This window comes from Medicago sativa, chromosome 7, assembly GCF_051527215.1.
Source record: "Medicago sativa cultivar Bolivia chromosome 7, Bolivia_mono, whole genome shotgun sequence".
NCBI classification, from domain to species: domain Eukaryota; kingdom Viridiplantae; phylum Streptophyta; class Magnoliopsida; order Fabales; family Fabaceae; genus Medicago; species Medicago sativa.
Genome location: NC_140755.1, coordinates 28,916,641 through 28,986,893, shown reverse-complemented (window position 1 = coordinate 28,986,893; position 70,253 = coordinate 28,916,641). Strand labels below are relative to the sequence as shown.

At 33.9% G+C, this 70,253-nt stretch overlaps 4 protein-coding genes and 1 long non-coding RNA gene across 15 annotated transcripts; 1 reads left to right on the top strand and 4 right to left on the bottom strand.

Moving 5' to 3' along the window:
• Positions 1-16,569: 16,569 nt before the first annotated feature.
• Positions 16,570-17,882, bottom strand: LOC146905408 (uncharacterized). Its single transcript, XM_085728530.1, has 2 exons — positions 17,789-17,882; positions 16,570-17,063 (listed from the first exon to the last, which is right to left on the bottom strand). Exons 1-2 carry the CDS (start codon positions 17,880-17,882, stop codon positions 16,570-16,572), a joined length of 588 nt encoding a protein of 195 aa, XP_085584656.1.
• A 13,975-nt stretch (positions 17,883-31,857) lies between these two features.
• On the top strand, positions 31,858-50,053 carry LOC146905405 (uncharacterized). Its single transcript, XM_085726415.1, has 3 exons — positions 31,858-31,923; positions 32,006-32,078; positions 49,308-50,053. The coding sequence occupies exons 1-3, from the start codon at positions 31,885-31,887 to the stop codon at positions 49,967-49,969; spliced, it is 774 nt and encodes a 257-aa protein (XP_085582541.1). The 5' UTR covers positions 31,858-31,884; the 3' UTR covers positions 49,970-50,053.
• LOC146905406 (uncharacterized) lies at positions 33,743-44,082 on the bottom strand. 2 transcript variants are annotated; one of them, XR_015018658.1, is made up of 6 exons: positions 43,814-44,082; positions 42,134-42,238; positions 41,885-42,041; positions 41,692-41,770; positions 34,463-34,536; positions 33,743-33,968 (listed from the first exon to the last, which is right to left on the bottom strand). It is a non-coding gene; the product is annotated as an uncharacterized LOC146905406 (long non-coding RNA). The 2 variants fall into 2 exon arrangements; XR_015018657.1 differs by having other exon boundaries at positions 41,709-41,770.
• On the bottom strand, positions 35,927-41,397 carry LOC146905407 (calcium-transporting ATPase 10, plasma membrane-type-like). 5 transcript variants are annotated; one of them, XR_015018654.1, is made up of 11 exons: positions 40,871-41,387; positions 39,921-39,977; positions 39,618-39,726; positions 39,470-39,525; positions 39,311-39,353; positions 39,139-39,222; positions 37,928-38,001; positions 37,715-37,777; positions 37,578-37,658; positions 36,938-37,038; positions 35,927-36,170 (listed from the first exon to the last, which is right to left on the bottom strand). XR_015018654.1 is itself a non-coding variant. In XM_085725758.1 (8 exons), exons 2-8 carry the CDS (start codon positions 39,929-39,931, stop codon positions 36,107-36,109), a joined length of 441 nt encoding a protein of 146 aa, XP_085581884.1. In that variant the 5' UTR covers positions 39,932-39,977; positions 40,871-41,384; the 3' UTR covers positions 35,927-36,106. The 5 variants fall into 5 exon arrangements, 2 of the variants coding, with proteins under 2 accessions (XP_085581884.1, XP_085581885.1); XR_015018655.1 differs by lacking the exons at positions 37,578-37,658; positions 37,715-37,777 and having other exon boundaries at positions 40,871-41,397; XM_085725758.1 differs by lacking the exons at positions 36,938-37,038; positions 37,578-37,658; positions 37,715-37,777 and having other exon boundaries at positions 40,871-41,384.
• A 6,389-nt stretch (positions 50,054-56,442) lies between the features above and the next one.
• Positions 56,443-60,674, bottom strand: LOC146905404 (DCD (Development and Cell Death) domain protein). 6 transcript variants are annotated; one of them, XM_085728008.1, is made up of 6 exons: positions 60,480-60,674; positions 58,161-58,725; positions 57,965-58,065; positions 57,243-57,326; positions 57,035-57,145; positions 56,443-56,920 (listed from the first exon to the last, which is right to left on the bottom strand). In XM_085728008.1, the coding sequence occupies exons 2-6, from the start codon at positions 58,720-58,722 to the stop codon at positions 56,873-56,875; spliced, it is 906 nt and encodes a 301-aa protein (XP_085584134.1). In that variant the 5' UTR covers positions 58,723-58,725; positions 60,480-60,674; the 3' UTR covers positions 56,443-56,872. The 6 variants fall into 6 exon arrangements, with proteins under 6 accessions (XP_085584134.1, XP_085584135.1, XP_085584130.1 ...); XM_085728009.1 differs by having other exon boundaries at positions 58,161-58,722; XM_085728004.1 differs by having other exon boundaries at positions 60,580-60,674.
• Between the last annotated feature and the right edge of the window lie 9,579 nt (positions 60,675-70,253).

Below are 70,253 nucleotides of genomic sequence, written 5' to 3'. Positions count from 1 at the left end.
GGAGGATAGGCATCTTGAAGCTAAAACATCAATCACAACTTTTTCTCAAGGCCAAAGTGAGTCTCTATGTGATGCTTGGGAGCGATACAAATCTTTACTTAGGAGCTGTCCGAAGCATGGTTATGATAGCCAGATGCAAATCTACCTATTTCGTCAAAGGCTTCAAGACATGTCCAAGACAATGCTAGATGCAAGTGCTGGAGGATCTATTGCTTTGAAAAGTCCAGCTGATGCTGTCAAAATCATTAACCAAATGGCTCTCAACACTAGAAAATCTTCTCACAACAGGAATCCTAATCAAAGGAAAGCCGGTATCCTTGAACTAGAAGCAAATGATGCAGTTTTGGCTCAAAATAAGCTTCTCACTCAACAAATAGAAGCTATGCAAAAGGAGATGAGAGCTATGCCAAAACAAATTCTAGAATCTCTTAAGCAAGAAGGAGGAACATCTCAAGTTAACGCTTGTGATCTTTGCACGGGAGATCATCCCACCGGCTTTTGTCCCACACCCGGTTCTTTTGAAGAAGAGGTAAATTATGTGGGAAACCAACAAAGACCTAACCAACCACAACAAGCCGGAACCTCACAACAATCCCAAAATCCGGGTACTTCCAACTTCCAAGGAAGATATCCGGCCAACCAAAACCAACAAAGACCTTGGAGAACACCTTACAACAATAACTACCAATATCCACAATCAAACTTCTACCAACAACCGTACCCTCAATTCCAACAACCATTCAATAATCAATACCAATTCCCACCGCAAAATAACCCCCAACAACCTAACAATTCCCAAAGCACCGAAGAAACTTTGAAGCAATTCATACAAATGTCCATGGCTAACCAGAAAAATACCGACGCGTCCATCAAAGGCCTTGAAACGCAAGTTGGCCAGTTAGCACAACAAATGGCTCAAGGTCCTCCGCAAGTGGGAACTTTCACCGCCAACACTCAACCAAATCCTAAGGAGCATCACAAAGCATAGCAGTCAAAAGCTATTGCTACAAGGAGTGGTAGAGTAGTAGGTAAAGGTGTAGGTGAAGAGATTGTAGTTGAAGAGAAGGATGATGAAGTTGTTAATGAGGAGGATATAGAGAAGTTCGAGGAGGACATTGTGGAGATAGAGAAGGAAGTGTATATAGAAAATAAAGAAGAATTAGTTGAAAAAGAAAAAAATCAAAAAAGAGAACTAATGGAACAAGAGGAGATGGAGAGGAAGAAGAAAGATGTGGGGAAAGATAAAGGCAAGAAACAAGAAGTTGAGAAGCAAGTGGTGGCTCAACGCTTACCATACCCACATGCTCCATCGAAGAAAGACAAAGAGCGGCAATACGCAAGGTTTCTTGAACTCTTCAAGAAGTTGCAAATTGATATACCATTCTCAGAAGCCTTGGAGCAAATGCCGGTCTATGCGAAATTCATGAAAGATATCCTTTCCAAGAAAAGAAGAGTCAACGATGAGGAGACTATCCAAATTGATGCCAATTGTAGTGTTATTATTCAAAGAACGTTGCCTAAGAAAGAGCAAGATCCAGGAAGAGTCAATCTACCGGTAGCTATTGGCACAACGCATGTAGGTAAAGCACTACTTGATCTTGGATCAAGCATAAATCTCATGCCTTTGTCCGTTGCCAAAAGAGTTGGTGACCTTTGTATAAAGCGGACTAGGATGATGTTGCAATTGGCCGACAAATCCTTTGCAAAACCACTAGGAATGGCCGAAGATGTTCTTGTAAAAGTGGACAAATTTATTTTTCCGGCTGACTTTGTGGTTATGGATGTCGAAGAAGATGAGGATGTGCCTATCTTAATGGGAAGGAATTTCATGCAAACAGCTCGGATGATGATTGATCTTGATGATAATATCATGAAAGTCAAGGTAAATGATGAAGAGGTTACTTTCAACATCCGGGAAGCCTTGAAGTACTCAAAAGACAAGGGTGCATGTTTCAAAATGGATGCAACCGAAGAAGTCATCTTGACTACTCGGAAGCAATTGCACAATAGAACACCCCTTGAGAGTGCTTTGGTGGACGCACTCAATGCTATTGATGAAGACGAAGCAAGAGCTATTGAAGAGTGTTTGAAGGAGCTAGATTCCTTGAAGGAGATTCTTCCTAATCAAGCCATACTTGAAGATTTGAAAGAAGAATCCAAGGAAGAAGCAAAAGTTGATGACACCAAGGTAGAATTAAATGTTTTACCATCTAATTTGAAATATGTTTTTCTTGAGAAAGATGGTACAAAACCGATGATCATTAGTAGCTCCTTGTCCATCAATGAAGAAACAAAGTTGGTAGAGGTCCTCAAGGCCAACAAGGAAGCGATAGGGTGGAAGTTATCCGACTTGAAAGGGATAAGTCCATCTTATTGTATGCACAAGATTTTGATGGAAGAAAACTACAAACCGGTAGCACAACCGCAACGCCGCTTGAATCCAAACATGAAAGAGGTGGTGCGAAAGGAAGTAGTGAAGTTGCTTGAAGCCGGCATGATATATCCTATCTCGGATAGTGCTTGGGTAAGCCCGGTTCAAGTAGTTTCCAAGAAAGGAGGAATGACGGTGATCACTAATGATAAAGATGAGTTGATCCCAACTAGAACCGTCACCGGATGGAGGATGTGTATAGATTATAGAAGACTCAATCAAGCAACAAGGAAGGATCACTTCCCCTTGCCCTTCATGGATCAAATGCTTGAAAAACTCTCCGGTCAATCCTTTTATTGCTTCCTAGATGGTTACTCCGGTTACAATCAAATCGCCGTGAACCCAGATGATCACGAGAAGACGGCTTTCACTTGCCTCTTTGGTATTTTTGCTTATCGAAGAATGCCATTTGGCTTGTGTAATGCACCCGCAACTTTTCAACGGTGTGTTCAAGAAATCTTCCCCAACTTTATTGGTAAATGCATGGAGGTGTTCATGGATGATTTCTCGGTTTTTGGTTCATCATTTGATTTGTGTTTGAATAGCTTGGATATTGTCCTGAAGCGGTGTGTTGAAACTAGCTTGGTGCTCAATTGGGAGAAATGTCATTTCATGGTTACCGAGGGTATTGTCCTTGGTCATAAGATTTCTGCTAAGGGTAGTAAGGTAGACCAAGCAAAGGTTGATGTTATTGGAAAGCTTCCACCACCGGTGAATGTCAAAGGTGTTTGGAGTTTTCTTGGTCATGCCGGATTTTACCGGAGATTCATTAAAGACTTCTCAAAGATAGCAAAGCCTATGAGCAACTTGCTCAACAAAGATAAGTCTTTTATTTTTGATAATGAATGTCTTTTAGCATTTGAAACTTTGAAAGAAAGATTGACCACTGCACCAATAATCATTGCTCCTAATTGGAACTTAAATTTTGAATTAATGTGCGATGCAAGTGATTATGCTGTTGGTGCGGTCTTCGGTCAACGTAAGGACAAAAATTTTCATGCTATTCACTATGCAAGTAAGGTTTTAAATGAGGCACAAATCAATTATGCCACAACTGAAAAGAGTTACTTGCAATAGTTTATGCAATGGAGAAATTTCGTTCTTACCTTGTAGGTTCCAAAATTGTTGTCTATACTGACCATGCAGCTATCAAGTATCTCCTCACTAAGTCCGACTCAAAACCAAGGCTCATCTGATGGATGTTGTTGCTTCAAGAGTTTGACTTAGAGATCAAAGATAAGAAAGGCACGGAGAATCTTGTAGCTGATCACCTTTCAAGGTTGACAAACAATGAGGTAACCAAGAATGAACCGGAAGTTCGTGAAGAATTTCCCGATGAAAGGTTGCTTGCAATCAATGTGAGACCGTGGTTTGCCGACATGGTGAACAACAAAGCAACCGGGTTCATTCCGGAAGATTTTGAATGGCAACAACGCAAGAAGTTCCTCCATGATGCTAACCACTATGTGTGGGATGAGCCTTACTTGTTCAAAATTGGAGCGGACAATCTCTTGCGTAGGTGTGTGGATGATGGCAAAGAAGATCCTATGGCGATGTCACAATTCACCCTATGGAGGTCACTTCAACGGGGAAAGAACCGCCACAAAGGTACTTCAATCCGGGTTCTATTGGCCAACTCTATTCAAAGATGCCAATACACATTGCAAGCATTGTGATGAATACCAAAGAACCGGATCAATGTCAAAGAGAAATGTGATGCCTCTACAACTCATCCTTGAAGTGGAAGTGTTCGATTGTTGGGGTATAGATTTTGTTGGCCCCTTTCCTTCTTCATATTCCAATGAGTACATCTTGGTCGCTGTTGATTATGTTTCAAAGTGGGTGGAAGCCGTAGCATCGCCTAAAGCCGATAGCAAGACGGTAGTGAAGTTCCTAAAGAAGAATATTTTCACCCGATTTGGTACACCAAGAGTTCTTATTAGTGATGGAGGGTCACACTTTTGCAATGCACAACTTGCCAAAGCCCTAGATCATTATGGAGTCAAGCACAAGGTAGCATCACCGTATCATCCGCAAACAAATGGACAAGCCGAAGTTTCCAACCGAGAGGTCAAACGAATACTTGAGAAGACGGTCTCTACATCTCGGAAGGATTGGTCGGCTAAACTTGATGAAGCTTTGTGGGCATATAGGACTGCATACAAGTCTCCTATAGGCCTCACTCCTTTCCAAATAGTCTATGGCAAATCTTGTCACTTACCGGTCGAGCTCGAATATAAAGCATTTTGGGCATTGAAGTTCCTAAACTTTGATCAAGAGAAGGCTGGTGAAAGAAGAAAAGTTCAAATGCATGAGCTTGAAGAATTGAGAAATCAAGCTTATGAATCTTCAAAGCTCTACAAAGAAAGGACCAAGAAGTATCATGATAAGAAGATCATTCTGAGACAATTCATGCCGGGGCAAATGGTGTTACTTTTCAATTCAAGACTAAGACTGTTTCTGGGCAAATTGAAGTCTAAGTGGTCCGGACCTTTCATGGTTAAAGAGGTCAAACCATATGGAGCTGTTGAACTTGAGGATCCAGTCACAAAAGCCAACTGGACGGTGAATGGGCAAAGGCTTAAGCCCTATTTCGGTGGTGAAATTGATCGGAGTATGTCGACGATTTCACTAATCGAACCATGTTTTCTTCAAAATGCGTCGAGCTCATGACGTAAAACAAGCTCTTGCTGGGAGGCACACCCAATTTTGTAAGTATTTTTATGTTTATTGCATATAGTAGTAGTACATAAGCATTGAAAGCAAAAATGAAACAACTTTGAAAAAAACTGATCCTGAAGTCTCACGCCAATAGCGTAATTTTCGCTATTAGCGTGGAAGCTCCAGAAAGCTGCGCTAATAGCGTAAGTTTGGCGTGGGGGAAAAATTTTTGTGGGCCCCAGGGGAGTAACTCCCCTTAACTTCCCATAAGCCATTCTTTTCCCATTCTCACGGTTTCTTTCTCCTTTTCTCACTCTCACACACAAAAACTTATCTCACTCACACACTAACCCTAAAAATCAAACCCCTTTTCTTTTGGTTCAATTGGTTCCAAGCATTCATCTTTGCATCATTCATTCTTGCTTGCATCCAATCACTGCAATAACAGATGGCACCTAAAAACGCTGAAAAAACTACCGGGACCAAACGTCCAAGAGGCAAAGCTGCCTCGACCTCAGCCACACCTGTGAACCCTAACCGATTTCCCACACCTGCCCACTCTGTCAAGTTCAAAAAGATGGCTCAATACAAAACCTGACATGAGAAAACATTTGACATTCACCCAGATGGTGAACACTCAGATCTCCTCCACATGTTCACTGATCGCAAATGGCACAAACTCCTTGGTCCCGCATCTGAAATTAACACTGGCCTAGTCAAGGAGTTCTATTGCAACGCAGTTCCTGATGCCTCACCCACCACCCTTGCTGATGCTTTCTCCTGGACTTCTTATGTCTGAGGGAAGAAAATCCCATTTGATAGGGATTCAATTAATGAATTCCTTGGCAATCCCTTAGACCTTGAGCCCTCACCTGACCCAACTGTCCTGCATTGTGCACGTATGCTAGGAGAAATGCTCAAGGAAACTGGACCTATGAGCAAATTGAGAGGGACATCATGAACAAGGGTAGGTATTTTGTGAAGAATGATAGGGGAGAGATAAGGCATGCACTCACCAAAGAAATGAATGATAAGGCCTGCTTAGTGTTCCAATTTCTTGTCCATAATGCTTTACCTAGAGCCCATACATCCGATGCCCCAAAGGCTGTACTACCTCTCATCTGGTGTATTATGAAGAAAGTGAAAGTTGATATTGCTCGCATCATAGCCAATGAAATCAAAGCTGTGGCGTTGAAGGTTGCCACAAGTGCAAAGAAGGTTGCATTGTTCTACCCGGGACTCATCATGGCCTTGCTTAAGGCCCATGGAGTGGCCATTACTGGACCCTTTGATGAAGACATTGAGGGGACCATTACTGACACTTCTATTCGTACTTGGGAGAAGAGAGAGCAGAGATGCGCCCAAAATCACTTTTCTGATGATGAGGGTGGCCCATCTGAGGGCGCTGGTTCCTTTGATTTTTCAGGTTTGCAGACTTTCATGCTGGAGCAGCAGATGCATAACCAGTATATGAGGGACCAGAACAGCTTCTTAATGGATCAGAATGAGGCAATTTAGAGGAGAAACATGGGCATACACCAGGACCTCTACAATGCTCACATGTATCCGGGAAATGCTGATTACCCGGTTATGACACCTGATTAGTACCAGAGTTATGTTCACTGGCCTGAGGGCAGGCCAGGTCCTTATGTGGGGGTGGCAGATGTTGTAGATGATGAGGCTACACCTGATCCTGATAATGCTGGAGGTGAAGATGATGATGTGGAGGAGGATCTTGAGATGGATGATGCTGATGATGATCAGTGATGTGATCATGGGTTTTTAGTGATGTTTTTATTTTTGCTTTCGAACTCTATGTTTTTATTTTATTGTTTGTTGAAACTTATGTTATTTGGTTGTATTTTGTACTCTTCAAGCACTGTGGTTTTTGGTGCTTGATTTGATACTTTGTTACTTTATATTTGGTTTAATAACTTATCTTGTGGATTTTAACTTATGTTTTGGATGAAATTTTTGTTTAAATCTTGCTTGTGTCTCTCAAAAGAAAATTGCTCATGAACAATAAATTTTAAAGTGCTCCATGGAGCCAATGTTTGAGCAAAAGTAGGTGAGTGATAATGATATTAATTGTGAGAAAGCGCAAAGCCAAGGTATTAGTTTCCCGTTATTCTAGGTTTTTACTAAGAATTTGAAACTTGTACTTTGCACAAAATGTATCTCATTTAATTCTTGTCATAAACATAAATATTTATGAACCACTTAGTACTTAACCTAAATGTGAGGTAACTTCAAACTGTTGTATATATATGCTAGAGACCGATAATCACCGTCTAACTTGTTTTAGTTATGTTAAATTTGATAATTATTTTGAATTGTTTGAAAGCATGGAAAGGATCAAGGCAGTTTTTGAATTGAGAGTAACCTACTTGACCACATAAAGCCTACCTGTGAGAAGAGCGAGTATCTGATACCCCAATCTGAGCCAAATGAATCAAGTCCTCAAACATGAACTGTCAAAATTCATAAGCACAATGCTTGTTGAATTTGCCTGAAATTTTTCAAAAATCCAGTTCATGGTTGAATCTTATAGGACTTTGATATTTTTACTTTGTTGAACCCTTAACCTTTTTGTACTTTGTCCCTTGCCTTAGGATAGGGGAACATTCAATTAGAGTTTTGTTGTATTCAAGTTGGGGAGAAAAAGGAGGCATTATATGTCAAGTTTGTGGTGAAATTGTTAAAATAACCTGACAACATTGAATCAAAGAAAAAGTTGTACATTTGATAAAGAAAAGAAAAGAAAAAGAAGAAAAAGAAAGAAAAAAATCAAACATAGAATAAGTTGTCAAGGTTATTGGTTTGATTGTTAATCACCAAAGGTTGTAATTATTGGTAGGGAAGATATTGGATTTTAAGTTGTATTACAAAGAATGTTCCTCTTTGATAGGCTTTCTGATCAATTGCCCCACATATGACATTTCTTTTGTAGCCCGGCCAAGTTATAACCATTGCAAGACCTTTTGATCTATGCTTTTATGCTTTTTGAGACGATATTTGGATGGACACCTAACTTAAATAGGATGTTAGCATGATTGTTGGATGTGTGTTCATTACCTCACTTATTGTTATCATAGTATTGCATTTACATTTAAAAGAAGTGTGTTAGGTGTGGTTCATAGATAGTTATGTTTATGTTTTGAAGTTTATGATGTATAGTTTGTGCTTAGGACATATTTCGCATTCTTAGTTTGCACCTAGAGTAGCGGAGGACTTCATGCTTGCCAGTGCGATCATATTTGAATCACCATTTGTTTAAATTTTTGTTTTGAATTGTTTGACACCATGTTAAAAACCTTGTCCAAAGCCTTGTTAGTTTCCTTTTCAATTGATTTGTTTGAGGACAAAAAAAAAGCCAAGTTGGGGAGAGTTTGATAAGTGTTTAAAAGTGATATATTTCATATAGGAGTTTAGGCATTTTAGTGACTTGTTTTGCAAGATTCTCCACGGAAAACTCCAAATATTATGCAAATATGTCATTTATGCTTTTGAGCCTTATTCTACCCTTTTTGTGCAGGAAAATACAAGCAAGGAGCAAGAAACATCAAAGTTCAAAGTCCTACGCCATTAGCGTATCCTACGCTGATAGCGTAATGAAGAAATGCCCAAGGTCAGAAAGATACGCCAATGGCGCACCTGGGGCGTGGATCTGGAGCACTCTTGAAGAGTACGCTATTAGCGTATACTAAGCTATTAGCGTACAGGCTCCAGGGAGCTACGCCATTAGCGCGCCTGGGGTGAAGCTGGTCATGAAGAAACACGCTATTAGCGTGGGTTACGCTATTAGCGTAAAAGCTCCAGAAGGATACGCCATTAGCGTAGCTGGAGCGTAGAACCAGGGCAAGGCCAACGTGGCGCAAGCCCATTGGCCAGATTATAGGCCGACATACCACGCTATTAGCGTAATATGCGCTATTAGCGTAGGTACAAAAACACAGGCCCTTTAAATAGCATTTTTACCTCTCTTTTAGGTCATTCACTATTCCATTGATATTTTCATACATTCTAAGAGAGAGGTCAGAGCTATTTCCAAGAGAGAAACACAAAGCAAGGTGTTTAGGAGTAGATTCAACTCAAGATCACTTTGGACACGAAGTATCTTGACATAGAATCTTCATCTTTCCTTCATCCTTTGCATAGTATACATGTCTATGTGTAGCTATCATCTTCTTTGTAGTATTGAGGTAACAAACAAGCTATTATGTAATCTTTTGATCTTTTAATATATAAGGTTCTAGCTTAATGATTCAATATTGTTGTTATTCTTGCTTTTAATGCTTTCAAAGAGATTCAAGATGATTTGGACACAAACTCTTGAATCTAGAACTAGAATAACAATCTATCTTATGTTATATCACTCTTGACAAGTTTGTAAACTTTTGATAATTACTTTTAATCAAGAATTTAATGCTTTCGGATACTTAATCAGGCTGGACACGGTCGATTAAGTTATCCGATCGACTTTGTTATCGTTTAAGGGATTTGGACACGAATGTTTAAACGCTAACTTAGAAATAATGACGTCGCTTTGGACACGAAGGATGTTGTAGAAATGATTGTAATAATATTGATTATAAAGCTAGAGTCTGTTAATCGATCGAGAGATTGCTGCTGTTATGCTTGCTCGTTATCTTATACCGCGAGCGAAATAGTTCGATCTTCTCTCGTTTTTACTTTTATGTCATCTGTGGATATAGTGTTACAAACAAACATTTTATAAAGGATACCTTAATGTGAAAGATTGTGAAAACGCTTATGATTTAACGCAACTCCCTGTGGAAAACGATCCTATATATACTCACGTGTACATAGTTATATGACATGTAGAAACTCTACATCAGGCATGTTATGGTTAAATACTAGAATGTTCTATTTATTTGTATATAAAGGGGAATTTTTAGGAGTTATAGAGTTTGGTAGATTCAGTTTTCTGTTTAGGGTCTGATGCACACTTTCGTGTTTATTTCGATTAACGTAGTTGCGCAATGGCAAGTGTACCCGTCGTTTTCATCAAGTAATAAAGTTAGTAAGTAGGGTATCATATCCACAGGGATTGTCCTTTCGTCCAAACAATTCGTTACTTATTTTTGTAAGTTTGACGGTATAAAAGTTAGTTGTGATTTTTATCTGTTTGCAACAGAGCGAATTTACCTACTTTTGGTTGTAGAAAAGTAAGCAGCAGTTAGGATTCTTCAAATCCTCTTTGTATCTTCATTGTTGGATAATACGTAATTTAAATGTCGCATTTATTTATCTCTTGGTGACTATAGAAGTGATAAGGCTGTTGGGAGTTTCCTAAATAGGTAGGGAACCACCTGACCCAATGGGAATCATCCACTAGGTACCTAATTAGGTCTTTCCCTCCGATGGCGAACTGCACCTGCTGATTGCACGGTGATCCTTATGTGTGGGGTCTTGCTAATTCAAAGATAATTGAAACATAAACTTAAATTGGCTTTCCAGTGTTTCCCAAGACAATGAAGGCCAAGGTTCCCTTAGGTCGGCCCATCTGTGAATCTTAGGACACTTATAGCACACTCTCTCTAAGCTTACTTAGTAGTTCTGCAAACAGGCAGCCCTAATCTACGTCTACCTTACTAAGGGTTTCAAAAATAATGGTCTTGCTAGGTTATAGCTTTATGTCTGACAGCTAGGTGCTTGTTTCCCTAATTACTAACCAGTTAATTCCTAGCTTCGGTGATGCACCACACGACCCAATGAGTATCATCCACTGGGTACCTACGTCTAGGGTCAACAATTCCTATGGTATCTTTTGTTAATTAATAATCACTTACTTCCTAGACAGATAGTTATCAGTAAAGGGATATAACTATCAAGATATAAGCATCTGGTTAGTGATATCAATATTAGGTCCTGTCAGAACCTAAGTACCTAATCTAGGGTTGCACCTCTCACAGAAATAAAGACTATAATCTAATAAAACTCTATATTGGACAAAAGCATAAATAAAATAAATAACGACAAATTAAATTAAATAAATATCCAACAAAAATATATGGAGGTTCATCATATAACTCTAACCTAAAAAGATTTAATTTCACATGATAACTAAAAACAAATTACTAAAGATAAAAACATACCCTAGAAAATCAAGGAGAAGATGGAAACTCTCCCGAAGCTCCAAAGTCGCCTTCCTCTTGAACTGATCCAGTTCTGAATGATAAATTTTGAATGAGGAAGGCTGGTATTTATAGTGAGAGTTTCTACCTAGGTTTGGGCTAAAAGTGCGGGCTTTACCCATTTTGGAAGCAGGAAAAGACAGTTGCGCCCCGACTTTTTACATGCACAGGGCGCATAGCAAATGCACGGGGCGCATAGCTTGCATCCCCATGCATGCCCTGGGCGCATGAAATGTAATTTTCATACCTTAGGCGCATTTCAAATTCCCTAGGCGCATTATGCCTCTCTTTCGGGCCCAATCTCCGATTTTATGTCGTTTTTAGGTCTTCGTCTTCAAATAACTTGTGTCGGTACTTTGGGAACAGAATTCCTCCCACTTGTAAGTCCTCTGAGGCCTTTTTGAATCTTTATTCTTGTCTCTTGAATCTTCACAATTCTTCTGTTGTTCTTGATTTGCCGATTTGCATGATTTCTTCGTGAATTACTTCAAAAACCCCTCTCAAATGACTATGTTTCGGGAAAACTAGAATTATAGACTCAAATATAGAAAACATTACAAAAGTCCTGAAATCATAGGCAATCGTTCTAATAGTGCTCCTTTTTTCTGCTATTTCCTACTAAAATATATTGAAAAAACATGCTAAGAATAACGTAAGATGACCTATCATCAGGGCCATAGTAGGATTTCTCTCTGAGTTGTGTCGGAGCTTTGCTCTAGGAGTAGTTAGAGAAACTCTCTCTTCTACTATTTAACTATTTTCACTCGTTCAATAAAACACCATATTTTCCTTAATTACCATATGTTTCATCTTCTTCCTTGGTTGTGTTACTATTAGTTCGTTGGTAGGATATGTTGGTTCCTATCACTAATTAATCAAATAAGTTTAGTAAATTGTTTCGTTGAATGACAATCTCTGTAAAGACGATGACTTCTCACGGTTTCGTGCACTACCAATTCATCCATCCTTGCCTTTATTTTTCACTTAGATGAATGTCATTGTAAGTGGAGTGAGCCTATGAGGGTCTAATGGTGCTTGTCCAAGAAAGAGCATAGACAATGTTCCTTACATAGTGTTCCGGATAATGATACTAATGAGTCGGAGTTCTCATTTGTGGACTGCACGGAGTGTTGTATAGTGAGAAATTTGTGTGTATGTGAGGTGAAGTGATGTGAGACAGTGAATATATAGATTGTGTCCCTATATCTCCAAGAGAGGTAGAGAGTATGAATAACTATATTGTACCATATGTTGAAAGAAGTGTCTTTCTAATTGCTTTTTGTGTACATGTAATATGTAATATGTAAATGTATTAATTCTTACCTGAATATAACATGCATGTTAGTATAGCATTAGCTATAGTAACATGTATCTTAGGTCTTGTATCTTCGATATCGTGCTATGATTATTATATATATCCTTTGTGTTCCTTAATGACTTACATGATATAAATCCTAGAACAATTACAAATGGAGATGATATATGTCCTAAAAGTCTAATACGTCCTAGATTTCTTCACATGCTGACTCTATATATGAATCTCAAGTATAAGCCCATGCATTTGTACATGTCTTATTCGGACTAGTATAGTCAGAACATAATGTTTCCCCATGTCCAGGCATTCAACCAATCCTATCCATGACTATATCATATACGTGCATAATAATTATTCTTCTTACATATTTCTTGTCTCTCAGAATTTCCGAATATTGGTCTTTTCGTTGTTTGAATGTGTTTGAAAAACAGCTATGCTATATATCCCGACGGGTTTTCCCACGAAATTTTCCCGAATACTGTTTTTCATGTATTCCTTTCATCCATGTAACTTTTTTTTTTATCAACTTTCCTCTATATAGCTACTACTATTAAATAGAGACAGTAAAAAACAGAACACATGCATAGTTGAAATACTTATTTGATACGTGGCTTTACAAGTGTTGAAATATTGAGTAATCTTTGCATGTGATGACAACTGCCATGAAAATAACATAAAATTCAAGTGATACACAAAAGAGTTTAAATTAACAAAATAATGGAAGTCGGTGATTGCATATACAAGTTTAGAGGTCCTCTCAATAAAAGTTTACAACATTCGTGAACTATTCGGAATAGATTTTGTCGGGATGTTAAGCATTTTTCTTTGAAAAAACGCCATTAACATATGTTATTAAAGTTGTATCCCGTAAACTTTAGCGTTCTTCGTCACGATAGTGCTCTTGTAGCCGATACATTGCGAGAAAAGTAGTTCCAAGCCCTAGATCCTCTCGTGTAGTTTATGACTGCAGGTTCAAATAAAATTGTAAAATGTAACATCTGAGCCTCTTTTTGAAAGCAAATAGTTTATGACTGCAGGTTCAAATAAAATTGTAAAATGTAACATCTGAGCCTCTTTTTGAAAGCAAAGTAAATTGTAAAATGTAACATCTGAGCCTCTTTTTGAAAGCAAAAGTAAATAATTTTTTAATTCTGTTTTTTTTTTTGTAGTGGCCGGGGTTTGAACCACAAACCTTGCATATTTTATGCATTGTCCCAATCAACTGAGCTAAGTTGGACTTAATTCCGTTGTATATATCCACTCTAAAACTGGCGCATATAGAAATATATTTCAAAATTTCTTCAAAAAAAGAAATATATTTCAAACTGTTGTTTCTAGTGTCATACACTCACACTAACACACAAAAATATATAGAGAAATCAGATATTGCATTTCTATTTTAATAAAAATCCAAATTCGAATGCATATTTATCTATTTTTGACACACAATATGATTAAAAATAATTGGGTTAATTGAGTAAATATTCCAATAAACATGCAAAATTTCATTTTTTATCCTTTTAAAATTTCCAGTCAAAATTTCTAGTCCCTAAAATGTTAATGGAAAATATTTTATTTTTTTTATGAATGTTAATGAAAAATATTAGAAGGACTAAAAAGTGCGATTTTTTTTTTTGAAATTAAGTTTAATGTCTAATAAAGCAATGATTAAATTGCTAAATGTCAGATGATATGGGTATTCTATTTGACATAATAAAATGCCACAACTCAACATGATACATTCATAATTTTTTTTTTTTAACAGCCAATATAATTGCTAGGAACCAAACTGACAAGGTGGAAGTTTGTCCGAAAAACGCAATTACAACACCCCAGCGCAAGCTACAGGGCGTACCAAAGAGAAAAACAGAAGCACCTTAGCAAACAGCACCATGAAAACATGGTCTGCTTCCCAACCACTACATGGCGCCCCTAAGCTGCCATAACAGAAGAAAAAACCGCAGAAAGTACCAAAACAGCAGTCCTATAACAGCCCTACAACAAACTGCCCCCAAAAAACACCATAAAAACTATTTAAGTAGGCACTCCCGTGGGTTCCAACACCACTCGTAATACAAACACAATAACATTTTTCGCCTACTCATACTCCAATACCAAGATAACACCTTGATATTCTCGAACAATTCCTCTACCTCAACCACACCATTATTGAAGATAATCTCATTCCTATACTTCCAAATAACCCAAATAGACGCAAGCCAAATCAAACATAAACCTCTTCTAATTTTCTTAGAAGTAGCCTCATTAAACCAACATTCAAAATGGACAAAAAGATTATGAGGTATTAAGAAATTAAATTGTAGCTAACTCATCACCCTTTGCCACACCCTCACAACCACCTCACAATGCAAGAAAAGGTGTAACGCCGTTTCCTCCACTCTCCCACAAAACACACAAGTCTTCAAACCATCGCCATTCAACACTATAAGCTAGATTCATCTTTGTCGGAAATCTATCAAGTTGCATTGTCCAAGCGAATGCCAACACCTTTGACAGAGCTTGACATTTCCAAATATTGGCAAACACACGCTCCTCAATGTTATCATATATCAATCAAAAACAACCTCTCGAGTAACTTATAGCACGAACTCACCGAAAAACCTCCATCATCCTTCAACAATGACAAATCCTTCCACCACAACCAAATATTGGCAAACACATGCTCCTCAATGTTATCATCAATCAAAAACAACCTCTCGAGTAACTTATAGCCCGAACTCACCGAAAAACCTCCATCATCCTTCAACAATGACAAATCCTTCCACCACAAAGATGCAAGACGATGACCAACCACACCATTTGATTCCCTCAAAGCACCCACCCCTTCACCATACTTAAGAAGCTTCCACAAAGAGCCATCATCCTTAAGAAGCTTCCATTTCTATTTAGCTCTAAAAGCCTTATATTCATCAACATCACATCTCCCACCCCCAAGCCACCCTTATTCCTTGGTTGGCAAACCCTCCTCCATTTTACCCAACACAATCTCCTAACCCCACCCCCCCCCCCCCCCCCCCCCCCCCCCGACACACACACACAAAGAAAGTTTCTTTCGAGAGCCACCACCATCTTCACAACCTTCACCGGCATTTTTAACAAGGATAGGTAAAAAATTGGAAACGAATTAAACACCGAGTTTAGAAGAATAATACGGCCTCCCAAACTAATATACTTGTTTCCCCATATCGCTTTTCTCGGATTTGCCCCCACCAGGAGACCTACATACACAAATGGGATCAAACCTTGACTACAATTCAAAAAGTTACACGCCATTTCCATAAATGTCTAGTGTTTAAAAATAATTGACCAAAATTTATCTACTGTTTAAAAATAAGGGAAATGTTAAAGAGTGCCCTTAGGGTATTGGTTAAGAGGATAAACTTAGAAATATTGTATTGGAAAATGGTCGGATTTGCCCCCACCAGGAGACCCACATACACAAATGGGATCAAACCTTGACTACAATTCAAAAAGTTACACGCCATTTCCATAAATGTCTAGTGTTTAAAAATAATTGACCAAAATTTATCTACTGTTTAAAAATAAGGGAAATGTTAAAGAGTGCCCTTAGGGCATTGGTTAAGAGGATAAACTTAGAAATATTGTATTGGAAAATGGTGAAAAATGATAGATTTGACTTTTTAAAAGTTAAAAAATTGTTGAATTCAATGCAAACTTACTATTTTTAGTTTCCTTAACTAGTGCCCTATGGGCAATGATTAGCATAACCCTAAAAATAATTGACCAAAATTTATATTAATAATTTCTATTAATTGATTACCAGCAATCAATTATTGATTAATCAAACAATTCTCATCTTTTCTATAAAAATATTAAGAAAATTTGCATAACATTTGTAACAAACCAAAAGAGTTCTCATAAACATAAAACCGAACATTACGTCTCATCCACAAATGATACCCATATTAAAGCAAACTCACACACAAGTTATAAGTTAAAAATATGCAATAATACAAAATTACTTAGGATGCTAAGCAAAACTTCTCTGCAATTTTCTTCATAAAAGAAGATCGTTGAGTAGGTTGGTCATTTCTTTGATTATTATTTTCTGGCCGAATAACTGGCAGTGAAGAACTCCCGGGATCTGACTGATGATGGCTCGAACGCACCGGAGACTGCGAATCAGATGATGGGGAATAACCTGCTTCAAATATGTGTTCAGTAGGAGCATGATAGGAAAAACCATATTGTGGCATGTTGTTCCAATTAGGGTTTGGATGATTGAATTGATAAACATTAGGATCATAAGGATATCCTATAGTATAAAATGGTCCTTGAGGAATGAAATGATGATTGTTATAGCCGTTTCCTTGATTCTCAATGTCAAAACCATAACTACTCCATTCAAGTGTAACATGTTTTTCTGCCTTCCTTAGCTTCGATAACAATTGTTGTGGATCTGCTTTACCTTTCACATAAGCGAATCCAGCGGGTGGATTTATATTGTAAGACAAATCTACAAAATAAAATAATAAAATTATAAGAAAATTTTATTGCTATAGGAATAAAAAAAAAAAAGAAGTATGAATTAAAAGTATTTACATTGTCGGTTTAAGATGTTTTTACATTATGTTTCAAAAAAAAATATATATTTTTACATTAACATCTATAAAAATCTATTATTTTGCTGGATCACGAAACTTTTAGTGAGGAACTGAGGATAATTTGAAATAGTAATATTCAACAGACATATTGTGATCTCTAATTGTTTTTCTGGTGGTGATCAGGGTTTGAATCCCGGACCTTGCTAAACCCACGAGGACTATCTCTAATGGTTTAGACCAAAGAAACAAAGTTCTCTCCAAAATGCCTTCTAAGAAATATATTGAAACTCAATTTACACTATTAATGATAAAAGGTTTACATTTTAGGTTTTCTATTGTTATAGTTGTAGAAACATTTAGAGTTTGTTTGATTTTTTTAGGGGAGCTTATTTGTCATAACTAATTAACTTTGTTAAAAAAATATGTTTATAACTATTTTATTAAATGGTTTGCAATAGAATAAACAAACAATATAGATTCTAACAACATATCAATAAATCGCTAAAACAAAGGTTATTAAAGGACGGTATAAAACAAAGTTAAAAGTAAATTGGTCATCATTATATTAGAATGCATATAACAATCTTGCACTAACTTTTTGAAGTGTAAGGTTAATACTTAATACGAGTATACATACCTTTAAAGCTTTTCAAAACTTTAGTCACGGAATTCGCCCATCCATATGAAGTTTCAATTCGGAGTCTGCACTCCTTCAAAAAGTCATAAAACATAATTCAAATTAAAGTTTGCAAATTCATAAAATAAGAGTGATACATAGTTTGAAATAAATACCAAGTAAATAAGTGGAGTTTTATTTCTTGGCCACATAATTGACACTGGCTTATGTCCTTGTCTTGGAGATCTGAAGAATAAAGAAACAAATAAGACAAGTACATACGAAAAAGAAAGCAGAAAATTCTAACATAGCAACTCCATGATCCTATTTGCTGCAAAATTGGGATTTTATCCAATATTCTACTAATGATTAATCATCTAACTATAAATCATAATAACACACTAGAAGGAGACTCAATGATCATTTTGAAATTGAAACACCCTTATCGTAGAGATCTTCACTAACAAGTGCATAAACGAGTAATCTTGTATAATAATCAAAATTCCGAAATTGCATCTCCACAAACCCTAAAAAATACCGTTATTTTTTGGGGTTTGGGAAGAATAAGAATCAAATCACAAGCAAAATAGAACAAGTAAAATCACAAACCCTAAAAAATAAAAATAAAATAAAACAAGACTATGAAGAAAAATAACCATTCACTAAATATTCATGAAACAGCAAAGTCATAGAAAAATAAGAAGAAACAGATAGATTATGGGGATACCGTGAGTAAGGAAATGGTTGAGTATGAGCTAGTGAGACAAATAGGATTTGTATTTTATAGGAGACAAATATGTTTTCATTAAATCACCATTGATGACGACATTCATCTCAATCATTATCTGGCACCAACATGTTTTCATTAAATTCCCGTAGAAATTTTTGGTTTACTTCCTTTTTTTTTTTCCTGAGATTTTTTAGTTTGTTACTAATCAATATTTTTGGTTTACTTTTTTTTATTTTTTGGAAAAAAAAAAAGTTTGACAAAAATAAAAAATAATAAAAACTCAAATTTGAATGAATTTATTTTTAAAATTCAAAATACATATAAAACTCAATATTTATGAAGAAATTTTAAGAGCCACAAATAATAAAAAATAATAAAAACTCAAATTTGAATGAATTTATTTTTAAAATTCAAAATACATATAAAAATCAATATTTATGAAGAAATTTTAAGAGCCACAAATAAGCAGTTATATATATTTTAGTATTCTCATAGTTTTGGTTAATTTTTTAAAATATCAATAATCATTTAAAAAAAATTAACAAAAACATAATCATTAAGACAATTAATTTTTTGAATTATGATTTTTTTTTTTTTTTGAATTAATTGTGTTGCTTGTGAAAACAAATACTCGTTGACCTGTTGTCTACGTCATGAATCTAAGGAATATGTTTTCAGTGTAAATGTTCAAACAGCTGTCCTTAATTATGAAGATATTAACAGCTGGTAAATCAGTATTTAATTTTCGTTCTCCCCAAGTGAATTAGTATTTAATATTGTATCCTTTTTCGTACAAGTTATAAGAAAAAACAATTAATTTTTAGATTATCTGAATAATTGATGAATTTGGTCTATATTATAGATCAGATACATTAGTTATTCAATTAACTTAAAACTTGATTTTTTTTGTTTAAAATAACGATAAGAGGAAGTATTTGATACCATTTTTTATTAGGGAATTTGATATCATTTTTTGTTTATAAATAACTTAAAACTTGATACCCTTCAACAAGCATGATTTTTTTTATTTTTATTTTTTTTTGTTACAAGGATATGCAAAAAGAAACAAAAGAAAACTAACGCCTAAGGAAAGAAGGTACGCAATGTGTTGGCCCTGAGCAACGGGAGGAGGTTAGCTGAAGGCGTTGCATGAATGACTAAGTCAACATCTAAGGCAGCTCCGAATTTCGCCAACAAGTCTGCACATTGATTTCCCTCTCGATAACTAGCATCATCCCATGGTAAATGGTTGTTAAATCTGTAGTAGGATGTCTCCTTAACGAGGCATACTTGCTTGGACACAAGCCAAATAAATATATTTGGGCACACACACAAAATCAAGAGAGAAATAAGAGAACAAAACTGAATAATGTCAATTAATTTGACTAAATACTTTTTCTTAAATTTTTTCATTTCATGTGAGGGTGCCTAAACAATATCGAACAAGATGTCACGACAACAATGTGAGTTCTATTAATATTTCTAAGAATTCCATTCAACATAGCAGAACCAAGTACATTGGTCATCATTTCATCAGGGAACTAGTTGAAGATAAAGTTGTGATCCTTGATCATAGAGCAACTGAATAACAACTAGAAGATATTTTCACTAAGGTTTTAGATGATGTGTAGTTTAAGAAGTTACGGGGCTCTTTATGTGTTTGTTTGTATGAGAATTTATAGCAATTACAATTGTGGAAGCGTGCAAACGGATATTTCTTCTTACTATATCTAGAGTTGCACGAGAAATAAGGGAAATCATTGTCATTTTAAAAACCATTGAAAATGTAAGTTCTCTTGATGCTTCATCTGTACAGGTTAATGTTCCCACAAGCCCTTTTGATTATGTGGATAGAAATTTTGATGTTACTAAATCTTCAATTATTGCTTCTGTGAATGTTTTGAAACCATCTGAAACTGCTTCTAATTTGCATATTGAACCTAATTTTGAAATCCATGTTGAACCAAATGTTGATGTTACTGTTGAAACATCTGTGAAATATGTTTCTAAGTCTTTTAGTGAGGTTAATCCTAGATCAGAAAGGACCCTAGGAAAATCTAGCTCTGTGAATGATTTTGTTGATGATGTTGTCGATGATAATGTTTATGACTCCCTGACCCTTTCACTTCCCCTGCTGTTGAAACCATTGTTGAGCACACAAATGAAATCTCATATTTTCCATCTGAGATTGATCTTAGACCAGATGTTGGACCATCACATGTCCAAAAAGATTGTGTTGTTGAACCTTATTTTGAAACTTTAATTGAAGTTTTGTGCCTCTTGAAAACCTAAATGAAGTGAATGCAGAGGCTAGTCCAAGTGTGAGTATTAAGGTTGTGAATGTGATGGAAGAAACTGATCATGTTGATCTTCCACTTGGCCAAATAATTGCTCAAAGTGTGGTTGATAGGTTGAACGAGAACTGATCCTATTATGACTGGTTGTTTGTGGATATATGTTTTGCTATGAAGTACTATATGTGTTCATATGGGTTAATGCTTAGATGGGTTATGTTCATATGTGTTACTACTACTGATTGTTTTGCTATGAAGTTTTTGTTCTTTTGTGAAGATTGTTTGTGTGGGGACTATGTTTGTGTGATTTTGGTGTGCATTAATGCGTGTTGAGGAATCTTACTTTGATGGGCTCTCTTGGGTGTCTAAATATGTTGTTGCTAATTTCTGATAAAGTGGTGTTTGAGAAACCTAGGTGTTCTTCTAGACACTATCAAGAAGTCGTGATTGTAAGTACTCCAAAAGGAAAGTCTGATAAGAAGTGGAGTAAGGTGTAGGGTACAGCTATTAAGAAGAAATCTTTGAAGAGGAAGCAGGTTCCTCCTAGTGTTGCTGAGAAAGGTGTCGAAGATGATGTCCTAAACATTATGTCCTTTAGCAGAAGAAAAAATTTGTTGAAAGGTGATCCCTATGAATGTTCCCTCTGCTCCCCTGGATATTGTGTCTTTTCACTCTGAAGCAAATGTTCTAAAGTGGAAGTATGTGTTGTAATGAAGATAATTACTGGTGTTGGTAGGTCCCATTAGAAATTGAATTTTGGTGAGTATATTTTTTTAACTATGAAGCAAGTTGGGACGTATGTTGTGAAGCTTCCAATAGCCTTCCAGGGTGTAATCACTGAGAGTATTCTCAGTCAACACCCTGAGATTGTGAGGCCCAGATGAACTCCAAATCAAAAAGTGAGTGTCTTTGACTTTTGACTAAAGGTTGTTTTTCGGACCACATGTTCCAAACATAGTTATCTATGCTAGTCTATACCATATGTTTCCAAAAACAATGTTTTCTCATGCCCTTGTCATATTGTGCAAACAAGGGGGAGATGTAAGTGTTATGAGTGATGACTATGATGTTTGTTGTGCTGGATATGGTTTGTTCCCTTTGTGAGTGATGACGGTGATATGATATATATATAATGGTAGTATGTCTCCTATGATGTTATGTTTGGTTGTAGCAGCTCTGTGCACTATATTGTTATTATCATGGATGTTGTGTGCTGGATGTTTTATGACTATGTTCCAGCTCTCAGAACTTTTGACAAGAATTTTTTAATCTTTGCTCTAAATATTTGTGCATCTTCGTGCTATTTTATATTTAATATGCTCGTATATCTGTTACTTTTATACTTATTTGCTATGATGTTCTGCTACTTTAGTTAATGCATCTAGATGTTTATCAAATTCTGCTAAAAAGGGGGAGTAGTAGTATGTTTGTTTTTTATGCATGGAGTAATTTAGGGGGAGTAGTATATGCTTATATGCCTTCTCTGAAGATATGTCATTTAAGGGGAGTAATTTTTTATGCTAGCCTGATGATATGCCATGATGATATGTGCTAGTGTTGTGTGTCTTGAAGACCTGCTATATGCCTCTCCTTTTGAGATCTATTTTGTTTTAGGTATGAATGCATGTATGTATGTTTTTCTAGTATGTTGATGTCGTACGTGATGTTCTGGATATCTTATTGTGTGAGAGTTTATTTCTCTCTAATGAAGTATTTTTGTGGCAGTTTATTTCTCCCTAGGTATGATATTTTTGTGGGAGTTTATTTCTCCTTGGGTATTTTATATTTATGGAGTTTATTTCTCCCTGTGTGTTTGAAGTTTTTTGTGAGGCTGAGTATTTCCATATTCCGCTGTAGTGTGCCTCTGATGTTTTTGGTGAAGATTTTTATCTTGTGCGTTATTTTCAAATGAAAATCTCTTTTGAAGTAGCATTGATGGAGTTTTTCTTTCTTTCAAGATGTGTTCTGTGCTATACTGAAAGAAGGTATTTCTGTATCACTTCTGCTTACATTGGTTTATTACTAAAGAGTGTTTTAGCCAAAAAAATTCAAAGGGATAGAGTGTTGGGTTTTTATATTGTGTTGGTTGCATTTTGTTAAAACAAGAAGTTATAGAAAGATGTTGTACTCGATGTTCTGAACATGTAAGTACGTCGTCATGTACAGGTGAAGTACTTTGTCTTGCTTTCTTGGAAGATTATATTTTTGCATGAAATCCTTGAAGATTTTATTGAAGATTTTATTTGCGTGACTTGTGATCCAAGAGGCGTGTGTTTCTAGAAGCTTACTATTGTCGGTTTGTTATGTCGTGCTTTTGAAGTACCTAAACATTTTAGGAAATAATATTTTGCTCCTAGAAGATTGTGAAGACCATATATACATTTTGGACTGCTGATTTGTTTAGTCTGATTGAAGAAAAGCTCATGCTTACTCTAGCTATATATGTTGTGTTGCTTCTGTTAATACATAGTGTCCCAGACATCACGAAGGACATCCGTCCAGCGAGTTCCATAATTTCAGTTTATTTTATTTTCAAAACTTTGATGTCGAGATTCTTGTTATAGAAATAATTTATTTATTAAGATGATTTTTCTAAACTTTGAATTTAATTTTGCTGGAATCGAAGTGTTTTGGATGACAAGAATGTGTCACACCCTTGCATGATTAAATATTATTTGTATTTTTAGTTTTAAAAATAAAAATCGGGATATGGTGTTACAACGCGCATATACAAAAGAGTTATAGTTAAAAGTGGAAAATACTTTGCTTAACTTATCACTTGTCATGGTATACAAAATGAGATGATGATTTGGATGAGTATCTTTTGTAGCATGCCCTCATAGTTACTATGCTCTTAAACTTTAGAGGTAAGATAGCCATATACTTTGATGGTAGAAACAACCTTCAGGGAAAAAATTTGTGAAATTTTTTTTAAAATGAAAGGTTAGGGAATTCATCCAAAACTAACTAGCAGAGTTATGAGTAGTATACAATAAAAACAACGAGTTATGTGATGGAGTGGATAATTAAAAAAAATTACGAAAGCATGAAAACTAACTGGAAATTAAAAATCAATGGGTTGTCTACCTTTCAGAGCTTGTTTAACATATCGAGCATGATGGATAATTCTATGTTGTGCTTGGTATCCCCATACCTTTAAGCTCCTCGTCATCTTTCCATTCTTTGTCTTCTTTAGAATTTGTCCATCCAACTTCCTCAGCCATTTTCTCCCGAAACCGACCCAATCATCAAACCATCAAGAATAATCTTCATCTGAATGATCTACTTTATCTTTTCTCAACTCTCCTTCATCATTTTCTTCCATCAATCTTAGCTCAGACTTATTAACTTTAGTAAACCACATGAATTCATTGCAAATCACGAAACATCTTCCCTTGCAGATGTGTTGCACGGTGAATGGTCTGAAGTAGATAAAATAGTCACAAGGAAGGGGGTTTGAATTGTGACCCTTTAAAAATTAACCTGCAACTTAAAATTAATTCTCAAGTTATTTACTTGGAAAAGTTAAGTTAGTGAAATGACTTCAGAACGTTCTGAAGTTTTTGTGCAGATTATCCAAAAACTGTTTAATTAAATAAATGTGTTTTGTGTGTTTAGTGTATACTGAAATTAAAGAGTAAATGGAAGATAAAGAACACACAAAGATTTATAGTGGTTCACCCAATGTGGGCTAGTCCACTCCTCACAATATTGTGAGAGTTTCCAGTATGATGCTTAAGATAATCTCTCAAACCATGCACCTTATAATCTTTGTTCACCTGAACAGTTACAACACTTGTATTCTCTAAGCCTCAGTAGGCTTGCACCTTCTTGCTAAGTTACCCACTTAGACTTTTACAACTTTTGCTCAAACCAACACTTTAGTACCCCTAAAGCTATATGAGACTCTTTTTACAATTTGAGTAGAGTTTGAATGATTGAAATCAGACAAGAGAAGAAGAATGGAGGGAAGAGTTTATCTTTGAAAAGATAAGAGAAAGAGAAAAGGACTTCTTGGAATCGTTGTGATGATCAATTCGAATGCTAAAGCTTCAAACAATCTATGTTGTTTTCTTGTATGTTTTGCAATGGTGCAAGTAATGATGAGCCTTTCACATCTATTTATAGATTTCTTCGGCTCTTGTAGCCGTTGGAGGGTGACCAATGGTTTGTTCTATGTGTCCTGGGCCCCACCAACTTTTACGTGAAAATCTGGGTGAACATTCTAACCATCAAAATGTTGTTGTGTTCTTCAAGATGAGCATCAGAATGTTGTTGTGTTCTTCATCAGAATGTTGATGTTCATCATTATCTTCATCTGGGATCATCATTTATGAATGTATGATGAGTTTCTGGGTTTATCCAATGCGTGCCTTTTAACTTTTTGGGCTTTATTCATGTGTTGTGACTTTTGCACAAACATCATAATGTTACATGGATAAAGTTTCAGATCTACATTGGATTGTGTGCAGGAGAGAGAGTAGTGGATCTGCAACTTCAGGCTCATGCTTCTATGAGATTTTCTTGATATTGTACAGTACCAAATCTCATACGTGTCCATCTCTGGTTGGTTAGGACAAGATCTTCACTTTTGCTTTGCTTTTTAATTTTTCACCTACTATACTGTTCACAGTATGAAGCATGTGCAGAGCTGAACATTCTGACCAGCAGAATGCTCCATTTGTTTCACTTAGGAAGATTTGTAAGACTTGTATTTGTTGTAATCAATCCTAATAGTGAAAACATAACTGAAGTGTAGTGATTGCAACATCTAGGATAATATTCTTATTGGAATATTCCTAGCACTTCAATTTTCATAGTTTTAAATGAACATTGAATATCCTTTTTGACATTAATCTTGTAAATACCTTTATTGCTTGATTGATTCATGCAAATGTACTTTTCTGGACATTTATTCATGTCACGTGTGACTTGCATATTCTTGATAATGTTCTTGAGTTTCTGGGTTTGTGTAAGAACAACCTTCTGAACCCTGCTTGAACATTCTGATCAACTCAGTGAGCAACGTTCTGAATTAACTTTCTGAACTCAGAGTTAGTTCATAATTGCAAATGTCCTTTGATTTCTTGTATCTTGGTATGATTTAAACCTTGATCATGTCTTAGTAAAACACTCAAGAGCACAAGTTAAATACCAAGCAATTAATCAAAGTTCATTAATTATTTAATCATAAAGGTTTATTATCTTTAAAATAATTTAAGGAATTTGCCGCAACATGGTCCATATCATTCTTTCTTCTTATCTCTAGTAAGAGGATAGAAAATGTTAAGGTCTCGAAGCATTAACTTATCTCCTGTTTCAAATTATGGCATTTCTTCAAATGTTCCTTCAGCCCTAGCCAAGTATTCCCACATGCTTACGTTGTCACCTAGTTCCTCATTTGGCTCCTTTGTTTTGATGAAATTCGGTTTTGGCCTTTTGAATGCAGCAGCTATAGGTGAATACTTTAGCCTTTCCAGTTTGCATGTGGCCTTTGAGGCTTGTCCTCCCTTCTTAACAGCGATGTGGTAGGATAGATAATCCTTTACTATTCAATTCACCTTTGATGTTGATCCATCTCCAAATCCTAACTTTGTCTTGGTTGGTTGCAATTTAAAACCTCCAATATTTTTTTAAGTAGCAAATGGAGTTAGGTTGATCCCAAGTCACATAGAGCATCTCACATGTAAACACCATCAATGGAGACTGGAATATTGAAGCATCCAGGATTTTCTAACTTTTGAGGAAGTTTCTTTTCCAATAAATCACAAAAACTTTTGGTGAATAGTCATTCCTCGGTTGGTTTGAATTTTTACATGAGGAGTCTTTTGAGTAACTTAGTGTGCTCATTTCTTTGATGGGTACTTCGATTTCAAGCTTAACCAAGAGGTCGACCAGCTCCTAAAATTCTCTGTCATCTTTGATATTTTCCTTCTTGCTTTTTCCTCTCTCTTGTTTTGGAAGTGATACCCTTGTGGTCCTCATTACCTTGTTCCACTTCAAGTTCTTGCAGTACTTGTTAATTTAAAATGATGGTTTCCAATAACCTTTTCCGTTGAGGATTTTCTTTTAGTATTTCCAAGACCTCATGTGTGAGTGATGTTTATGTCATGAGATGGTATAAATGTTGATATCTCTGTTGAATTTTTCTTTTCTCAATAGATGGACGACTTTGAAACAAGGACCTAGGTTACTGAATCAGCAACTGAGCTTCCTTTTCTTCCAGATCATCCTCTTCACTCCCTTCTTCACTTCAACCATCATCTTCACTCTCATACTCACTATATGAACTACTTTACTCTTTCACAACATGTTCTTCTTATACTATCACCATCTTGCACATTTCTCCCCTTAGATTGTCAAAGGCAGTACCAGAGAATATGGTTCTAGACATGTTACTATTGGTGTAATTTGTGTCTCTAGGTGGTGGTTAGGACAACGTTATTGCAGGTGACCTATTTTGCGGAGTGAATTAACCAAGTGTTGCATAGATATACATTAATAGTTGTATGGTGCCTAGATCAAATCTATTATTCATGGCAAGCTTGTTTATTCCTTTCATGTGTACATGTGGCCTATCAAGCTTTTAACTCAGTTTGACAGATGGATCAAAAACTTTTTGTGGAGTGGTGACATTTATTATAAGAAGGTTTGCATAGTCTTTTGGAATTCAATTTGACTTCCCTGGGACGCCAGTGATCTAGACCTTAAGTCATCTTGTTATATCAATGAATCTTTAATTTTTCATCTTGGATGGAAACTTCTAACCGAAGATTCTCAATGGGTATATATGTCCAGGCATCATTTTTTTTAAGAATGGCTTCCCTATTCAGCGTCACTTTAACACTTTAATTAGGTCTTGTGTCCAGCCTCATATGGATATGTTGCTTGATAACTCTATTTGGATTGTTGGCACAATTGAGAAAATTCACTTTTGGAAAGATAACTAGTTGGGTGTCCATTTGGCTGAGCTCTTGGCATAATGGGAATATGCCCCAATATCTTATGAATAGACCGGAAATTGCGTGTAAAGTTGCTAAAATTTGCTTTCCCTTAACGCCTTTGCCTGATAAGTTTGTTAGGTTCCATTTCTAGTAATGGTAAGCTTTCTACCAAACATGAGTTTTGCTTCTTTCATCATATGCTTGTTATTGTTTACGGGGGCTGCCTCTATTTGGAAGCCTTGTATCCCGCCTCCCCATTCCTTTATTTGTTGGCGCCTTATGCATGGTAAAATGCCCACATGCAAGAATTTACGCTGGAGAGGCTGCATTGTTGTCTGTCTGTTTACTGTGTAATTCAAGCTTAGAATCTTCTACCCATTTGTTCCTCAGTTGTCCTTTTGCAGTTCAGCTTTGGTTATGGCTAGGTAGCAAACTGATTTGTGTGTTTGATTTATCCACTCCTAAATCGTTGTTTATTGTATCACACTAATTTGTATTTCTTAAGTTAAGGACTTGTTCATTGTTGGTGTTATTCACACCTTACATACCATTTGGATGGCTCACAATATTCTTTGGTTTAGCTAACCTAAGATTTATTTACTTGCTATCTTTTGGTAAATGCTTGCCTTCGGATTCTGTTTTTTTAGATTCCCTGCTTTGTTCTCCTAAGCACATGAGTTATAAGGATATTTTTAAAGTGGTGTGGAAACCGACCACTAGCACATGGATTAAGGTGAATAATTTTTGGGTTGTTTTGCTTCTAATTGGGTGTTCATTTGGTTTTTGAAGCGGAAATTAATGGCTTCCTTTATGCTATTGATTTTTCTGCCCTACATAGTTAGTTTAATCATTGGGTGGAATGGGATTCAACTAGCTCTCTATTGGTTTAAAAAAAAAAAAATTGTCTCTTGTCCCGATTTCGATGCATAACCGCTTGCATAGTTTTCTTTAGTTCGGAGTTCAGTTGATCTCGTCTCATAAATAACAGTAGGGTAATGGTTGTGCAGATAAGCTTGATAACCACGACCATACCATTGATGGTAGCTTCTAGTGGGATGTCATGCCGCCTTTTCTTAGGGAGGATTTTTTTAGAGACCGTTTCTGTTTGCCGAAATTTCGTTTCCCTTAGCTTTTTGCTTTCTCTTTTATTTTTTATTTTTTTAGGTTTTGGCCTGGTCTCCTCTCTTATTCATACCCCCGTCCTCCCTTTTTAAATAATACATACATTAGTACGGAGTGCCTGCCTAAGATAAAGGTCGATCGGAAGTGCCAACCTAGTTGGGATGTCTGAGTTCCCCTTGATGTTTTCCCTCTCTCCTAGCTTATCCCATAATATATTTATTTTTTCAGGGGAAAATATTTATTTATTTTATTGGAGGAAGGGATAAATATTTATATTTCTTATGGCTTACAGTTAATAATGAATGCTTCTTTGTGCAAAAATAATGAATGCTTCTTATAAAAAAAAATAATGAATGCCATAAATATTCTTTTTTACTAAGAAACTTTTATATTTTTCAATGCAAAAAAAACATAATATTAAATTGTCAATAAAACATATTTTTACGAAGACAAATATGCTGACATTGTAAGTCGGGACAATGTGATGGGGGTTCGAACCTCGGTTCCTGCAGCGTGAATTTTCGACAACTATTGTGGTTTCATGTATTATGCCGACATGGTAAGACGGGACACCATAATGGGGGTTCGAACGTCAATTTCCGCAGCGTGGATTTTCGACAAACAAATACTCACCAAAATAAAAAATTTCAGCAAAACATAAAGAAGTAAACCAAAAAATTAGACGGTAATTGAATTGTTGCCAAAATATGATTGAGATGAAATATCGGTGGTCATTAATGGTGATTGAAATTAGCCCTAATTCACTACAAAACACAAATCCTATTTTACTCAGTGACCTTAAGCTGCTCCGCTCACCTGCTACCACAGTATTTGCTACAACGGTATTTGCTACTACCGTATCTCTTTAATCTCTCTGTTTTTTCTTGTTTTCCTATGATTTTGTTGTTTGATGAATTTAGTCCATGATCTTCTTCTTCTTCTTCTTCTTCTTCTAGGTTTTATGTTTTCTATTCGTTATTTTTAGGGTTTGTGAAGATCTGTGATTGTAATTGTTCTATTTTGCTTGATTGTTGAACCTAAGATTACATAACCATTATGTGAAAAACAATAGCTAGCATACCAGCCCCAAGAGATTAATTTGGCATATTCGACAATTTTTGACATCGGCGTGTCTTCTTCTTTGATGATAATTCCATTTTGATGAAACGAAATTGACCAAACCACGTGGAGCCATATAATATGTTGAAATATTCTATTCCTTTTGCCATGGAATAGGCGTCCGAGTCGAGCATTTAACATGGGAAGTGTTAAACGACACTTCCCCACTATAGTCAAATTGGTGTTTGACCATTAGATCTAATGGCGTGTATTCGCTCAATACTCGGCTCTTTTTTTATTCACACTGTCTTCTACCACCATTTTCTCTCAATCATGCCCCACTCACAAACCACCATCACCAACATCTAGTTGACTCATATGAGAATGTGATTAAAAGGGGATTGATATAAAATCTAACACTTCTCCATACTAAGTGCCACGAAAAAATCTCAGAATTGAATAAAATGTGATACTCCTTAACCATGAATATACATCCCACAAAACTTAATTATAAATGGTTTACACAATCTTCACAATCTTTACAATGCTTTACATCATATGAATAAAATGTAAAGCATTGTAAAGATAAATGGTTTACACAATCTTCGCAATTCCTGCAAAAAGAGACGTAGCAAGAGAATGAGTAATTTCTCTTATCGTTGGTAACTCGTTCCTCAAAAGCCACCATGCAAAAATGTGGGTTTTTAAAGGGGCTGCTGCAGTTCTTATAGTTTCTGTAAGAACGCAGCAGCTCAGGATTAGACATAATCACTATTTGCTCTTCTATTAGTAACTAACCTGTATATCCTCTTTTGACTGTGTAACCTTCCGCTGAGTTCGGTGTCCATATCCAACCGTCTTGACTGGTCTGATTTGGCTGCACTGCACTCAAAATGATTGTCTTCAAAAGGAATATTGAGTCTCTTTCTATTGTCTTATAATGATTTATAGTTTTTTCTTTAGTTTTTGTGCTTTCAATTTATTTTTGCCATATTTGTTCTGTTTTAAATTACAACTATTATAAGTATAAAATTTTCTTGATAAATTATGAAATCTCAAACAAAGAATTTTAGTAGAATACGGATCAATTTACTGTGAACAAATGGTTACATGCATTCACCTCCTAATTTTGCAGAAAATATGATCATGAAGTTAGTTGATAAGTTATAATTATCTGCTGCTTTTTGCCTCTTTGCGCATATGTACTTATTTTATTTTTATAACTTCTCATTCTCATATTTTAATGTGATCAATCACAAGGACTTGTCTTCTTAATTTATTTGTCACTTTTTTATTCAGTTACTTTTTAAATTTATTTGCTTGCATGTACTTCTCTTATTTGTCAAACTTTCACTCACATATTAAATGCATTGACGCAACAATAAAGTTGTTGTTACGCGATTGAAAAGTCACAAATTCAAATAGTGAAAAAGAGCCTCTTGTGTAAAAAATTAATGAATAAGTTTGCTTACAATACGCCAATTAGTGGAACCCTTTCCGGATCCTGTTTATGTGTGTACTTTAGTGCGGCAGATTACCCTTTTTTTTTTTTTAAACTTCTTGTTGCATCTTGCTTAATTGTACTTGTCTTTTAAATTTGGGGTTCTTACTCTTTGTATTTTTTTACTTTAATTTGGTTCATTTGACATTTTGTTTATTTGATAGGGTTTTTAATATAAAAAATTGGTTGTACTCGTGAGCTTAACTCAGTTGGTTGGGATAATGCATAAAATATGCAAGGTCTGGGTTCAAACCCCGGTCACCACAAAAAAAAATATAAAATATTGGTTACTTATGTCAATGTCTGTCTAAAAAAAAAGAAGGTTACTTATGTCAATTATATTTTTTAATTAAAAATTGAAAAATTGTTTTAACGACTTTGTATTTTTGTTTTAATTGGTGTAACGTTTTTGTTTATTTATTTTCTTCATTTTCAGATCATCGAGGCAACCACATAAGCCAAGAAGTATGCCAAAAAGCACGCCTACCCCATCCCCCATCTACATGGTATTCATTTTAACTATTTATCATCTTTTTTTTTTATGAATTTGCAAACTTTAATTTGAATTATGTTTCTCTCTTTTCTAAGGAATGTGTACTGAGAATTGATACTTCAGATGGATGGCAAATTTCTTTGACTAAAGTTTTGGGAGGCTTTGAAGGTATGTTTATTACATGTAAACAATTTGAAAATATATTGCAAGATTTATTTATTTGAAACAATTTGTTTGATATGTATGCTAGTACAAGGATCAACCATTATGTGTTCATTTACATTAGCATTTTGTTTTATTATATCAATCATCTTGACCTTTATGATCCCATAAGGCTTATAAAAAAATAAAAAATAGAAGTTATATTGTGTTTGTTTCATATTGAAACACTTTTTAAAAAAAAATAGTTACAACAAGGACTTTTCATGGAAACTAATTAAAAAAGCTTTCTCAAGTAAAATAAATAAATAAATAGCTTCTAATTTGAAATGGTTTTTGATTTTTTTTCTTCATAATTTTGTCTTTTAAAAGTCAGTAAAGAAGGGGTAAAAGACTTCTAATAGTGGTTCTTTTTTTAAAGAAATATTCTTTCACAAAAAATGTAGTAACAAACAAGCTCTAAATTTTTCAACAATTCAACGAACAGAAAATGCAAAATATTTATCACAAAAGATCGAAGCTATAACATATGTGATTTAGACAGTTGAATGTAGAATTCAATATACAATTGTTCAAAAAAAAGAATTCAATATACAATTAAGTTGAATATCACAAATTTTTAGAAAGCATTTTGAGGTAGTAATCTTTTTCTCTCCTAGGTTTCTTTGCTCTGTAGCCAAAAGATCCAAGCTCTACCATATGAGATTTATTTGCTTTTATAATTTTCGAACTTGTATCATTTATCGTAAATAATGCTTGAGTATTGTTGGTTTCCTTATATCATTTTTTGTTTCAAAAAAGATATAAGGATTGGTTTTTTCATCCTAAAAGTATTGGCAATGCAATTTATTGCTCGTTTGTCATCAATTTTGTATAAATTATAATGATAAATAGATTAATAAAAAAAAATATTGTTCAAGCTAGCATATTAGTTGACTTTTGCAAAGTTTCATAGGTTTGACTTAGACAAATATGCACCACAGAAACATTAGGGAGCTTCTAATCTAACCAGCTACAATAGAAGAGTTTGCAACTCCCACAAAACTAAAACTAGAACACACAAAAGGAGGGACAATTTCACACAAAACCAACCAACCTAAAGGGAACCAAAAGGACACTGAAAGAGGTAACAGAAACTAAAGAAAGAGAACACTAGAACACGAAACAACGAAAACAGCTAGAGACACACAAGCAGCCCTTCTTTAAGATATCAAGCAGGCAACCTAAACGACCCAAAAATCATGTCCATGAAACCAGAAACCGAACAACAGCCGCAGCATTGCACAGAAAATCAGTAAGTGGAAAAACGGCAGGAAAAAGCGCTCGCTGGTTTAGAAAAAAGGTAGCAGAAAGCCGGGCACAACAAACCAGTCGAAGACAGAAAATTGTTACTACAGAAATGATTTTTCACATCAGTTGGAAATGATTTTTCACATCAGTTGGCAACCGATGTAAAGTGATATGATGTGGTATGTACGTGTCCTTTCACATCAGGTTTGAACTGATGTAAAATCTAACATTCTACATCAGTTCTCTCTTGCACTGATGTAATGGGCGCACTTTAAAATTTGACAAAAGGATTTCTCATCAGTTATTTGCTAACCCACTGATGTGAAATCGATTTTTTTTTTAAAAAAAAAAAAAATTTATAATATAAAATTGCTTACCAAAACTTTCCAAATCATATATTTCATGTAATAAAAATAAATAGTACATATAAGTTATATTAGAGCAATATCAACAAATAGCCAAATAACAACATCTTTAGGCAGAATCCTTTACAAATAAAATAAAAAATCAATTGCAGAATCATCATTCTATATACTGCTAAAAAGCATAGCCACGGCAACATCAGGCAATATCATCTCGGCGATCAATATCTTCACTAACATTTTTCAGCTGCAAAAAATAAAAATAAGAAAATCAATAGAAAAAGTTGTTTCAACTGCATAATTTGGTTTACAAACTAAATCAAACATAAGCACCCGGCAAGTTCAATAATGAGTTCGTTCTTGGTTAAACAAAATATCACAGATTTATCGGCAATTAGTACTCTAGTTAACACCAACCAATAATAACAAAAAGCATCAAAAGCACTTTCTGATATACATGACACTAACACAAAACACTTAACACATTCATGAGATATTTTCTATGATTTATTAAGAGATATACGTGACACTACCAACAGAAACACACAAAAGAAGATATTTTCTTAGAATTATTAAGCCTCAAAATCACTTCTTTGTTGGAATCAATTCTAACAGCTCCATACGTGAAAACAAACATTGCTCACAGTTTTGCAATGCTACAATCCACATATATATCTTATCATGCCAATGATGAATGATTGTAGGATAAAGACTAAAAGAGTTTGAAGAAAGATAGCTTACAGTTGTTGTGGAGCTAAATTTAAACTTCTGGTGGAGCTAATGCAGGAGATTCTACAAAGTGCAAGTTAGGATCCCTGCAAATATGGACAAGCTAAAATAATTAGTTGAAATTCAAATATTAATCTTAAAAGTGTTTCAAAATACGACACAAATTATAAACATAAATACGACCCAAATTAGAGAAATCACAAACATGTGACCAACAATACATTGATAATTTGTTGTGTGAAATCAGCCATCAGTTTTTACACCAATTGGTTTCATATTTTTGTTCTCGTATTTGGGCAACATGAATTGCAGGTGAACCTGGTAAAGTGGAACAATCATGACAGTATTTTATAAACTTAGTAGAATTTGAAAGTGGGGCTGATTACTCACCACACATAACATAAACCAATTAAAGTGCAATACCTATGTTTCTATTCAGCCTGATACATGGGGACTAACTCAACTAAGCCTGCCACATGAAGACTAACTCAACTAATGTAGCAGCTATAATTTTGACACCATAGTTCATACAATAAACTATCACAATTAAAGTGCAATATATTGTCAAGATTTATGCACTATACATGCCTACTAGATCTTAGTTCTTTCAAATTAGGACTCAACATTGTAATGGATTAATAATCATTAGGTTTGTTTAGCATATTAAAGATGGTTTCATAGACCGTGTATCATTAAAATTATCCAAATTTAAGGCTAAATTAAAAGAACTATATAGCTACTTTTTATAACATCTATATATATGCATCTCTTACAAATTGTTTGTTTAGATTTCAAAATTTACAATAAAAATCCAACAAACATAAATTCCAGTAAAAGAGAACCTTTGAAAACTAAGATTGTTATATACATGTTAACACTTTGTAGCCAACCAAATCATGCATATTTCTGTTACAATACTGAACTCTACGGATAGTGTTTTTTTTGGATCTTGGACTATTAGAGGTGAATCTAAAAGCTCCTTTTCCCCTCAAGTGAATCAAAAAGCTAAACTAAACAATTACAACAATGAATGCCCAAGATTTTGCAGGATTACAAAATAATGTGAGCTTTCAAAGTGTGGTAAACACGACAAACACCACTACAAGAAAAAATGCATTTTGCGACCCTTAAAATGACGGATTGCGACTGTTCTAAGGGTCGCAAATCCACAACTGCGACTGTTCTTGAACTGTTAGGGATGTTGGGGTCGCAACAGCATTTTGCGACAGTTCAAGAAACAGCCGCTACAACAGCCGCAATGGGTATTGCGACAGTTCAAAACAGTCGCAAAGTACATTTTTTTTGTTTGAAAGGGGTGTTGCGACAGTTTATAACAGTCACAATTGTTGAAAACTATTTAAAAAACAGACACATTGCGACCCTTTTGAACTGTCGCAATTTGTGGAATATATTTAAAAAAATAAAAAATAAATTATAAAATATGAATTCTTAATAAAAAAAATATGAACTAATCCATAAACTAAAATTTGAATTTTACATTCATATAAAATTATAGGTGGCATCAAACACTCAGGACATGACTTCCAGATCAATACAAATTTTATGATTGACAGTTTCAACTAAAATGATGTTTATAAACATCGTATAATATGTATAAAAAAGAACAAACTAAAATAATTCTAATTCTAAATGATTCTAAAGGTAATAAGATGGAGACCAATAAATTTCCCTTCCGTTTGTATCCTCCACATGTCCATGCCTGAAAGACAGAAACATAAAATAAGAACAAATATAGCTTAAACCTTCAACATTTCAATACTTGCATACATGGTATCCTATAGAATACTTGCATATATGGTATCCGATAGAATTCCTAAAGAAGTTTAAAATGAAAAGCCCACGCAATAAAAAACAAACAAGTTGATGACACCATGAAGGGTAAACATAACACTTTTAAATCCAAATAATCTTGGCATAACATAGCATTTTGCAGACACACAAACATAACATAGCAAATTTTGTGAGTTTTACCAAATTTGATTTACATAGTTTATAGCAGAAATGAAATGAACAGGCGATGGAGCTTAGTGCTTAACAGTTAAATGACAAGATATTTGATTTCAGAGAATTTTTTTTTTTAAACAGCAAATATTATTAAAGGCACCTAGACCCTCAAGGAGAGGATAATGTAGCCGAAAAAAGCAATACAATGTCCCAGTGTATACGCAATACAGGACAACCCAAGCAAAAACATTCCCAAAAACAACAGGCAAACATCACAGCACTAGAAAAAGAACTGCATCATCCACACCATGTTGCCAGCCCCCTAAACAACATGACAGCAAACTGCAGACACCACAGATATATGCAGCAGGTGCTGCTGCCCACCTGAAACAGCTATAGGCCGAAAAACAAAACCACCAACAGCCACACACCACAACAACACTCCCCTTCCCAAAAATCTCCCCTACAACAATATCCTTTCGGAGATTAAAAGGATGAGTAAGCTAAAATAAGGGAACTTACAGTTTTTTCCTTTGCCGTTTCATTGACAAATGACCGTTGGAGCTTTTATGAGAAACTGAATACATATCTCCCGTACTATATTTTCATCCATCTCTTATTTCCTACAAGCAAGAATATATAATAACTACTTGTGAAATTACATATATAATCAATAATAAATTGAGTGAACCCATTATAGAAGCATATATATGTTTTATGTGTAATTTCAAAGAAAAGCATGCTTTTATCTCATGTGTTCAGGCTATACGTTTACCACCTCATTTGTTTAATGAAGAGATAATGTCAAGGACCAAATATTGCTACAATGGAAATAAGAGACATAATGGCATTCGTATATGCTTTCACTTTTCCAGCTAACATATGTTTAAACCAAGTATAAATCACTATAATGGAAAAATATTCCTTCACCTAACATATGTTTAAACCAAGTATAAATCACTATAATGGAAAAATATGAATGTGAAAAAGAATGAGACATAATGGCATTTGTATATGCTTTCACTTTTCCAGCTACTAAATCAACCAATTCAGTACCATTAACAATTAGCATGTAAAACCTTTAATTACTAGACCAGGGTCGTGCTCCTTAGCTCAAGACTTTTCCAGATATTCATGAACAGCCTAATTAAGCCAATCTTACCTTCTGACAGATGCATTTAGCTCTTTCTTTGACAAGTTAATTGTTATCATTGAAGAGGTGGCCCTTTTCATATATATATATATATATATATATATATATATATATATATATATATATATATATATATATATATATATTTCTAACTCCTAAATGTGTCTACCCTAGTGATCTTCAACTTCTTGACACTAGATCAGAACATCCTACACATTTTAAAGTGAAAAATACATTGACAGTGAATGAATTCTAAAATACATTGACAGTGAATGAATTCTAATATAGAAAAGTACCTCAAAGAAAAAAGGTAGAGGGCAATACATGGAGGAAAATGAAAAGACAGCTAGATTTCTTACCCGATTAATTGCTCTATAGCTTTCTTGTCAAATTTATCAATCACATAAGCAAGTCTTTTGTGAACATTGTATGCCTAAGAAATTTGAGAAACAAAAATGGTTATTTTATGGACAAGATAAGCAAAACAAGCGAGTTGAAAAGCTAACACAGTGCCTAAACAGCTTAAAACAAAGGTGCCACACATGCTAACTACATAATCTAGGCATAAAAAATTCAGATTTTAGCTGGTAACAAAGGCCAATGACTGCATATAATATAACTACATATTCAAGTATTTGATGTGCCCATCAGCCTACGTCAATCACAACACAAAGCACCAAAACTCCTTCCGCTTTGACAGGTAGAAAACCCCAAAATGACACCAATCAAACCCAAAAAAGGCAGCCTGTAGAAATCCGGCGAGTACACTTTGCACAGTCACATGTGTATGCATGTCCATGTACATACAGATGATTATTAGACCGATACAAGTAACATAAAACAATTTAGATTCGGGTAATTACTCTACAGCCAATCATTTTTAATCCTCTCTAGCATTGATCAACATGAAATCCCTCATTGATGCTCTTTAGCAACATTGATCAACTTCTCCTATAGTTTTTTCCTATTAATTTGAAATCAAAGACTGGTGACAACAATATCATTGGCTGCTACTGAAATAAGAAAAGCTAAAACATGGATTGAAAACAAAATTTAAATAAATCAAGAAATAAAAATCATGTTTTCATCAAGTTAATGTAAAGATTGAAAAGTAGGTAGGTGTATCAATCAATAAGCAGAGTTATAATAAGCATATTTATATTCTGTCATAAGAGTAACTCAATCACATAAGGACAAAGAGATAAATGGACCACATGTAAGCTGAAAATTCTAGAGAGAAGAGATTATCAATCTATAATGAATCTGTTGAAAATATATTCTGATATATGTACTTATTGTATAGGCATATCATATCAAGTGAATAGGGATAGAATCGCCTATATTTATATTTGTAATTTTTGCTTTGAGCCTATAAAAAAAAGACTTCGCAGTGTAGTTCAGACACAGGGTTTAACCATATGTCTGTCTCATTTTCACTCTATTTCAACAAAATCCAATACCAATGTGAGCTGCATCAATTAAATAACTCAAAGCATTTGTTCACAAGAAAAAATCTAAATTATGGTATGAGTCCTCTTGGACTATCCAATCCTCCGATCACAGAACCCACCTGGTTTAAGGTCAAAGTTCCAGTTTTATCACTGGAAATTGTCGTAGCAGAGCCCATGGTTTCGCAAGCTGATAGCCTTCGGACCTGTATCATTGTTAGGAAATGTTTTAACGCTAAATATCGCAGATTGTTACAAAAATTACAAGAGTATTGGAGAAAATAAGATACTTACCAAAGCTTTGTCTGCCATCATCTTCTGCATCGAGTATGCCAGGCTGTCATTAAAGTTGATGAGATTGTAAATTACAGAGATTAGAATAAACGTCAGCCAGGTTAGTTTTTGGCTACATCTTGCATTGTACAACGAAATAAACTAGCAACATGTACTCACGTTAAGGTAACTGCTAAAGGTAAACCTTCTGGCACTGCGACAACCACAATTGTTACCTGCACGACTCTATTTAGTTGGGAAAAACTATTACAAAAAATTAAAGAAGAAAAAAATAATGTATTTAACATTAGTTATAAATCACACTTACAACAATGATAAAAATTGCGATGAACCCTTCTACAACTTTGTCGATCTTAGTCACCTTATAAACAAATTGCACTTTCCCATCTGAACCCGTTGTATGGCCAGAAAAGTATCTAACATTCCAAAATCATTACACAGCTGATCAAAGGACTCATCGAGGAATACAAATCACTAAAAAGCCATACTCAAAAATGGCAATTCACAGAATATAATGTACAAACATTGTTTAAACAGCCTTATAACCAATCACATGAAACATGTACATGGAAACGAACACATAAAACTACTATCAACTTTGTAAACTTACATCAGGAACATCCTCCTTCACATCAATCTGTGCTTCATCTGCCATGGTTACTGAAACCTAAGCAAAACAAAACTAGAAAATCAGAGTACTGATATAATATTTGGCGAAGGTGTGGAATTTTGGATAAAAGGAGAGCGGAAAATAATAACAACTTTGAAGATTATTGATAATATGTCGTGACTTGATACAAAAGACTAAACAGTAGTCCTGAATGGAGAACCAAAAGCAAAAGCATAGAAAGAATGAAGAACATTGGCACAAATAGTAATAAACTAAGGGCCTGTTTGGATTGGCTTATTTGAACTTCTCTATTCGCATAAGCACTTGTCAGACTGTTTATGAGAACTTATGAATACCGCTTATGACCATGTTCATAAATTGTTTTCAGCTTATTTTCAAAAACTCTCCAATATAGCTTATGAAATGCGAAAAAACATAACTTATACGAAAAAATAATTTAACTTTATTTATCTTGTCATAGAAATAGCTTATATGTAACATAAGCACTTATCATTGTACGAGTTTATACTATAAGCTGCAAATTAAGCTTTTTATCCAAACAGAGCCTAAAACAATAATCAAAATCAACTAAATGCCGTAAATAATAAAAAAATAATTTAAAAAAATCCCTTATAGCCAAACATTGAGATTCTTAGAAAGAAAAATGCTCTTAATCGACAACCCAATAACAATTAAGGAAAAAAAAACTAGTTTTACAAATTTATAAACCCTAAAAAAACCCAATTGATTAATTAGCGAAAACAAATCAAGGTATAAACTTTATAAGCTTAAAAATCATGGGGTTGACGAAAACACATAATCAGAAATTAGAACAATAAAAATCGATAAAAATTACACGAAAAACAAATCAAATTGGGTAATAAAAAAGGGGAAAATTAAAGAGCAAATAAAAAATCGATTTTAGGGATTGAAAGGAAAATGAGACATACGAGTTAACCGATCGAAGGAGAGAGCGGAGCGAGAGAAATCTGGTGTTTGCTGCTGTTATCTATCACGTGTCTGATGATGATATTGGAACGGAATCAAAAACCCTTTTCCAAAATGGTGTGTTTCGCTTCTTATGAATCTGGTAACAAAGGGGAACAGACCTATGGGGATTAGGTTTTAGAGATAAAACTGATGGGGTTTTTTGTGGGGATGAAAGATTAAAAGAATTGATTGGGTTTTTTCGGGATGTAGGCGGCAAGTGAAAAGTGGGGGAATGAAATTTTCACCAAAAAAAAGTGTGGGAATGAAAAAGTAATAGGCGCCTTCGTTTTGTCTTGAATGTGTCAATTTTCTTTTCTTTTTCTTTTAATTTTATTTGTTACCTGCGGCTGTTTGGTAAGGGTCGCAATATTTCTCAAACCTGCGGCGGTTGGCCTTAAGGGTCGCAGAAACTGTCGCAAATGTATACTTTGAGGCAGTTTTAAGGTAAGGGTCGCAAATGAAGTGTCGCAAAATGCAGATTTTCTTGTAGTGCACCAAACTAACCAGTTTCTAAATTTTCCTTAGAAATCTAACAATTTCAATCACTTCAATTTTCTTTCATCACTTTGTGTCCAATTGAACTTCAATTTCACAAATTTGGCAACTAGAACCACCAAAAATCTAAACCAAAACACTCTTTTCACACTACGAAGCTTAAAAATTAACAAACATGCATAAAAATTCATAAACATAATTAACAAAATTCCTTCAAATTTCAACATGCAAAGCAAAACAAAACAAAAACATTTCTAAAAATGAGAAAAAATTGAAAATCACGAACATATATTTTGAACACACCCAGGTTTGCCATCTTTACCCCTAAAGATAACCCATGGTTCCTCAAAACATTCCATTGGGATCTGGAATAGGGAAGGAGCAACACACCAATGAGACTAAAGATGACAAATATCTTTACAAAGACTAAAAGCATATTTTTTAAAAAAATTTAAATAAAAGGACTGATATTGACATACCATGGAATCATCCTTTAAGTCAGCAGAGAAAGCAACAGGATACCAGAAATTCTTTAAATTAGGATGGAATGAATTGCAATAGCCTGTCACTTACCAATTCCACCATGTAAGCGAGTTTATCTAAAGCAGTAGAAACTCTTGCTTCAGATATATGGACCTGCAGTAATTCATTAACTTTATTATATTGAGAAAGAAATCCGATTTGAAGCTTTGGTGGCTAGTTTAGTTTGCTAATAGTTATTTAGTTACATGTCTGTGTGCTTCTGCTAATTCGTCCTGCAACCCAGCTAGATCCTTTTTGATGGTGCCAATTGACTTGAATTCACGAGCTAGAGGATTAAAAACTTCAACCACCTACACCAATAGTTTCTGATTATTAAGATAAACACATGGTGGGATGCATTTTATAGCACATCTAGGGAGAATACATAAACATGCAATATCATATGTGTTTATCTCAATCTATCACTCATTGTTTAATTTTCAAGTTACAGACATTTAAAAATGCATATACAAACCAAAAGACTAAGTATTGGACATCAAAATTTTGATATCCAATAATCATTTTCTCTAAATTTTATGATGGTTGAGGTACATACTAATAAGGGTTTTAAATATGTTTTTCATCATTACAATATTACCAAGTTTTGTTTTTCATTCCCATAAAAAAGATTGTATATTTTAGTCCATACAAATTTATCCTGCAAGCTGATTTATAGAAATTTATCCTTTCTAGTCCCATAAAAAAATTGTATATTTTAGTCCCTACAAATTGTATATTGTGTTTTTGTGAAAAAAAAAAGGCCAGCTGAGTTGTTTTGACAACAGAATATCATAATTCAACAACAGAATATACTTAACTACTATTATTGATTAAGTAATGGTTAAGGGATCCTTACTCAAACTGAAGAGATTAAAATGTACATACTAGATAGATTTTCATATGAGTCACGTATGTGCAATGCCATTTAAACATCAAATTTGCCAAAGATCACAAATAAGTAAGGGCTATTGTTTACAACTAGAAATCAATACTCCAGCAAAATTGCGTGTACTTCAACACCACCAGCCAACAACTCATATAGTGTAATACTAATACTTATGTAACCAGTGTCAAACATGCAATGACAGATGAGGTTGTATTAAATTACTTTTATCTTCTCAAATTATTATAGTTGCGTATGTATGGTCCATGATTGTGTCAGTGCTTCTTGTGTTCATAATAGAATTTACAATAACAAGTAAAAAATGACTCTTCCAAAGAAAAAGCCAGATTGACACTTTTAAACCACAGTTATTGAAAATCCATTAAGCCATGACTGTTACCAGCTACAGAATTCACTCTACAATTTAAATCACCAAATGATTGAGAATCAAACCATCATTGTTCAAGGTATAAATAAACAATAGGGACTGAATAACGAAAAAATTAATTTCTATTTTGCCAATAATTAATTATTTCCATTAAATTTCTATGTCAAGTTCTCAAGTTTGCAGCATATAGAAAATGCAAATGAATCAATTTTCTTTCAGAACAAAAACAGGGTAGTTTTCAACAATAAATTCAGTTCAGCTTTTCAAACAAAATAAGTGCAATACTCAACAATACTAAAATCAAACACTGTAAGATTCTATTTCTACCTCAATAAAAGAAATTAACACTATAATCTATAAAATGAGTAATGAACATTAAAGGGGTTAGGGTTTACAGTAGACATTAACACTATAATCTTGAATCTCGATTGAAATTTACAAAGTAAAATCAATCTTTCCAAGTATTGTGTTCCACTGTTTGAAATGGGGTTAGGGTTTCACGATTTTTTTTTGAACAACAAATGGGTTAGGGTTTCACGATTGAAAAGTCAGAGAGAGAGAGAAAGATAGAGAGAGAGAGAGAGAGAGAGAGAGAGAGAGAGAGAGAGAACTCACCGGAGGAAACCACTGATTGAACTTGAACGGTGAGCTTGGAGGTTCACGATTGGAGCTTCCCTATGTGAGAGAGAGAGAGAGACGATTGGAGCTTCCCTATGAGAGAGAGAGAGAGAGAGAGAGAGGGAACTCACCGGAGGAAATCACGATTGGAGCTTCACGATTGAGAACTCACCGTTTTTGGTTTCACGAGACTGAGAACTCAAGCGAATATTTTCACGATCTGAGTTTTTTGGACGGTGAGCTTGGAGTGAAAAAGTGAGGATGCGTTTTCACGATCTGAGGAAGGGATAAGGTAAAAGGGAAAACTTGTTTTTACCTCAGGGCAGCTCTCACCACTGATGGGAAAAAAGTTAGTCAAAGTTTTCACGAAAATTGCAAAAATGCCACCGCGTTGTTTTCCCTTCATTTCAACTATCCACTTGTTTTATCTTGGTTTTCGGGTGTCAAACATTGATTACGTTTGAACCTTTTTAACCGGTGATATCTTATTTTTTTCTTGGGAAGGGAAAAAGTAAGCAAAACCCTTGAGAATCGAGGTCCGGGAGTTGTTTTCGCTACGGGAAGGTGTTAGGCACCCATAACGACTATAGTAACCTATAGGAACCGTCTTTAATTTCTACGCGCGCGCTTTATTTTTAAATGCTATTTGAAAATGTTATTTACACCTAGGAGTTTCTAAATGAAGAATTGGAGGGAGAAGAATGTTTTTGGATTTTTATTTTAGTTGAATTGAAGGAATTTTGTTCCTTGCCTACGTACCCGTTTAAGGGATCAAATCCACCGTAGTTCTCTCTCAAAAATGTTTTTGTTTTTGTTGGTTGATTTTAAGTTTGAAAATGGATTTTGGAAGAATAGAAAGAGGCCTCAAGGGCATGAGATTAGGAAATAGTGAGGTTGGATTAGTGAATTGCAAAAGAAGTCAAAGTTTGATTATTTTCATTGAAATTTGATTAAGAAAATGGAAAAGAAAATACAATGGGATATTGGATCCCAAGGTTTATTTGGAAAAGGTTTGAGTGAAGTTGTTCACATTTGTTTGGAAAATTGGTTTTTTCTAAGTATAAATCCTAGGCATACATCTAAACATGCAATCCTAAACATACATCTAAACATGCATATTCTAACTATATAGTGATGTGTGTGCATGTGTCGGTGCTTGTGTCGGTGTACATCATTAGAGTCCATTGTCCTTTACATCATACCCTAGATACATTCTATGGCCTCTTTGCCAAGAAAATTAAAAGCATGAAAGTAAAATATTACAAGAATTCCTAAGTTTTTTACATTCTAATTTTTACATGGAATTTAAAGTGTAAGAAAATAAAGCTAAAGACACAAGATAGAAACAAGGGGTTAGTAACACCAAATGTAATGAAGAAAACAATAAGGCAAAAGAACACTAAACAAATGCAAAGAACCCAAAGATAAAGGGGTAAGATATACTAAGAACTAATCACAACACTTCAAGAGGCACATGACCTATAATTTCCACATTATTGCAATTTTTAAATGGGTTTTAATGCAGCAAAAATGTGAGAATTAGAGGTCCATGCTCCAATTATAAGGTCATGATTCATTCCTAGATATATCTAACGTTTTATTTTCGCAAACAATCATTAATATGTCTTGCAAAGCAAGTGACTAATCACAACACATTAACATCCAATGAAAATACATCAAATATGGAGGTAAACTCATCACAAATTCACACATTGTCAATCACAAACATGCATCAAGAATTGGAGCCAAGATCATGCAATTTTTTCATAAGCTTTAAACACTAGGCATCGCAAGTGAGCAAGGAAGGCATCGCATTATTTTTTATCAATTTCTAATATGCAAAATCACAAAAAAGAATATGGATCATCCAAAACAAAAGCAATAGAGCTCACAATATTTTCAAGAGATTTTTAGCAAGATCTTTCAACAAAAATTTGTCAAGAATTAAAAGAAATGCATTTGACAAAAGACGAATATTTTTCACATATTTTCAGTACTTATCATGCAAGAATTATTAAGAAACAATTAAAAAAAGCTACAAGAAAATCAATAGAAAATGGTTTGGAATTTTTCAAGGAGTTTAGAGGCCACAGAGGTGTAAAAGCATTGAACAGCGTAGGAAATAGCAAGAAAAAACAAGTAAAAAGGAAAAGCTGTACCAGCAGAGGCCCAAGCCCAACCCCAAAATGCAGAAATGGGTTATGGAGCGGGTTAGTCAACCCATGGGCATGGTAATAGGAATGGGTCGCATGAGGTGAAAAAGGAAAGAAGCATACACACGTTTTCACCAACACAAAAATGGAACTCCCTCTTCTTCTTTTTCAGAACACGCCTATACTCTTTCTTCTCCCTGTTACCTCTCCTTCAACAAAAGTTTCCGGCATACCTTCATCTTCTCCGGCGGGATTGACCGCCGCCGGTGAAGATTCCGGCAACCAAACATTCTATTTTCAACCAAATTTTAGACCAAAAAGCTTCGTTTCCTTTCCTTAATCCAAATCTCAACTCAAAAATCTCGACTGACAAACACAAAAGCCCAAATCTGCGTATTTCTACTCGAAATTTTTCAGAAGAAAGAAAGAAAACGAAAGAAACAGAACGACAAAGAAATTACACCTGCGCTTGGATCGGAGATCGTCGTTCTGAAGACGGGAAGCTTCGAATCCACTTCGTCCTCCTTCGAATTCGGTTCTGGCTTGTTTGTGCCGCGCTTGCGTTCCTGTCATGAATCGAACCAGCGACGTTGTTGTTTCTTGCAACTTCAAATCCTTTCCTTCTCTGTTCTGTACTATCCCGATCTGCAAGTTCGCGGTGGTTATTGACCTGTGCTCGGTTTCCTCCTCCTTACAATCTTCAGATTGGTTCGGTTATGATTATTGCCGTAGGGATTTGGAGCTTTTTGAAATTGGTATTGAGGTGAACCGTTTCTCGAAATGATGTACGGATTGAAATTCCGTTGATACGTGTTTGTGAATTTTTTGAGAATGAGGATGATAATTGCGGTAATGAGATGAATCCAGACGAATTTGGGATTGGATTTGGTTATGAATTGCTGGAATTTTGGTTGAATTCGAGAGGTTGATGGTGGAGGAGGTTGGTGGTTATGGGAGTTGAAAGATGAAGATGATGGTGGTTTGTGGTGGTTAGAGAGGTTGTTAGGGATGAAAGTGGAGGTGGAAAAAGTTTGTTAGGGTGGTGATGGAGGTGGAAAAAGTTTGTTGAAGATGGAGGGAAAATTGAGAGAAAAAGTTTTGTGAAAATGATTGAAAAATAATTAGTGTAAAAAATGATTAGTTGTAATTGACCTTGACCAATGACTTTGACCTATTTATAGATGACATGGTAAGCTTGGACCAATGAGAGTGGGACATGTGGCACTTGACTTGTAACAAACTTTTGTGGACCAATAACATTTGGACACGTGGCACTTGGACTCTAACAAACTAAAAAAGGATTAAAATGCAAATAACAAAAGTACAAGGACCAAAATGGAAATTAAACTAAAATTGAATTGAAAAAGTAAATTGAAAATTAACGTAAAACGAGACGATTAAGAACAACAAAGCAGACAAGAGTTTTTATGTGAAATGACCAAAACGCCCCTAGGGACTAAAATGACTCGAAACGACTCAAATGCAATTTTAAAATGATTTTTTAACAAGGGATTAAAGCAAGAGTTTATACAAGCGAATTAATAGACTCAGAGACAATTTTTTTATGATTTAAACAGTGACTTGACACTTGAAATGACCAAAATGCCCCTAGGGGCAAAACTGACTCAAAATGACTTCAAATGCAAATTTTGGAATGGATTTTGACATAGAATGAAGCAAAGACTTATTCAACCTATTTGAAAGGACTCAAACAAAGTTTTGAAAGACTGAGAGAAATTTAACATATGAAATGACTAAAATGCCCCTAGGGGCTAAAATGACTAAAAAAAATGACTCAACTGATATTTTTTTGAAATGAATTTTGACATGAGATTGAAACAGGGACTTATACAAACCAATTTAAAAGACTCAAACAATTTTCAAGGATTCAAATGAGTTAAATGCAGGAAATGACTAAAATACCCTTTTTCATGAATTCTGCAAATAACATTGAAATAAAATGCAGAGAAAGATGCAATTGATCAGAGACATATCAGATGACTTATAATGCAAGAAAAGAAGAATTGGACAAGTATTTTTAGGTCCAAAATTAGGGTATAACACCACTGATGTAAATGATATATGTTAGTATGAATTCCCCTCATCTATTTATGTCAACTGATGTAAAAACTCAGTGTGTGTATCTTTCCCAACAGATATTTTTAGTGCTGATGTGAAAACTAAATCCCCCATGATGTTAAATGTATATTTTGTAGTAGTGGCGGTGACTCAGCCGGCAACAAAGGCATTAGTAAAATAAACCGTACGACACCTTCAATCTACCCATGAAGCATCTCACAGACAAAACTTTAATTTCATCCACCAAATTTCTTGGATTCCAAGTCTCATTTGCAAAGATGATATCATTCCTTATTTTTGAAATTTCTTGGCACCATTCCTTATATGCACCAAGGTAGCATAAAGCCTTTCTAATTCTTATTTCCTCTAGCAGCCCACAAAGACTTCAAAATAAAGTGAAGAAATTTGGAGGAAGCACCATCATCAAAACACACCACTAGAAAACCGCATACCACACCTTGATTGTAAAATCGCATCGAAGAAAGAGATTAGATGCCGATTCCACTCTCCAATGATAAAGGACACACAACCCTGCGTCATTATCATGGATATCTCCTATACGCCCTAAATTATTCCTAGATGGAATTTTATCATGCAATAGTTGCTAAGAAAAAGCAACCATATTAAATGGTGCCAGACTTTTCCTAATGAACTGAAAAACCTAGGACTCCGTTGGGGCTAAAGTCTCCTCGACCAAAGAAAGTGGTTCAAGAACGGACTACGCAATTTCACCAAGAAATCTCCACCCTCCCCTAGTCTTCGCACCCACTTATCCTCCCCTTCCAACAAAGAAATCGAGCCCTAGTAACCCATTAGCTCCTCTACCCAACATATCACACACAAACTGTCGTCCTGCCAATTAAGAGACCACCTCCATTTGCCTCCTACTAAACCCCCACCTCACTAATTTCTCAGTTCTGTTGGGTTAAAATTGAAAACAGCCACATAAACCTCTCATGCAAATTTTCGAAAACTCATAGTTTGAATTCTCATTAGAAGTGGTGCTCATAATCGGTGTTTGTCGACTATACTTGCAACAAAATTACCTTTTGTGGTGCACCTCGATTTGAAACTAGTTTTCCATTTTATTTTTATGGGTTTAATGGATATACATTTCTAGTGTAAAATAGTTTTACGCTGATACCAGACCAAGTTTCGATTTCAAACTACCTTATAAAAGTGGGGTGGTATAGCAGTATAATTTATTGGTATAGCAATATTTTAAAAATACTCTTTTAATATTTTGTTTTCTTTGCTAGACCTGAGTTACCAGATTAATCCATCTGCTGGAGTCGCTTATGTGAAAGGTAAAGCAGATCCGAAACAAATTTTATTACTGCTAAAGAAGGGAGGACAACATGCTACACTTGAATGGATTAGTCATGGTATTTCAAGAGAGGATAAAAAAGTCCAAAATCAAGGAAATGGCTATAACAATAATCATATGATGATTCCTCAAGACCCATTTTATCATGGAACATATCCTTATCCTTATGATCACAATGTTTATCATCAATTCAATCATCCTTACCCTAACCCTCATTGGTACAACATGCCACAAAATGCTCATCAATTCAATCATCCTAACCCTAATTGGTACAACATGCCACAAAATATTCATCAATTCAATCATCCTAACCCTAATAGGTACGACATGCCACAAAATGCTTATCCCTATGGGAATCATCATGGTTTTGAACATCAACATGGTACTAGAAACATGTTTGAAGGTAGTAGCTTCTCAAGTGAATCATTTGATTCTCATGGTCCAATGCGTTCAAACAACCATCAGTTTGATCCAGGGAGTTCTTCACAGCCATATATTCCGCCGGGAACCGATAATCAAACAGATGATCAACCTGCTAAAGGGTCTTCTTTGCTGAAGAAAATTGCTGCTAAGTTATGCTTTAATCATAAGTAATTTTGTATTTTTGCATATTTATAACTTATAAATTGTGAGTTTGTTTTTCTAATTACTCTTAATATGGGCATTATATATTGATGAGACTTAGGGCCCGTTTGTTACACATTAAAATAAAAGTGATTTTGACATAAAATAATTTATAGATTTTGTGAAAAATCAGAATCTATTTTGCGTTTGTTTACCATAATAAAAATCACTTTTTTTAAACAAATAATCTAGTTTGTATGGATACAACTATACAAAAGGGATTTTTTGTTACAAAATTAGTTCAATCTTTTAAATCATATTTTCTCTCTCCTCTAAAAAAAAATCTATTTTTTGAGAAGCTGCTCTTAACAGCTTCTCATTTGAAGCTGTTTTTAGATTATTTTTAGATTCTGATTTTTTTTAAAAATCTGTAACAAACGGATGCAAAACTCTTAAAAGTGATTATTTTTTAAAAAAAAGTGATTTTTTTTTCTTAAAAAAGCTATAACAAATGGGCTATGTTCTGTTTTATCCATATTACGAGTTACTCCTGATAACAATACAGACAATCAGATATCCCGTTTGTTACGGATTAAAATAAAAGTGATTTTGATATAAAATAATTTAGAGATTATATTTTAGAGATTATATGAAAAATCAGAATCTATTTTGCGTTTGTTTACTGTAATAAAAATCACTTTTTTTAAACAAATAATCTAGTTTGTTTGGATACAACTATATAAAAGGGATTTTTTGTTACAAAATTAGTTCAATTTTTTAAATTATATTTTCTCTCTCCTCTAAAAAAAATCTATTTTATTTTAAGCTGCTCCTAACAGCTTCTCATTTGAAGCTGTTTTTAGATTATTTTTAGATTCTGATTTTTTTAAAAATCTGTAACAAACGGATGCGAAACTCTTAAAAGTGATTATTTGTTTAAAAAAAGTGATTTTTTTCTTAAAAAAGCTATAACAAACGGGCTCATAAAAATAATGATGGCTAGGATTTAAATGAGATTAACAATAGCATTAACATTTAAAAAGTTACGAGAGTATCCTTATTTATTAATTTTGTTAAGTCTGCAGCAACTTAACCTAATTTTTTCCCTCCATTAATCCCTTATTAGGTTTGCAACAACTCAATCCTAAAATTTTGGCTCTAAATTTGTATCGTTAAATGCTAATCATCAACCCTAAAATTTTGGCTCTAAATTTGCATCATTAGTTTGCGATTATCCATGCTACCTCAACAAAAACCCTAATATTTTCCCCTTTTTTTGTTTACCTATCCATGATTTTTCTCAAGGTTCATATTTTTTTTTTTGGTACAGGCTGTATTCATGATTTTATTCTTAATGAAATGATAAGTTTGCTTGCCTAGAAAAACAATTCAATTTCTCCAAGTAGCATAAATCTCTATTCTTTTTTTTTTTTTTTACATAAACCATAAATCTCTATTCTGACTTCATATTCAATACTTTTTTTACATTCATGAACAAATCTTATAGCATTCAGATAGAATCTATAGAAGAAATTGAATATATCCAAAACATTAGTGTATTTGAACAAATCTTTTTACATCTCTTATACTTTAATTTTATATGTTACAGTCTATTCGACCCGTGCAGCGCACGGGTCAACAATCTAGTATATATAAAACATAATGGACTCTACTAACTTAGAAATATAAAGGACCAACAGCATAAGTTTATTCTTATTATTTAACATCTTCCCTCAAACTCATGATGAAACAACTGTAAGCATCAAAAGTTGTCAAGCAAAAAGAAAAAAACTTACTGACTAATATAAACTTCTAACACTACCACTCAAACTAGAGTTTACTAAGCTTTTAGCTTGTTACAAATTAACCTTGAAAATAAAACAAAGAGAGAAATCATCCAAACAAAAGAACCATGTCAAACCAAACCAACAAAAGAACCGCTAGGGAGAAGCTACCATACAGAAGAACCGATAGAAAGAGGGGCAATCAACAAGAAGAATCACAAGGAAGAGAAGCAATGAATTAGAAAAATCAATAGAGAGAAGGACAATCAAACATAAGAATCAAATAGCGGGAATCAATCAAAGAGAACCAAATAGAGAGAGACAAGCAAACAGAAGAATCAACAAGGAGAGAAGCATTTAATCAGAAGAATCAAAAGGCGATAGAAGTAATCGATCAGAAAAATCAAAAGAGGAAGAAACAACTATTCTAAAGAATCAAAAGGGGGTGGGGGGGGGGGGGGGGGTGGGGGGGGATCAATCAATCAGAAGAATCAAAAAGGGATGAAGCAATCAACTAAAAGAATCAATAGGGAGAGAGACTATAAAACAGAAGAAACCAAGAGGGAGAGGGACAATCAATCAAAAGAATTTGAATCGATTCAATTATCATGAACCCAACACACGAGAGTCTGAATGAATCGGATCAAATGTTGCAAAGCAACCATTTGAATTGCATTAACTATCAAGTGCCAAACTCCCAAGACATTGAATGAATCGATTCAAATGTTGCAATGCAAAAAATTTGGATTGAATCAAAGTTTCATATATGAAACTTTTAAGAACACTTTGATAAAATTGGATTCCTAACTTGTTTCCTAGTGCAGTGGTTCAAAAAATAAATTCAAAAGAGATTTTGAGATATAAATTAATTAAGGTACTTCACAAATTAGCTAAGCAATCAATATAAAAACTCAACACAAAACATCAAACTAACTAACATCATCAAAACCTAAACTAAATATCAAAGGAGCAACTACACTCATGTCTATACTGAACACATGGCATAAAGCGTGTCACCCTTATCAAGCTCAACATAGGCTCCTTAGACATTTCTTCAGGTATGTAGAGGGGGAAAAATTTCATCTAGGTCACAAATGTCCTTCAGCATGATTTATGAGGTACCTGTCAACCGAGTTTATGGTCATCATGTTGCAGACAACATTTGAATGGCAACACAGTACCCGACTCCACATCTAGGGCCCATAGTGGTTTCATGTCGAAAGGATGATATACACCATTATAATTATGATAATAACTTATGACACTTACATAACACTCTATGTATAATTCTCATGGTGGGTCAATCTGATATAAATATTACTCCTAATAGGGAGTTTAAGTGATTACCAATCTAATTTTTTAGTTTTGATTAGCTAAAAAATAATAATTTGGTTAAGAGCAATGGTTGCTTGCTTAAAATTGTGATATTAAAAAGCGTTGTGGGATTGAGGTTTTCATCATAATGTTACATCCTTGGCATTCCCTGTCTATTTATCTATTTTGTATTGAATTTATTCATAAGGATAGGGTGTTCATTTGGTGTTTCATGTTTCCTCTTGGAATACATGAATGTATATGAAAATAATAATCAAGCTTATTCTCATGGTTGATTATCATTGAGATCCTTTGAGTGCAACCTTATTGTCCCAAGACTCTCAAGACTATTCTCATGTTTTGATTACCTTATCTAATCTCATTTGATCCAATATCAAACTTCGCATCTCAGTATTTTGTTTTATATTTGAAATATGATTAAATAACAATATCAAACTTCACCTCTTGGTACTTTGTTTGATGTTTGATAGAAAATTTAATAACAATGTGATTAGATTAGAACGTAAATTCATATAAAATAGAGTTTAGACTTAGGTTTCATTAGGATTCAATCATTAGATTATTCCAACAATCCTAAGATGAGAAAGGTCTACGCATCCATGATTATAGTAGACAATGGATTATAAAATAAAGACATGAAAGTAAATGACATAAAAGTAAATGATTGGAAATGTAAAGAACATAAAAATAAAAGACAAAGGGTTAGAAAAATGTAAAAACTGTGATTTCTACTTTGGAACAAGTTTACAAGTGTCCAAGCTCCCCTTTCGCCTCAGAAATGAGGTCTATTTTTAGCCTAGAATTATAGACAAATCAATTAATTCGAGTTACAGTCCAATAATTAGCAAATTGCAAAGGTTTTCTAACTGCTATTTTGGTTCAACAAGGGATGCAAGATCATGTGCCTCAAAACGCACGATTGTGCCCAAAGTTTCTGCCTGATTTTTAGATTTCGTCCAGACATGCGCACTAGTTATGCTAGAAAGCGCAATGGTGCACGAGTCGTGCCTGATTTTCTGACTTTTGAAAATTCTTCTTTTTCTTCATTATTTGATCCTGAGAATAAAAACTAACACTTTGTAGTAAAAGAACTCTAAAGTAAAACTAAAATCCTACAAATTTATTTAACTCAAAGACTAAAAACATAATAAATAACTCTAAAGTAAAACTAAAATCGTACAAATTTATTTAACTCAAAGACTAAAAACATTATAAATTAGGACTTATCTCACTCCACAATTAAGCTTGACTACATATATTTTAATAATAGCGTCTTTATGTTTAGAATTCTACTCTTTACCCAACACTTTTTGCTCATTCTCAACTGAAATTCCAAAAATACCCCTGCGTGAGTTAACTCACGCTAGTGTTAAATCAGCGTGACTTAACTCACGCTGCGCGAGTTAACTCACACAGAGATTTACACTCGCGCGCGTGAGTTAACTCACACAGGGGCATTATAGTCATTTCAGTTGGGAATGAACATTTTTTGTTGGGTAAAGCGCGGAATTCTTATGTTTAATGGGATCTCAAGATTAAGTCATATTTAATGTTTTATTAAACGGACTAACTTTCCTAAACAAACAAAAAAATAAACGGACTAACTATTCTATGGGTTTTACTACTTTGGAAAATGTCTTATTATTATCAATAAATAATTTGTAGAAGTATATCAAATTCTAATAAAATTATTGGCCTCCATAGTTTACACTAACATAGGAATTTAAAAAGATTTAGGATTCATTGACACCAAGTGTAAGTCAAAAGACTTACACCAAATCTCACCCTTCAAGTTTATGTAATCATGAGGTTTAAATTATATCCACAAAAGAAAAGGAAAGAACACAACACAACACGCGAGATCTCATTTGCAAATTTCTTCTTTCTTCTTTCTTTGTCTTTCCACTAGTGTGGAACTCGTGCGTTGCACGGATAATTTTATCCGTGATTGATTGTTATAAAATATATGTTGTCTTTGGTCATATTTATTATTATTTTTTTGTTAATTTTAGTGATATCCTTGCACCTCACAAATACGTGATATGCAAGATATTTGATTTCCAATAATATTGTCATTTCATGTAAAATATTTGGTATCTATTATTCATATATAAAATATAAAATATAAGGATACAAAACAAAACTTTACACCAACAAATAGTTGATGGGATACGCAATACATGTTATAAACTTGTACCATTCAAGCATATTGTAAACATTAATACCACGATACAATATTACAACTTTTGCGTATGTTCTGTTTGTACGTTCTTTCCATTGCCACACAAAGCATCAGAAAGAATTCCCAAAGAAAAACAGTTCAAATGTATTAGTGGCCTTTGGAAACAAAGTATGATTTTGGCATATAGTGAAAAAAAACTTGCAGAACCTTGGATCCCTCCTCTTGATACTTTTAGGGTTTGTCCCCTAACAATGAACTAAATCCCAAAGAACAATGGACTTGGCATTTGCAATATTGCATATTGACGATTACTAGATTATTGGTGTTTTAATTATTAGGAAATTTATGGTGTCGATCCTCTCTGCGTAATTTGCGAGGCTTTTTCTTGGCGGCTGTAACGGAGGTGGTGTCGCATAGGTGAAATTCTTGGACGAGATTCAGTGCAATGTGTTCTTTTTATTACTGGTGGTGATATAATTTAAATTGTACGATCAACAAAATTTAACGATTGAGATTTGGTATAAGTCTTTTGACTTACCCTTAGTGTCAATGGATCATAACTCATGTAAGAAAATCAGTGCATATGTCTTTACAACAATGATGATTCCCTGCCTCTTAGATAGAAAGGGAGAAAAGCTATTTTGTTGCCTCAAGGAGAGAGAGAGAGAGAGATGCACCGATGCTAACGAGAAAAAATTGTCAAAATGTGTGTAAACGAGAAAATAAACGGATTTGTGTAAATGAGAAATTAATTTGTCCAAATGCTATTTTGTGTAAATGATATTGTAATTATTCCACTGTTTGGCTTCCAAAAGTCCAAATAATGCTATTTTGTTACCTCTCATCATTTCCTTCTCTCTCACTCTATTTTTAATTTCTCTCTCCTATTAGGGGCTCCCTTAAGTTACATCTCAAAATAATCAAAAAATTAATATTTATTTACTATACATTTTCTGCAAAACTAACACAATACAAACATTTATGGATCTACTCAAATGCACCCCAAATTCATCAATAAGTATTCATTGTTGAACAATTTTAAGCACTATTTCAATCAAATTAACTTCAATTTTACTAATCTGAAAATATTATCAAGATGACACTACATTTATAAAACAAATCTATTATAGCATGAACACGACATTCAACTCTTTTATCAAAACACAACATCCAATTTTGGTCTAGGAAAAAAAAACACAACATTCGATTATAATCATACTCCTCAAATTCTTTCTCGATGAGTTTATAAAGTTCAACTTCCTCAATCATTTTGATTTGGAAATATTAAACAAAAGATCACTTCAAACAACTCAATATACGAGTGTAGAAGAAATACAGGGCTTTTACATATATTTTGCTTTTAGGTTTAACAGAAATATGTCTTTAACAGTACAGACAATCATCTCTATGATGCCAAAGAGATTGGTATATGCAACAGCTACAATGCAGATTCAGTGGACACAACAACAATTATTCAGCATAGCTCAAACTCTCAAACATGCTACCACCAACTTATCCAACGATGATCCGCCAAACACTACTTTCCAAGCTTACGCTTCAAGGAAAATCTGCCAAAAGCACACAGCAGGCACACTGAAACCTATCTATTATTTTGCATAATCCGTTGTTTAATTAGGCAACAGAACCAGCTTGTTCACATAGGTCCATTAAATCCAGGGTCTGCAAAAATTCAGTAATCACAACCCATCAGAGAGAGAAACAAAAATCAAGAAATCCATGTCACAATATTTTTTTTTCTAAATGGAAAAGCAATATTCCCTCAATCAATCGTACCTCTGGGACTGACAGCTCAAGACGAAACTTTGGACCATCGTAATGATGCAATACTGGCCTGAATGAATCTTCTTCCAGTGCCTTGCAAATGTTCCTGACACGGATTCTTACCTGTGTGTGATGAGGAACACAAATATTATTCATTTAACATCTTCAACACAAAATGATATATGTATCGACTCTCGCATTCCAAAATCCTAGATTATACCTGAGCTGGAAACCTTGATTCTCCTTTGCATTTTTTATCCTCCCATGCAGTTGGATCTATGTTAGAGCCTCCAAAACTTGCTGCCTGCAACCAAGAACTTTCAAAGTAAACAAATTGACTGAAGTGCATTTGGTCTGTCTATCTTCAACTTTGTACTACTACTATACTATCCAAATTGAGAATTGATGAGGAAAACTATAATAATGGAGGCAGAAAAAGAAGCTACGTGTTTTCAAAGATAGAGGATTCAGCAATTCTATTTAGAACATAACAAATAGCATAGTGATGGAGAGAGAGAGAGACAACAATAACAACAACAGAGCCCAAATTTTTTTTTAAAAAAAAAAAAAAAAAAAAGTCATTTACATTCAATGAATTAGGTAATCCCGTCACTAGCTATGCTCCTAAGCATTTGCTACTCAACAAAAACTCACAATCACTCCCTTCCCCTCCTCTCATTGCATCAGTAATAATGGTAGAAAAATATTCAAAATTTCCAACATAGAGATACAGTCGGCAGAGAATTCTAGTTCTTAAGCCATAAAAATAGGTTTCAATTTCATAGCACCCAACTGTTCTTATGTGTTATCCTCATGTCTTACCGATATCACTTAAAAGAACACAATTTCAATCCTTCATAACCCTAAAATATGGTACTTCCCTACATAAGAACAAGTAGTACAAGGAAATGAACAAAATCAGAGAAGTTAAGAATAGCCCACCTCAAAAATGCCATGCAGCTGATGAGTAGTATAGTTGTAAAGAAATAGAGGTAAGCCCGGTGTAATTGCCCTGACAGAATCACGGTACCTTGGAGGCAAACCTACCAATAACATTAGAAGTGTCAGTACTCATTAAGCACATAAATAATAATAATCATTCATACTGAAATATAAATTACACAATGGGTGCACACACCAAATAGCTGACGTTTTAAGTCTTCCTGCATTGTGTCATTGTTACAGACAAAGATATATCCTCCAAGCACCTCATTCCGTGGGAGTGTCTCTGCTGCAGGCAAGGTCTTAAACCTTTTGTCGGTAGCATTTGTGTTGTTTTCGTTGTTGTTGTTGTTGTTGTTATTGTTGTTGTGGGGGTCCTTGTTGAGCTGAACATTACCGCTATACTTGTTACTGTTCATATTACCCGCAAAGCTTGCATTGCTTTTCTGGTACACAGCATTCATATTGTAAACACCATTCCGAAGTGAGCTTTTGTTCATATTTTCGGTAAATTTGGAGTCCAGGTTTAACATGCTCAAGTTAAGAGTGTCGAATTTGTTCTCCTCCTGGAACCCAAATTTATCCCTTGGCCTTGTTTCGAGAGGACCCTTTGAAAGATCGAGGTTGTTAAAGCGCTCAGCCTTAGATCTCTGTTCAGCTAACTTAGAAGCAACCATCAACCACTTGTGATCCTCAGAGGCTTTTGAGTGTCCGCGAAGCTCATCACCTAACTGCCAGAAGCTGTGCATGTTGTCCATCTTCTGAAACAATATTTATGTTTTAGATGCAGCATAAACAAATCAAATTAAAGGAGTAAATCAAAACAAAAACTAAAGTAACAAACAAGCTGTGTACCACTGACACTTCTCATCGAAATCGTGTGTCTGACACATGTCCGTGTAATGATAAAAATTAACCAACACATGTAATTACGTCATTTTCTTAAATTACTACCAGTGTCAACGAGTCAGTGTCAGTGTGGTGTTGACAAATCATACCAAACTTTCAATTAATGAAAAACATAAACGTGTCAATCAAATATTTTGACTCTTCCTTGAAGAAAAGTGAGCAAAGACTAACACAACAATATAAACAACAAAAATAGTTCGTGTTAATATAGTCAAAAGCTCAAGCAGACCTATAACAGAACATAAAGTTAGAGATTAACACAAGCAATAATTCCCTATGAAGCACGGACACCGGACACGACACGGAGATGGATAATAATTTGAGGAAATGACATAATTCAGTGTAATTATAGGTGTCGTGGTGTTCGACACCGAGACACGCCTAACCCAAAGGAGTGTCCGTGCTTCATAAGCCACCAACTTATCCAACGATGATCCGCCAAATGTACTCGGGTACTAAATATAACGTAAAGTTGGGTCAACAAAAATCGATGTATTTGGACCAAATAATCAATTCATCGATTTTTGTTGCCGAAATTTCTCTTATATTTAAGACGGAGGAAGTAAAATTAAAACAATATTTAAGACAAACAACTACAATAAACTACCGACAAGTAACAAACCTATCAAAGATATGAACTTTCATTTTATTTTAAGTATGTAAAAACGTAAACTTCAAATAATTATGGAGAAATTCCAACTAATAATCACCCAAAAAATATTCAATTAAGAGTAATCACAAATTTAATAATCCATTTTCAAAAATTTGGGACTGGGCACATTGGCTCCTAGTTTGACTTCTTAATCTACCAACACAAATTAAAAAAAATAAACAAAAAAAAAAACAACAACAGCAACAATAATAATAAGGGTTAAATATGTTTTTGGTCCCTATAAATATGTCAACTTTTCGTTTTAGTCGCTCTAAAATTTTCCTTCAACTTTTAGTCCCTATGAAATTTTCAATCTCACTTTTGGTCCCTCTTTTAAAGTAAACTCATATGTAGAATTTATATTATTTAATAAAATTTTCCAGAAAATTTCAAAATATTATAAGAATCACTCCAAAAAAATTCAGAATTTTTTAACAAAATATGAATTTAATATGAATTTCTATCTTTTTTAAGGTTAAAAATTCATATTTAATTTGTGTTTTGTTAAAAAATTCTAATTTTTTCAGGAAATTTTTTTAGAATACTTTCACATTTCTGCACAATTTCATTAAAAAATACAAAAATTAAATTAAAAATAGGGACCTAAAGTAGTGATTGAAAATTATTTAGGGACCAAAAGTCGAAGAAAAAATTTAGAGGGACTAAAACGAAAAGTTGACATATTTATAGGGACTAAAAACATATTTAACCCTAATAATAATAATAATCAATAGTAATTAGCAACATAATTAAGCTTCTTGAATGCAATTACAGAGAAAATTGAAGTAATCATAACCATCGCAATTATATATAAATCTGACAACAAATCAAGAAGGTAGCACAAAAAAGGAACAAACGAAAAATTCTTGAAGCAAACAAAGATCATAATCTATTAAAAACTGAGATCATAAAAGGAAATCAAAGATCTAAATCGAAGCGAGAAATTGAATTTACTTAAATCAGCGAAAAAGGAGTAGAGATTGAAATAGAGATTTGGTAACGAAAATAGAGGCAGAGAATTGATGAAATCTGGCAGAGAAAGAAGAAAGAAGACCTAGATTTGGGGATCCACAGAGAGAGAGAGAGAGAGTACCTTTTACGACTTCGCTGTGAAAGTAGAAGACGCTACTGTGAGAGAAGGATAAAGATAAAGTGAAAGTGAAGGAGTAACTAGTTTAATATAAGGTGGTGCGTTTGTTGTGTTTTTTTTACGGAAATGGGTGCGTATGTTTCGCTTAATTACGGATATGCCACTTTTTCCAAAATATTTAAGCTTCGTTACTAAGGCTTCCGTGACTAATCTAACTCTTTTCCATAAAATATCGGGTAATAATATTTCGGCTTAAATATGTCTTTAGTTCCTGCATTTTCATCAGATTTTGGTATTGGTCCTTACACTTTTTTTGTTTGGAATTGGTCCTTGCACTTTGTAAAAATATTGGTATTGGTCCCTCTGTTAACTTTGTGTTAAAAAAAAAACACAAAACTATTGGTATTGGTCCTTGCACTTTGTAAAAATATTGGTATTGGTCCCTGCACTATGTAAAAATATTGGTATTGGTGCCACGTGGCATGAAATGATTGGGCCGTGGCACTCCGTTAGTTTTGTGTTTTTTTTTAACAGAAAGTTAACAGAGGGACCAATACCAATATTTTTACAAAGTGCAGAGACCAATGCCAAACAAAAAAAGTGCAGGGACCAATGTCAAAATCTGATGAAAGTGCAGGGACCAATGACACATTTAAACCTAATATTTTTATCATTGAATTTGTAACTGAGTAATCATATAATAATTTTCATTGTATTGAAATTCTACGATAAATTTTGTTAGTCAAAATAATCCGTTAAAATTGTATTTCAATATTGACATTAACTATTTTTTTAAATATATTAAAGAACTAATATGATATTTTTTTAAGAAGTCAAACTAACTCGTCTAAATTGGCATTAAATCTATTTGAACCAGAAATTGTGAGGAGGAGCACACTTCAAAGTTTTAGTCCAACACCATCAAATCAATCCAGTTGGATTTTTAATATTAAGGAATCATTTTAATTTAAAAAAACTATCTTGACTAACACAGTGTACAATTAAATGTTATTTTGAAACTTTGATTTATTGAATTGTGCCTATTCGTTAAACTTTTATGGACCAAAATGACTATTACCCCATAAAAATGTGTATTTTTTTGAAAGAAAAAATGTGAATAGGTGGTCACTTATGTTATATGAGATGAACTTATAGCGGATTGTTTATAAGTTGGTTTGTAACTGATAGTGAATAAGGTTGTTGATTGAATATGTATTGTTTGATTAAGTCGTTGAACTTTTTTTTTTCTTGTAAATAAAAACAATTTTTTTAGAGGAAGTCCAAACTAGCTTATAAATAAAAAAAATAACATAAAAATAATATATTTAATTAATATTTACTTTTTCCAGTTAAAATTACATAAGTAAAATTGAAATAAACAATGATAAGCTTTATATCATAAGTTATTTGAATTAGCTTATCAAAAAATGATGTAAGGTAATAAAAATAAACCATAAACTCGTGAGAAAGTGATCTTACTAAACAAGTCTTTATTAGCCAAATGAGTTTATAAAATATAAGTTATAAACTATTTTTGTTTCTATAGAGGAAATAAACAATAATTATCGAAAACTCGCACTTATAAGTAAAGGAACCCGAATTGTTCTCGTGAGCTTAGCTCAAATGGTTGGACAATGCATAAAAATATGCAAGGTCTGAGGTTCAAACCCTGGTCACTAACAAAAAAGGAACCTGAATTTAAAATCCGATCACGGTGTTTAGTTTAATAATTTCAGTATTTTTATCGGTTGAATTAGATGGATGCATTAATACTTTTCTTTGAGGATTAGATAGCTTTACTTGTTTAAGTCAATGGTTAAAAGAGTTGGCAGTGACAAGATTGATTTTGGATGAACCGAAGAAAAATTATAACAACTAATTCTTAAAGTTGGTTGAAATATACTAATTATGATAGACGAATTGTTCAAAAGAAATTAAGTTTGATTCATAGATAAAATAATTTATGATTAAACTTTACTTACCTTACAACCGAACTCTAAATTATTATAATCATTTTCGTTAAGAAGCGGATGGCTGACAATCAAACAAAAACTAGTCTATTTATATTTTGTTGCGCTTGGTTTGATAATATATTCTTGTTAACTTGAGGCTTTTAGATTTGCCTTAAAAAAATCAATATATAAATAAAGAAAAAATATTAATCATTTTTGGGGAAAAAAACTATCCCTTTCACATCAAATATCTAGTCTAAATTAAAACGAAAAATACCGTGAATTGTTGATTTTTGATAAATTTTATCCATTCAACATTTTTTTTTTGTAAGAGTAACTTTGATTTTACTTTTTAAATTTTAAATTGGTTTCCTCATTTTTGTTTTGTTTGAGTTGATGGCAACGTGGCAGGGCATTGAATGTGGACTAGTCCTAACCACGATTTCACGTGGTCCTTGCGCTTAGACGTTGCCGAACACTCTGTGCCATAAATTTTGCTTAAGCAAAGTTGCAAACATGAAGTGAGGTGCAGGTAAACTTGGAAGATATTTCAAAATATTTTTCTCAATTTTTTATTTAATCATTCCAACATTCAAATTATTGAATATTGTAATTTATTTAACTTTTTTTATGGTTATTCTCATTTCGTCTGCCTACCACAATATTCACTTCATAAATATTGAAAATACAATAAAAAAAAATTGCTCATTAAATCCCTTTGTTTGCTCAAAAGCCCCTAGAAAACTCAAAAATGTCCTTCTTGAGATTTCGTATGTACTAGTAGTATAGTGACCCGTGCCAAGCACGGGGAAATAAAAAACTTTTTTAATCAAATGTATAGATTTTATATTATGTTAACTTAAAGTTATATGTGTGGTTATAATTTAAAGGGTAAACAGTGATTTTAGCCCCTGTAATATAGGATACTTTTGGGTTTAGCCCCTGTAAATTTTTTTTTTTAGATTCCACCCTCATAAAATTTTTTTGTTTTGGTTTTGGCCCCTGACCCCTGTGACTCAGCAGAATCTATGAGGTGGCACTGACGTGGCATTTTTTTTTTTTTTCAATTTTTTTTGAATGCCACGTGTGTAAATGAATGTCCACGTGGCATTTGTGATTTTTTTAATAAAAAAATATTTTTTTAATTAAAAATAATTTTTTTTAAAAAAAAAATTAAATTTTTTTAAAAAAAATAAAAAACGAAAAAAATTCTTAAAAAATAAAAAAAATTCTGAAATATGAATTGAAAAACTAATAAAAATGAAAACAAAAATCTGGAAAATTTTAAAAATAAAAAATAAAATATGGTAAAATTAAAAAAAATGAAAAAAATTCTGGAAAAAATTAATAAATTTCGAAAAATTCATATTTCCAAATTTTTTTCAATACCGGAAAAATGAAAGAAATTCATATTTTTTTCGGAAAGTACTTGTCATTCAACCGTATAACGGAAAAAAAATCATATTTTTTTTCGGAAAGTACTTGTCATTCAACCTAAGCTCGGAATACACAAAAATTCCCGGAAAAAATACTAATGAAAATTTCGAAAAATACACGAAAAACCTAAGCTCGGTTTATAAATACACATATTTTTTCCCTTATTCTCGGTTTATAAAAACACAAAAATTCCCAAAAAAAATTTTGGAAATAAATACAGTGAAAAAACCTAAGCTCGACATATATACTAATGAAAATTTTGAAATTTCAAGAAATACTAATGAAGATTTCAAAAATTTCATTTTTTTAAAAATGATTAATCTTCAAGAAAATTTCGAAATTTTTTTAAATATTTTCCAGAAGTTTTTCACAATTTTTATTTTTCATTAAAATTTTAATTAGAATTTTTCCAGAATTTTAATTAAAATTTCGAAAATTTTAATTAAGATTTTTCATTAAAATTTCGAAAATTTCATTTTTCCAGAATTTTAATTTTTTTCAGAAAATTTCGAATTTTTTTTTTTTCAGAATTTTTCATTTTATTAGATTATTTTATTTTTCTAATCATTTTTATTTTTATTAATTTTTCCAGAATTTTTAAACTTTTTTCCGTATTTTTTAAAAAAATTTCATTTTTATTAATTTTTCAATTTTCCAGAATTTTTTAATATTTTTTCATTAATTTTTCATTTTTCCAGAATTTTTTAATATTTTCAGATTTTTTTTATTAATTTTCAGATTTTTTTTTCAATTTTTTAATTATTTTTAATTTTTCCAGAATTTTTTAATTTTTTTAAAAAAAAATAAAAAATGCCACGTGTACCCCAAAAAAAATATAAAATAAATTTAATTATACAGTCAGCGTGACACGTCATCAAAAAAGGTGACGCAGCATGCCACGTCAGCGCCACGTCAAAGATTCTGCTGACTCAAGGGGGTCAGGGGCCAAAACCAAAACAAAAAAAATTTATGAGGGTGGAATCTAAAAAAAAAAATTTACAGGGGCTAAACCCAAAAGTGGCCTATATTACAGGGGCTAAAAGCACTGTTTACCCTAATTTAAATTTGATATGGAAAAAAATATCATCTTAAATTTGTTAATTTTGTATATATTTTGAAATACCTAAACATTGCACATAACGATTAAAGTATTTGGATTTATACTTATACTAATTATTTGTAGTATAAGATGTACTCATTGTTAAACTTAGCATACGTAATATTTTTTGCAAAAATATGCCGACGTACTGTATATTATTATTTGTTCGCGGTGCGGTTTGGATCGGTTTTGAGGCAAAATATCAACCGATCCAAAATAAAAATCACATGCGGTTCGGTTCGGTTTGGATGAGTATTCTAAAAAAATCCGAACCGAACCGATCCAAATATATGCGGTTTAATTTGGATCGGTTTTTGGATGTCCAAAATGGAAAATATATTTTTTTATTTACTCTTTTTTGAAGAATATAATTTTTTTACTAATATTAATATTACACAAACACGGTAAAATAATAGGTTTGATGCAAAATATATTAAAAAAATAAAATTATAGTATGAAAATTATCGATTATTTTTTAAACATATGAAGTAATAATAATATAGATTAAATTAGTGCAATGTATAAGATTAAAATTTAACAAACAACATAATAATGCAAAATCTATAATACCAATAAAAGAATAAATAAGTATTAATATTTATTTTTGCGGTTCGGTTCGGTTTGGTTCGGTTTTGAAAAAGTGATCCGAAATCCGATCCGATCTTAGCGGTTTTTACAAAACAACATCCAAACGCATCCAAATATATTCGGTTTTTTGCGGTTTTCGGTTTTTTTGGATCGGTTTGCGGTTTTATTTTGGATCGGTTTGAATTTGAACACCCCTAGTTGACATAATGTATTTTATTAATCATAAAAACGAAAAAAATTTGTATTTATTTATATATAATAGTCATTGTCAAATGTATACACCTAGTCTGTGAATGCAAATGTTAAATTTTTTACGGGTGTGTATAATTATAGTTTGGGCTACAGAAACGTCGATTGTTATTTGTTTTTATTTTTTACAAAACCAATGGTCTAATGTAAATATTGTAATTTAGGGTAACAACGATGTAAAAAAAAAAGTTTCGCGAATTGTTATATCTGAAAAGTGCGTCAATTAAAAGTCAATGGCAGGAGGATCTGCTTATATAGAAATTTCATGTCCTATAATGACCAGTACGCTTACAAAGAAATTAAGAAAAAAACAACTTCCAAACAATACGCAACTTTAGTTTTCTAAATTATAGCAACAACAATTCTAAAACATAACCAATGATCATACTTTTTGAAAAACTTCACGATACACAACATTTGTGTTCTCCTTGCAAACATTATTATCTTCATCTAAGATGAGCAGCTTCAAACCTTTTCTAGAAGTAACTTGAGAGACATCGACATATAGTTGTCCATGCGTGAACACAGGCTTATGAAGATAAACTCCCACTTGAGATAAAAATTGACCCTGACTTTTATTTATTGTCATTGCAAAACAAAGCGTCAATGGAAATTACCTGCGCATGAATTTGAAGGGTAGTCCTGGATCACTCGGAATAAAATTCATCTTGGGAATAAATACCCTGATACCTGCCCTATTTCCCGGTAATTACGGTAGCAGCTATCGTTCTCTTCCCTATATGTGTAACTGTCAGCCTCGTACCATTACACAGTCTGTTGGCCTGATCGATGTTTCTCATCAGCATAACTGGACATCCCACCCTTAGTTTCAACCGGTGATTTGGAATTCCAGAGCTCTTAATACCATTGAGAAATTCCGTTGTGAACCACTCGCTTTGGACATCAGAATTTTCACCTGATCGACAAACAGAATCAGAGCTTAAATATTTTTTCTCTTCATCAGATAAATCTCATTGTTGTTGTTCGTTTTTGTGTCGGTGATTCCTTAAGATCTAGTTTTTGTTGCATAGATCGGCGACGACCACCTTGTTGGTCGTCGTCATCGGTTCTATTGTAAAACATGTTCTCGTGTTCTGTGTTGTTTGTTTTGAAACCCAAAAGGATATGTTGTTTGTTACTCATTCCATATCTGATGTGATTGGTTTTCTTTTGTGTAGTTCCAATTTGTTTTGAGCTCTAATCACTTTGTCATTTTAGATTAATCTCACAATTTGGGTTCATCGCCTGTTCTAAAGCTTTTTGGACCATTTGGCTGGAAATTGTTATGAGTTTGCTATTATTTGTATTAGTGATCAATGGGTTCGTGGATTTGTTTTTTGTTAGCGGCCAGATTCTTTTTTTTAATCAAAATATTAGACCGGTGCTAGTGAGCTCACACACCTCTTCTTTTTTGTAATTTTCTTTCTAGCATGTACGCGTGTTTGTTGAATTGTGTGATTGGTGTGTGCTTGATTTTTCTTGTTTAAGATTTTTGTGGCTATTTTACCCATTATAGTTATTATATATTTACCCACTTGGGTTCTTTGCTTAACACTATGTTCCATGCAACATTTTCGGTCTGACAAATGTCCGATAGAAATTTTCCATATACTTTTCTACTCACGCGAAAGTCATATGCTTCTAAGACTTCTAATGACACATACTGACGATATATATTTTTTAAACTAATTACAATTACCATTCACTCAAATATGTAACTTTTGAACATTAATTTAGAGTCATATTAAGATAATCTACGTAATTTTTTTTGTGATAATAATCTAAGCAATTTGATTGTTATGATTTATTGTTATTGTTAATGTATACAAAAAAATTAAAATGATCATGCAAATAAAATAACCTAAAATTTTATTTATTTTGTGTAAGATGCCAAAAAAAAATATGAACAAACCTCCCTCTGAACCACAAGGTGCACCAAAAAGAGATTAAAAAGTTTTAAAAAAATACAAAATCAAGGAAAACATAAAAGCTGAGAAAAAATACAAAATGAACAATACCAAAATTGTTGTTCCTCTTTTCTTAATATCACGTGATTTTTTATTTGATATTACCTTACTAAATTTTGAATTCGAATGAGAAAAGAACTAATACATCAACAAAATAAAATTATTTGAAGGTCCACCAAGTATAATGTATTTATGTTATGATTCTGTAACATCCCAGACTGCTTTCAGGATTGCCGACTAACCCCACAAACCAACACGAGTCTTTTCAGCATGCTTTGTCCTCACTCACATGCTTACCGGAAAACTTCCCGGTAGGTCACCCATCCTAGTACTACTCCAAGCCAAGCACGCTTAACTATGGAGTTCTTATGGAATGGGCTACCGAAAAGAAGATGCATCTTGTTGATATGGGTAGTACCTAACAATTCTTATAAGCATTCCTTCAACCATGCAGTCCCATACCTACACGCCCTCCGGATCCCTCTCATTCCGATGTGATTCGGTTCCTCTTATTAACGTGGGGTCATCCTTACGGATAGTGCCCGTTCCAACTGGCGGGAACCTTTCGTATCCAACTGGCGGGATATCGAAAGCCACGTTGTGGGTGTTACATGCCCACCAGCTTCCGCCTGGTTCGTCCCCGAACCACACCGTACTGGGAGAGGTCTGCTCTGATACCATTTTGTAACATCCCAGACTGCTTTCAGGATTGCCGACTAACCCCACAAACCAACACGAGTCTTTTCAGCATGCTTTGTCCTCACTCACATGCTTACCGGGAAACTTCCCGGTAGGTCACCCATCCTAGTACTACTCCAAGTCAAGCACGCTTAACTGTGGAGTTCTTATGGAATGGGTTACCGAAAAGAAGATGCATCTTGTTGATATGGGTAGTACCTAACAATTCTTATAAGCTTTCCTTCAACCATGTAGTCCCATACCTACACAGCCTCCGGATCCCTCTCATTCCGATGTGATTCGGTTCCTCTTATTAACGTGGGGTCATCCTTACGGATAGTGCCCGTTCCAACTGGCGGGAACCTTTCGTATCCAACTGGCGGGATATCGAAAGCCACGTTGTGGGTGTTACAGATTCTTTGAAGAATTCCAAAATTAGATGGTTGTTTCTGAGAAAGAAAAAAATGTATCTATATTTGGACTTCATAGAAAGTGAAATGGGAAATATTATAAATAAATCAATGTTAAAATTGTATATAAAAATCACTTAACCATCAGTGGTGAAGTTGTATTATATCTTGTAAGAGCATCTTCAAAGATACGATAACATGATATTTGCGTGTTCATATTATATATGACATGGGAAAATAGGTTGGAGTGATTGCTCGACTAAAAATTTACTTTCACCCATGTATTGGAAACAAACTTTATTATCACTAAGTAATTGATAAAAATCTATTAATATACTCCAACCATATGTTAGAAGTCATTGATTAAGCTACCAATTAATCTACTAAAACTTCTTATATCTTAGCTCAAACCAATTAAGCTACCCTCCATAGACATATTAAACTTAACACAATGAGTATTCCAATCACGATCTTGCCGTTAAATTGGCTTGGATCTCATCCCACAAGTTAGTTCAAAGGATGAGGGTACTCAATCATATTTATACACTTAATAGTCTGGGAACATGAGCAACGTGAGACTAATAACAAACTACAAACAACTTCAAAACCAACTTCGACACCCACCCTCACTAAAAATGTGGGCATGGGTTCAATTTCCACCTTGCAATCCTTAACCCGGCTCTAATACCATGTTAAATGGGTTTGAATCTCATCCTGATTTGGGATGAGATTCAAGCCCAATTAATATAATATCAGAGCCGGATTAAGGATTGCGATGTGAGAATTGGACCCAGACTCACGCTAGGCGTGAGGGTGGGTATAAATATGCTTGAGTACCCTCATCCTTTGAGCTAACTTTTGGGATGAGATTCAAACCCATTTAACACTTGCAAGTGCCATTGCTATAGAATCTTGCAAAAAAAAATTCATCAAGAAACGTAGCGATGTAATTCATAAAAAAGTAAAAATATTCATTATATGAATTTAATGCATTCTAATTGTGATGTGTGCTCATGTTGAAAATAAATAATACATGAAAATAGTTTACAAAAAGAGTAAGCCCTCGCTTTTTAATAAATCTCAAGTTAGAAAGTTTCAAATTTGAAACCCTAGTCATCAACTATGCGTCATTAGAGGTCGACGGGTCGTCGTGAGCCTAAACAATTTTTTAGGCGCGCTTGCATTTTCAAGTGTTGACATAAAGCAATTAATCGGCTTGAATTTTTTTTACAACGAAGGGCTTAAATGAATTTATTTC

Bases quoted from the DNA above. Each gene is read 5' to 3' on its own strand.
- LOC146905408 (XM_085728530.1), bottom strand. From the start codon at position 17,882: ATGTTTTATGACTTTTTGAAGGAGTGCAGACTCCGAATTGAAACTTCA. The intron at 17,064-17,788 runs GTATGTATACTC...TTTATTTTGTAG, and splicing joins AGTTTTGAAAAGCTTTAAAG to ATTTGTCTTACAATATAAAT.
- LOC146905405 (XM_085726415.1), top strand. From the start codon at position 31,885: ATGCCAAAAAGCACGCCTACCCCATCCCCCATCTACATG. The intron at 31,924-32,005 runs GTATTCATTTTA...CTCTTTTCTAAG, and splicing joins CCCCATCCCCCATCTACATG to GAATGTGTACTGAGAATTGA. The intron at 32,079-49,307 runs GTATGTTTATTA...TTTCTTTGCTAG, and splicing joins AGTTTTGGGAGGCTTTGAAG to ACCTGAGTTACCAGATTAAT.
- LOC146905407 (XM_085725758.1), bottom strand. The intron at 39,354-39,469 runs GTGAGTACATGT...CTTTAATGACAG, and splicing joins CCTTTAGCAGTTACCTTAAC to CCTGGCATACTCGATGCAGA. The intron at 36,171-37,927 runs GTAAGAAATCTA...TCTGTCTTTCAG, and splicing joins GCTATAGAGCAATTAATCGG to GCATGGACATGTGGAGGATA.
- LOC146905404 (XM_085728008.1), bottom strand. From the start codon at position 58,722: ATGGACAACATGCACAGCTTCTGGCAGTTAGGTGATGAGCTTCGCGGA. The intron at 58,066-58,160 runs GTGTGTGCACCC...TGTTATTGGTAG, and splicing joins CTTAAAACGTCAGCTATTTG to GTTTGCCTCCAAGGTACCGT. The intron at 56,921-57,034 runs GTACGATTGATT...GAATTTTTGCAG, and splicing joins TTGAGCTGTCAGTCCCAGAG to ACCCTGGATTTAATGGACCT.